The sequence below is a fragment of the Nanorana parkeri genome, unplaced genomic scaffold, assembly GCF_000935625.1.
Source record: "Nanorana parkeri isolate BGI_ZX_2015 unplaced genomic scaffold, ASM93562v1 scaffold134, whole genome shotgun sequence".
Classification (NCBI taxonomy): domain Eukaryota; kingdom Metazoa; phylum Chordata; class Amphibia; order Anura; family Dicroglossidae; genus Nanorana; species Nanorana parkeri.
Window position 1 is genome coordinate 1 of NW_017306402.1, and position 57822 is coordinate 57822.

At 39.2% G+C, this 57822-nt stretch overlaps 1 protein-coding gene across 1 annotated transcript; it reads left to right on the plus strand.

Moving 5' to 3' along the window:
• The first annotated feature begins 14773 nt into the window (after window positions 1-14773).
• LOC108784955 (rotatin-like) lies at window positions 14774-54532 on the plus strand. The gene is made up of 14 exons (XM_018553908.1): window positions 14774-14961; window positions 18076-18166; window positions 20293-20446; window positions 23368-23505; window positions 28996-29189; window positions 30632-30737; window positions 34255-34349; window positions 37705-37782; window positions 43975-44101; window positions 46739-46941; window positions 48232-48499; window positions 51496-51599; window positions 52914-52983; window positions 54242-54532. The coding sequence occupies exons 1-14, from the start codon at window positions 14900-14902 to the stop codon at window positions 54319-54321; spliced, it is 1770 nt and encodes a 589-aa protein (XP_018409410.1). The 5' UTR covers window positions 14774-14899; the 3' UTR covers window positions 54322-54532.
• The last annotated feature ends 3290 nt before the right edge of the window (window positions 54533-57822 follow it).

A 57822-nucleotide genomic window follows, 5' to 3' on the forward strand; every position in this document is an offset into this window, starting at 1 on the left:
TGTGCGACCACACAGCCCGCACACCCCTAAGGCCGGCCCTGATACTGATCTCCATTATGTTATCTATTTTCTATTCTGTAGCTACTTCTGTAAAAGTTTTAAGATGCTTGAAATTATTATATATTATTAGTTTTACTTCTAGTTTAGCTTTATATTAATACTTTATAATCTGTTAACACACAATGTATACGGCTATCTGGTGGAATACTACTCCGTAATAAAGGATTCTATAGATGTAAATAGGAGGCTGTGCCCAAAAAAGCAAACAAAGGACTAATCACCAATAGGGAAGTGCCTGGTTTTGGTGCAAACCGAGCTTGCGCAAAGTTATTAGTGACACATCCTCCTCCAAGCCTAATCAGTGGGGAACTGTAAGGGACACATCCCCCTCCTGACCCAATAAGTTGTGGCTGGGGCATTCCCTGCCCCATTGCTATGTGTGGCTCTAGGATAGAAAACCCCCACACTGCAAGGGTTAACTGCTTGTTTTGATCTTGGGATTGGATTAAAAAAGCTATACTTACCTGATCTTCGATCTCGCCTGGCTGCTGGACTGGTTCGTGCAGCCTCTTCTCATCCGGATTTCGGCGGTCTAAGCCCCGATGATGTCATCACATCTAATGCAGGTAGATGTGAGGACGTCAAGGGACATACCAAAGCCCGAGTGGAGAGGGAGAGAGGTGTACAGTGACTGCAGCAGGACCGAGGATCATGTAAGTATATCTTCCCAAAGCACACGTCAAAAAGCACCCATAACTGGTTTCAGACAAAATGCTGGATAGTACTGGACTGGCCAGCAATAATTCAAGATCTAAATCCCATAGAGCACCTGTGGAGAGATCTCAAAACAGCAGTTGGGAAAAGGAACCCTTCCAATCTGAGCAGTTGGCGAAAGAAGAGTGGTCCAAAATTCCTATAGAGCGGTGTAAGAAGCCCATTGATGGTTACGGGAAGCGATTGATTTCAGTTGTTTTTTCCAAGGGCTCTGCTACCAAATATTAATTGAGAGTGCCAATAATTTTGCCCAGTCCATTTTTGGAGTTTTGCGTGGAATGTGTCAGATTTGGGGGTTTTCTCCACTTTGTGTCATACCAATGCAAACAAAAAAAAACCCACGAGAATGCCTAAACATTTGTAATTGCAACAATTTTCTGCGCGAAGTGGCGCATTATCTGACAGAAATTCAGTGGTGCCAAAATTTTGCCCATGACTGTGTACTTTCTCTATACATGTTCTGGGTCAGTGACTCAAACAGCATTGAAGTAAAAGTGTTAGACTAAAAGCCAAGAAACTAGCATTCTCAAAGGCTCAGTCTTCATTATAGCTTTTTTTCTTAACAGTTGCCTCATTTATAGTCATGCCTTTAATGTGTTTTTTTAAATGAAACCGCAGGGTAGCCATGTTTAAATTGGGTAAGCATAAAGAGGAGTGGGTGGCAGCCATAGCTATACATAGTAGAACTGTTATAATGGTCAAATATTAAGGGGTTGGCCACTTATAATTTTCACAATTGTAAACAATTGTTTCCGCCTGAAACTGAAAAAACTTTTTATTTCTGTCTAGAGAGTTATTTTACCTCTGAGTGAGTTCACTAGGCCAATATTTCACAATGTTTCTTCTTGAAGTAGAATTGCCATTCTAACCAACCAAGATGGCCTTCCTCCTTCATGACATTACAAGATAAAATGCACATGAACCTGATGAGCACTACTATGTGCCTAAGGGCTGCCATGTCATACACACATCGTATACTTAGCATGTGCTTTTATCCAGGGGAACAATCCAGCTGTTTGGTTATCAGGCAGGGTCGTCCTTGATGACCAGGCAACCATGCACAGCATTGTGATCAATGAAGAGTCACTGTAATTGGGGGAAAAAACACGTTATTGTTGAAAAAGCGAACTGATGTTTATCTTTAAGTGCATTAGCCCCTATTACATTACTCTAATAAAATACAATGTCGGAACATATTTAAGATATGTGTTAGGGAAATCAGTAACAAATTATGGTTTCTGTAAAGATATATGTAGATACAGAAAACCAAATGCAGATATATATCCTAATTTCGGGGACCGGGCCCCTTTTAAAATGCTATACAGTTGGGAAATGTTTAATATTCACTATTTTTGTGTGTACTGTAGTATTTTAGTTATACTTACTGTATATTTCTAGTTTAGAAGCACACAGCTATGCAAAGCCATCCTTTTTTGCTACAGTATGAGCTGGAAATTAGACATAGAACATTATTAAGGTATTTTATTACCATATTCCAGAATAGTTTGCCTTTGAGGTTGTGCTTTGGCTAAATTCCAGTGTAGAAAATTGCATTATATTGGCACTGGGTACGGTTTAATCACAGTCATATTTCATAGTCTGCATTTCTGCAGCTACACATGTAGGCAAATAAAATGGGATCACGTTGCTAATTAACAAGTCAACCTATTATTCATGACGTGAGCATGTTATCTTGCATCCCAAAGTATTTATTTAACTAGTGTAGTGTTAGTAAAATGTTGCTGTGGCTTTATCTCATTTACATTTGTAATGGAAATTTCCTTTGTTACCATTTTAATTGTAGAGTACAAGGAAATTTAGCCCATAAAATGTCTAGAAATACTTAATAAAACCCTATTATGGTAGAATGTAATAATTCCACAGCAAAATAAAAATAAATACAATTCTCCATTTTCTGATGGTTCTCAACAGCATGTCAATCATTAGCGTTCAACGGCTGGGCAATGCATGTTGGATCCCACCCTTAGCTTATGGTGAGCTGTCAGTCAATAGCCAGGTCCAATGTACATTGCTTGGTTCTTGGAATTGAAAAATTGACTAATTGCCATGCAATGCCAGAGAAAGTAGAGTTTTTCTGCTGCTCGTGAGTTGCTGTGGCTCTTGGGAAATTGATTAGTAAAGTGAGTGATGAGGAGCCACCTGAACCCCTAGTGCATGTTTAAACCCTGAACCAGAATACATCCTATAGACAACAATGTGGTTTGCCCAGATTGCTGATAAAATGGGAGTTAGAGCCATTCAGAATGTTATCTGGCCAATACTGGTGCTAATTAGCGTAAATATGCCAACATTTTTTATACAGCAATCTCTTAATCCACCTTAAATAGCTTTACACATGTTGATTTTGTCTTTTTTTAGCCCACGGGCTAGTGAGAGTGAATCGCTTGATTCCCCATCCACACTAAACAGCTTGGATAGAGAAGTCTCCCCTTAGGGTTAGGTTTTTTGTTCTTAATAAATTTGTCTGCACCAGGAAAGGCGCCCCTTGTTTGTGTTTTTTCCCTAGATTTTGCAGTCCCCCTGGCTGGTTTGGGGCAGCATCCTGCAGACTTTCCACAACATGCTTCAATTCTAAACAGATTTTGCTTTTTATTATGCTTTTTATTGTACTGTTATATCCTGGCTGAGCAGTCCTATCTGGCGCTCTTTTTGTTCATATCTGCTATTGTATTTAGACCGCTATCACACTCGCAACTGTCTAAATACCCGAACAGTGGGTGCATCTATTTGGATGTAGTCACTGTTCAGCGAACAATTTTCCACCTGGCTCAGTCAACTTTTGAGACTTTTGTTGAGGCATGGGGTGCCGATAGGGCCACCAATGGCTCACATTTTGACCGATTCAGCGGGAATCATTCCAAATTTGAGCCATGTTTGGCTTCCTTCACTCTTTTTAAGACAGTGAGGAGCACTGTATGCTATCTGCTTGGGATACTTTGTCATCTTGTTACTCAGTGTTATAATTTTGTATAAAGTATAGTTCCTAGCAGATCTTGAGTGCATAAGCATTGGAACCTCTGTAAACCAAGAGTTTAGGGAAAATTGGCATTGTAGTTGAAAGTAAGGAATGGTTGTCACAAACATAGGAAGTGAGGAGAAAATCTCCTCAATAGAGCTGCAAACTGCAATAACATTTTGACTGATGGCTGGGAGTGACTCTGGAAAATCCAAAATAAATTTACCTTTTGGTACTGTCTTTTATAAATGTATATTATGTTTGTTAAGGACCCTTTCACACGGGCTGATCAGGAGAGGATCCATGCACGGATCTTCTCCTGATCAGAGCAGCGCAGAGCGAATGTGACATCCGTGTCCCTATAGTTTTCTTCTCCATCTTGCAATGGATTAAAGAACTGAAACTGCCAGACTCATGTCATTCTATGGAGAATCTGATGTAAAGGGACATGTGTCCCTTTACATCAGATTACGCCCAATCCGGGACAATCGGGTCCGGCAAAATGCATCTCTCATCCATTTCTTTTCCCAGACCTGGCCGGAGTTGGGGGTAAAGGGGTGTAAACAGACGCCCGTCCAATTACACACGACTGTTTATAGACTAACATTGGGCAACGGATCAGCTCACCATGAAAAAATGAGAAGCGGACCCGATCGGACCACCCGTGTGAAAGGGGCCTAAAAAATAAAAATGCATCATTATATTTTAGTCAAAAGCAATGTATGGTTTGATGCTTTTATATTGCTTATTATGATGATGTTCGTTTGCTTCAGCTGTTTGATTAGCTTTCAAGGGCATAGTCTCAAACCAGAGTTGTGCTTCTCCATTCTTACCCAAGAGTACAAACCAACCTGAGTCGAAGCAAGGGTCACTGATCTCTTACATGATCATCATTCCCACTGACACTCATTACAAATAGACGGTTGAACTTTGTGCTTTGTTCTCCTGGAAAAAAAGAAATCAGCATACATGTCTTAAATCAAAATGCTGATATTATGTTAACCAAACTTGCTGTGTGTACATTATAGGGTTCTTATTTTGTTTTTCCAGGGCCCAAGCATACATGATGAGGAGACAGGATTACCATTAACAGGAAAAGCTGCACTTGAGGCCCTTTTGCAGCACTATCATTTCTATGAACACATCAGCCACATGACAAAAAACTGCTATCTGGAACACTACACCTTTGACCTCAGTAATTCTACATATAAGTCAGCGCATGAACATCTGAATTGTAAGTGAAAATACATTTTATTTTTTAATTTAATTAAAGAGACCTAGTCAAAGTTGGGCTTTTAAAAGAATCTAAATATTCAGTTGTAGATCATTATAACTGCTTACCTTTTTGAACAATCCATATGTAGCGCCTTATTTAGCTTTATTTATTATTGAAGCGTCTTAGTTTTAGGGCCGATTCACGCTGTGTGTGGTGACGGCTATTTTTCAGCAACTGAACAACACTAGTCACCACTAGGGCACAATTGTTTTCTATGTGCCCCATTCACTCCGCAGGTTGCTGTAGCCCAGTACACCACACTGCTGTCCAGGGACCTAAATGCAGTGTACAGTTTGTACAAATGACCCAATTTGTGGGGGCCAAGCCTATATTATGTGTTCCCTGAATAGAAATTATTGGCTGCTGTTTAGTTTTCCTTCCCTTCAAAGGGGACACATTGCATATTGACCACAACACACCATAACTAGAGGAAATCTTTAGGATATTTTTTCTCTTCTATCCAAGTTGTATATCTACCTTAATTATAATATAGGCACTCTTATATCTCTAGGGCTCCTACGGTGAGGGTCATCATCTGAATCTTCTGGGCTGCCTTCCAGGTTTTACTACATGTAACTGAACAATGTCATTAAACTCCCTCAAATGAAATCAGGAATCATACGTATGCAGGGTTCAGTGTTAGAGCTTTGTCTACAGCAATCGCCCCAATGGCAGCTACTGTATAATTTACCATAGTAGTAGTCTGGGGATAGTATGTAGCAAGTAAATTAGAAGTTACAGTGTGTTTAAAGAAGCCTTTTCTTAAAAAGGCCGTACTTGTTGGCCTCCACTTTCTGAAAATGATTCTTACCTGGCTGTCACGCTCACCTAATGCTACTTTCTAAGTCACTTACCCGGAACAAGCATACAAATCAGAAGTTCTGACTTTGCTTACCACATGCTTGTTTGGACCCTTTATTCAGAAAGTATTGGTCAGATTCAGGCAGCTAGCATTTTCAGAAGGAGAGCTCAACAGTATTTATCTCAGCACAGTTTACCTTGTGAATGATAGTTTCCACCCATAAATTATTTTAAGATGGTGACAGCATTGTGCAATGTTCATCGGAGTGGCAGCTTGTAGTCTCCATGTAGAAAGAGGGTGAAAGGTACCATTGAGGAGAGCAAATGGTAGCCAGGTACATAGGGTTATCACTCTCTGACAGGAAGTACTTGAGCAAAGACCTTCATGGCAGGATCACTTGTTATTTTTATAAAAGCTGCAGATATGTAAAGATTGAAAATAATTGTAAAAATCACACTATCATGCTAAAGCTTAAATGACATTTGGAGCCTCTACTCTCCACTCTCATTGTCTCTTTTTTTATATTGCAATTGCATTGTTATTGTATGTGTATGAAGTCAATACATGGTCTTTTCATTTTAGGCTCTGAAGATTCTCTTTACTTTTGGAACAGCACACCCAATGTCTCAAGCACAGCTAGTTCTGAATCGACTTTAAGTACAATAGTAAGTCTCTTGCATTCCTAAAAGTATCTGTAAAATCACAGCTGATAAAAGTACAATAGCAAACCTTAGGACTTCCCTACACATGCCTCTTTCATAAAATTCAGTAAAAAAAACTAAGTACCTTTTTTTATTTATGTATTGCTGTTTCATCAGTGATCATGTGACCACTAGGTCCCCTCTTCTCCACCTCTGAGGGCTGGCGTGGGGACTAAAAAAAACGGTTGGTGACTTCAGCTGATGTCACAGTTCAATAGAGACACTGTCCAATAGAGTACAATAGAGACACTGTTCTGATTGACGTTTTTTGACACTCCCTGCCTACAGCATTGTGCAAATCAGGCAGTCGTATAGTGATTTGGGCTTGGGTGAGCCGGAAGGTGCATGGCTGCCTGTCTTGTACAAAGGCTAATTATTTTAATTGTACAGTGAGGGTGCGTTGTCATGACGATTCAGAAAGAGCAGGCTACATGAAAAAAGTTAAAGGCGAACTATGAGGTCAGTGATTTAGATAGGCAAAGCCTGCTGTCAATCAGCCAGCGGGGTGGATCTTGACAGTATTGTTGGGATCCTTCCCGCCTGTGGCGCTCTCAGCATATAGCGGGTTATAGCTTGCTATATACTGAGCTTTGGGTAATAGGTGGATGTTAGTATATGTCCTTCCGTGATCCTAAAGAGAACTATGGGATAAAAAGGTTACCGGGTGCACTGAAATTCATTTTGAAACTGAAACAGAATATAAAACAATTGTCAGGCGGAAACATAAAATTATTTTTATCCTTTTTAATTTGTTTTTAATACTACATTTTTTCATTATTTTTTGATAAAAAAATCTTATTTTTTAACTTTACTGTTGGGGGCTGTTTAGACCCCCTGAGGAAATATCAGGGGTCTAAACAGAGTTCTCAATATCTCTTTCTGCAGCCCCTATTATAAATTAACAGTAATCCTCTATACTGAGTGTCCCTGTTCATTCAGAACTTGTGGAGATAGTATGTTTACTACATCCACAATCATGAATGAACAGGAAGTGATGTAGAGCACTTCCTGTTCATTCATAATTGTGGACACAGTAAACATACTATGTCCTCAATTATTTACAAGCAGTCAGCTGATTAATGACTGCTTGTACCCGCTCTCCATCCTGACTCACTCTCACAGGAGGCTGAGCGGGCGCTGCAGAGAAGAGAGCTCGGTCTATTTTGAAAGCTGACACCTCCGCGCACCACCGGCTTGGCCTCCTATGACAGCTGTCTCCGCCCCCACACCGCTCTTCATCATGATCTGTCACAGGAGGCCAAGCGGGGCAGTGCGGGAGGAGAGCTCCACCTCCTGTGACATCCCGGCTCACAGCGCTCTCTTCTCCGCCTGAACGTTTCTCTCCTCCCCGCTGGAAGGGGAAATGAGAGATGCACCGCAATTTTGGCCGAAAGATGGTACTTTCAGCATTTTGCCAAAAGTGCAATTTTCGGCGGAAATTTGGGCGCCCCTGGTAATTGTGTCTTATGATGAGGCTAGGCTACATAGAACTTGTTGGGGAGATACAATATTACTATGAGGAAGCTGAATCATGGTTTGCAATGTTTGAGTTTACAAACACTTTACAGTCATGTCAACTCACTAAGTTCAACTGAGTCACCATCTTTTTTTTTTTACCATATCCTGCATGTTGTACCAATCTCTCCATGATTCTTCCCATTCACCATTGACCAGATCTACTCTCTTCACTGCATAGTTGCTGGGTGCTCTGTATTTCTTAATACCTGATATGCTTTTACACATATGTGTAAAGTGCAGTAAATGTATATGGTTTTCTTTACTGGTAAAACAAAAAAAGTCTGTCAACATTTACATATAATCATTGCACAATACCTCCTTATTTTGTTATATACACTAGATTAAATTCCATTATTTGTTCAATCTAACGCTTCTCTTGTTTAGTATGTTGAGTCTAATTCTCAGTACTTTATTCCGTCTTCTTGGACACAGTATGGGGCCACTTCTCTTGACTGTTCATATTTGCCAAGAGCAATGCACAACTTTCCATATCTGCTCAACACTTCCATTTTAGTTTGTGAATTCATAAGCACACCTTTAGACCGTTTATCTGCAGAGTGTACCCATTCCTTATCGCCCTGTTAACTGTCCTCCCAGATTGACATCTCAGGCTTTAACTTTGCCTATAGTAATATTGCGCCATGTATGTTCCCAGATCATTTTCTGAAGCCTTAAAACATATTGCTTTCGAAGCACCTGCACAAAACCACGGGTAACACCGGGTGACAGGAATTGTAATTCAGTTTGAAAATAAACATTCTAAACAAGTTTGCCGTTGTCAGTCAGCAGCTTTCTCCAGCCATAGTTACACAGGCCTTATCGGAGTGCCAGGGAAGATAAGCAGACACTGGCTGTAACACTGTGACAGTGCAATCTCTTGGTGCGCACACATCCACCAAAGTAGAATGAAATTTGGGAAAGGAATAATCAAGTCATGTCATGCTAATTGTACATCCAAGTTTATTTGTTCCGGTCCTGCGGAGAAATGTTATGACTGCGGTAAAAGAAAAAAAAAAATCAATGAAATGCTAACATCTATAGCCGAGTGAACCGATTATTTCTGAAATAAATAATAAACAATACGCAGGTTTGCATACCTGCAAATGTGTTTTTTTAATCACAATTAGTTTATGTACATTGTTTTATTTGTACCCTGGTGATCTGTTCACTACAGCTGTAGACTGGGTCATTGTGGCCTTCACATACAGTCAGTCTGTGCAAGAACCAGTTATACAGCTGTAGATTCTCAAATCATCTCTGAATTGGTGCTGACACTGTCCTTCATTCTGCAGGGTGTCTACTTTTCCTCCCCATGGTCCCTGTGTGTGTTGTAAAGTAGCCACCGCTCCAAGCTCGCTCCAGTGATTGACTACAATCTCAATACAAATGAGTAAACTAATCGTGAGATTGTAGTCCATCACATGAGTGAGGTTGGAACGGTGGCTACTTTAAAACAAACACAGGGATCATGGGGGACAAAAGTAGCCCAAAAGTAGTCAGCATGAATTCAGAGATGATTTGAGGATCTACAGCTGAGTGATACACAAATAAGATTTTTTTGTTAATAGTTAAGGCACTTGAGATTTAACTACTGAGTTTCAGGAGACCTTCAAAGATCTGTCACTAAAGTATGTAATTTAGCTGTTGCACAAAAGTTATCAAACACTCTAATAAACGTGATCTGATTACAAACTTCATATGTAAATGTTGAGATAGGGGGAAATGAGCAAGAGGAGGACCTTAACACTGCAGGCATATGAAATCTGGTGACACTGAAGTTGGCACACTACAACAAAACAATATTGGTGTCAGTGTGTTGCTACGCAGTGTGCCAATGGAGGTGAATAGTAAGAATGGCCTAAAAGAGCTGCTAATGTTGACATCCATGTAAAAAAATGTAATTTACTATCTCATTGAACTGAACACGTCCTGATAGAAATAGGAATAGGAACGGACATTGCTGGCTTGTTTTAAAGATGCGAATCGAGGCCATCCTGATCCTGGCTTTATTTTCTAGTCGGCCACTGATCTGTAACAAACTTGAAAACAGTAGCCTCAAAAGTCTATTTCCTGTCTCATTTGCTTGTTCCAAGTCAGTGACACACAAGGTATTGAAACCAGGATGAAGATGAGAGCCCTGGAGATTGCATCTTTAAAGTGTATGTGAAGGCAAAACTTGTTTAACTTGTTTTGGATGGGGGGGGTGGTTATATCTTCTGCCATGTTTTTATTGAGGTCTCCCCTGCATTTGTCCTGGTGGGGGTTGTCACCAAGACAGAACATGAGGGGAAATCCTACATTTTAGATTTGTCAGAGTTGAGGATCAAAACATCCAGTTGAAACAAATGTTTTGTTGACACTTGCGTAAGATGGAAATTAGCAATGCCACCTCCCATATTTCAGCCCTCACAGTTTCCCTTTAAAGATCTCACATGTAAAATTTCAAAATATTACAAAAGTTACTGGTTCACATCTTCACAAAAAGCTCTTTTTGTATCTGTTAGTGTTGTGTACTCTTAAGGAAGAACTCCACAGACATTTTTTTAACCCTTTCAGTGGGACTACCCCTGCACGGCAAGGCTTAAGTTCTGGGTTTGTTCTAGGTATAAAAATAAATTTGTACTCACCCGATCCCTGGAGCCGGCTTGCTCTTAGACCAGTCCTTCCAGAATCTCTCTCTGCTGCAGCTGTCTAAGGTCCCTGAGTCATCACAATCTATTCACTATATATATGATGTGAGGATGCCGATTGACATACCATTGCTGCAGCGTAGGAGGAGACAGGCGGAAGGGGCCAGTGTAGCAGCCAGCCAGCTTCTAAGGTTTAGGTGAGTATGACTTTTTTTTTTATCTAGACTAACCTCTCAGTGTCTGCAACCCCCTTCTGCCAATCCCTGCACTGGCTTTGACTCGCCCAAAGGATAAAATTCAAAATATTAACAAGCACTTATAAGGCCATCCACAACTCAGCCCCCGGATATATCTCAAACCTTGTCTCAAAATATCACCCTAACCGTCCTCTCCGCTTTTCAAAAGTCCTCCTGCTTTCCAGCTCCCTCATAAACTCCTCCCATGCTCGCCTCCAGGACTTCACTAGAGTGTCTCCCATCCTTTGGATCTCTCTAAACCACACCCTGTCCGTCTATCTCCCACTGTGACTGCCTTTAGGCAATCCCTTAAGACTCATCTCTTCAAGAATGAGGTATGTAAAGAATGCAAAGCCAGCTATTTTTTATAAGTATCTATTTGTAGATTGTCATTACTAAACATTTCCAAAGATATATTTGTTGTAATTTCAAAGATATGGGTAGAGTTTCTCCCTAAGAAAAAATATACCCTGGAGTTTTTTCTCTACCTATAAGATACATTGGGGTGTAATTTATCGAAACTGGAACAGACAGAATCTGGAGCAGTTGCCTTTAGTAACCAATCAGCTCCTCTCTTCAGTTTATTCAGTTATGCTTTGAAAATTAGAGATACTAGCTGTTTGGTTGCCATGGGCCAGATTCTGTCCCAGTTTTGATAAATTTCCGCTCATTGAGTAAAACTTGGGTATATGTGTTTTATAGAAAATAGAATTGTCCTGAGGCCAGAGTATTTTACAGCCCCCATTGTTTTTTTGTTATAAACATGTATAGCTAGTTTGTGGTTAAATGCCTTGTAACATGTAATGACTCCTTTTATATAGTATAGATGTCCTATAAAGGAGAAGCTAAATTCAAGGCAAGCAGCTAAATATGCACATGAAATTCATACATAAGGACTGTTTTACCTGCATACAGATTCTTATTTCTGTCTATCTAGTCAGATTAGACAGATTCGAGATTTACACAGCCCTGCCAGACAGCATAGGCAGCTCAGAGTTAAGTAATGCAAGTAGGTATTTTCTCTGCCCCCAACTTGTTACTGGAGTGATGGAGCCGCAGCAGACTGATGAGCTCATCTCTTTATTACTCTGCTCTTTCTTCCTGTCAAAATGTTCCTTGTTGGCACATGAGCACTGCAACAAAACTGGCTGGCTCATTGTGCTGTTTCTCCCGCTCCCAGTCTGACCGGGAAGGGGGATCATGTCTCCAATGCTTACCAGAAGGGTGGAGATCAAATGGCACATGGCTCCCCTCCAGATACAGCCGCACTAGGTAAAGTACAGATACAAGTACTGAATATTCCTGTGTACATTTTGATTTGACAGAGCTGTAGCTTGTGATGTCTGTGATCAGGGATATTACTCATTGCATTATAACTAGCAATGTCCTCAAAGAAAATGTCTGTGATAAGGAGTATTACTGATTGCAATGTCAGTTGTAATGCCCTCCAAGAAACTGTGTCTGACTAACTTTTTGTTTTTTTAATTATAGTTTCACTACAAAGTTTGTTTTTTGCTCACTTGCAGATCCATACGGGATCCTCTACCACAAATAGCTCAGATCATCAAGTTGCAATTGCTGATTCTTCTGTCTTGGAAAATGTAGTTGACCAAGAACTGATTCAAGGTATACACTTAATATATTGTCATCATTGTTGTTTCTGAGACTCCCTAAAACCTAACTCTAGTCAAAATTTGACAGAAGTTTTAACATTCCCTTTCCCACCCTGCAAATAGAGTGGTTTTGTTGCTGTCTGTGTCCCTATTCAAGAGATTTCCCATCACTTCCATTTCCCTGTGATCCTCTGTAACTAGAACAGAAAGTGAGGGGGAATATTTGCAATGGATACACATCCATAATGGACAAAAAAGCTCATGCTCTCTGCTTATTGGAGATCTCTAGATCTGACTCAGCAGGGGGTGTCAGACCTCTACGTAGAAACCACTGCTTACACATAAAAAGTAAGGGGTCCTTCTCTGCAGCTTCTGCAATCTTTTCTGCCATTCAGCATTAAGGAAACCTCTCCCCTGATGCAGCTCTTGTTTTCCAAAGAGCCACAAAGACCCTCAGTGCATTCCTAAAGGGACTTTGGTCAACTCTAGCCACCTATCCTGGGCCAGATGCATGGGTTTGTGTAAGTACTTAAGGCTTTGCCTCATCAGCCCTGAGCTTAGTGGCATCACCACTGCACAGTTGCTGAGTAGGCATGACTGGGGCCTCTAAGTCTGATTCTACAGCCACATGCAATAGCCGGTGTTGGAAACCGTCTAGACCATCAGGAAAGTCTTCTCTAAAAGATGGTCTTAGGAACTTTATTCCAACCTAGTAACTATTCTTTCCCACAGAGCAGTCATTTGTCTCTTTTTAGACAGGCAAGACCATTACCTATGCTGGGTATCCATCAGATCCAGCATCCCTGTCCTTTTCCAAAAGGACACTCTGTTCTCCATGGTCAGCTAGTGCCAGTACTTTTCCTAGCAGGGCCCTAACTCCTCAGTCTTGCTTCTGCACTCCAAGTGTTCTCCAGGGTGTTAGCACCAGAGAGTGCCTTCTCATGGGATCCCCAAAGTGGGACACTCAGATGGCCTCCTGTGGAAAAAAATCAGTTACAGTAGACCCTAGTGGACAGTGTCTTCCTGGTGGTACTATTCCCTGGAAGATGCAGCTGAATCATTTCATGACCTGCAGATAGTTTAGACTAGTCTGGTTCTCTAGTAAAGGGCTCTACAATATATTGGTCAAGGAGTTACCCATCTCTCTACTGTTGCAAGAGAATCATGTGTCTAACTTTTGTTGCTCTGAGGATCAGGTGGTTCCTGGCCTGAAAAAATCAGCCCCCCAATTCGGGGGCTTATGCTTTAAACCTTTTAATTGGACTTTTCAGTTAATCGTGCAAAGGTGATGGTGGAGTACGGCAGTAATGTTGCTGTATTTTAACCAGTTGTGGACATTGGGAGCCCTAAACACATCCTGGAAACTTCAGCGAAGTACACAGGGTGTGGGTGGTAGTCCCTGTCCTTCTGCCCTACTGCTGCTCACTTCCCTGTATTTGCCGGCAATTTCCAGCTCTCAAAAAGACCATCTGGTGTTGTTGTGTAGCTATTGCAGCTGCTGCTGTAAAACAAAATGGATATTTGATATAAAGTAGCCTTGTTACTTTTGTATCTACTCTTTTATTCATTAGCAGATCGAAGGCTTGAGCTTTGATCTACTTATGATGTTGGTTAAAGCAACCTGACAAATAAAATGTATTTAAAATGTGTTCCCATTTAACCCCTTATTAACCCTTAGTTTATTCTGATCTCTGAAAAAAATCCTTTCCTTTCTCCCCTTTATCTAATATTTTTCTATTTTTTTTTTCTATTTTTCTAAAAATGAAAAATTTTGGGGGGGAAAAGACGTTATTCTAAATCTACTGTGTTTTCCACTATGTATATCTGCTGTACTATTAATAAAAATATTACATGCAAAAAAAAAAGACATTATTTCATTTGCAAATATCTTTGCAATGCTCCGTACCAAAATCAGAATTTTAGTGTTATTTAAAACAGGGCACATTCATTTTCTCTCTCTTTTTTCAGTTTTGTTATGTTTTTTTGTCAATGGATTGCATTACATTTATTGCAGGACAATATCACCAAAAGAAAATAAATCTTTTTTGTCTTTAAAAAAGTATCTGTTTTACTTTATCCTATTTAATAACAAAGTTGTTGCTGATAACCAGGCCCATAGCAGAAATTTTAAAAATGCGCTGGTCCATAAGGGATATACAGGTATGAGAGTTGAAGTGGCTAATGTAATATCAATTACCCTTTTGTCCTTGGTAATGTAATGACTGTTCACTACAGGTCAAAACAACAAAGCAAGAACGGCATCTCAAAGCTCTGAAGAGATTTGCGTTTCTGTGTGCACGTCTGACCAATGTTCCTTAGTCACCCCATCCCTCTTGTCAGCAGTGTGCGGATTACTGGAGAATCTGCTAGTAATGAATTCCGAAGATATTGTCAACGCCTTGGCTAAGACACATTTGCTGACAGATCTAACAAGGTGCAAACAATTGGCTTATTTCACGTTTAGAACCCTGTTGATGTAGATAGACCACCTTTTATATAATGTGTGTATATTAATTCTAAACTATTGCTTAGTTATGTTAACGCTTCTGTGAGTTTACAGCAGTTTTTTGGTCAAAATTTAAGTTTTGTGTATTTGTCCTTTTGGCTACAGAGTTCTTGTGCAACCTGTCTCTCTTTGCTCATTTAATGTGCAGGATAAAATACTTTTTATGATCATACAATATCAGGTAGTAAGTCAGTACCCCAGCAGAAAGTAGTTCTTGTAGTCTGAATAAAAGGTTTTCAGAAATAGCCTGTCAAAAGGAAATCACACCTATTGCACTTACAAAATGATTACCATTAAAGGAGGGCGGTTTTCAGTGGTTACTGTGGTGTGCTGTATGCTTATGAGTCCACCATGCAAACATTTCATTTAAACATAGGTTGCTTTTCTTTACAGAAGAAAAAAAAGAAAATAAGAGATGCTTTCATAAGAAACCTTCTAATAATACCCTTCAGGTGTTTCGTTTCTTTTAAATCTCTTGTAAAAGGTAGAACATTCCTTTGGTTTCAAACATGTAAACCACTGTGTTACATGGAGTTTGGTGGATCCACTGGTTGCAAGCATGTAAAACACTGTGTTCCATGGATTTGAATTGTCATGGAGTTTGTTGGATCCACTGGTTGCAAGCATGTAAAACACTGTGTTACATGGAGTTGAATTGTCATGGAGTTTGGTGGATCCACTGTGTTGCAAGGGGTGACTGTCAACTAGTCGGCAGGCAGATGGTCTGAGCAGAGAGCAGCAGAATCAAGGTAGGTGTTCCTAACAGATACACAACAGAGTTTCAATGAACTTCAAATCATGCGAGTAGAGTAATAATCAGACAAATAAAGAGAACCTGTTGATTAAGCACAAACAGAATGTCCAGCGATCTGTTTAAACACTCATAGCTGCCACAGGTGTGCACTGTAACATATCCCTAGCTAAAGTACTAAGTAATGACCAGCATTTAGCAAAGTCTCAAGGCTGATTGTTACAGGAATAGTAGTGGTAGCTTGTGCTGTGTAGATGTTGGTTATAATAGCCCAAACAGTGACAGCACTTCTAACACAGGACAGCACTTACCGTACTTCCTAATGTAGGCCAGATTTAAAGATCTCTCAGGACAATTAGCATTTGTGTGAACACCCTTAGACAACAAACACTCAGATCTTGGGAAGCAATGTACTAGATGCCAGTAGCATCTATTGAATGCATTAACATGCTGTCTGTTCAATATGATGGTGCATGCCTGTGTTCTAATGTGGTACAAATATGGTACAATTAGATGGCTTTAGCTAGCTAAATATGCTCCCCATGTCATGAATGTCTTTTGTCTAATTCAGCATTTTGTACATTATGCAGGATATATTTAGCTTTATTTTGTTCGTTTACTGAAAATACTTTTCCATATTGTGCCAGATGTAAACTAATATTTATTATAGCAATTGTAAAGAAATGCTGTTTTATTGTATTCGGTGGCTGTGTTTATATACATCTGTGGGAATAAAACTGCATGTTATCTCATGTATACTGTGTTGTATAACAACAGATTTGAAGCATATTACTGTGTTGGTGTGTTCACTGTTATATCTATACCTATTCCTTTTTTTGCAATTTTTTTGTGAAACAGTTGCAAATGTTCAGAAACACAGGCAAGTACATGATTGGAAGAAATAATTGTTTCCTTTTGACAGGGCTGGACAAATCTCAGCAGCCAGGCAGCTAATTCGTCTTAAAAATGAAAGCCTCATTCACACTGCTAAAGAGCCGACCCATACATATCCGTGCGGCGTGCACAGCTGTATCGGGCCGCTCTACGGAAGGACAGGCGCTGCTTGTGATCGTATGCAGCAGCCTGTTCTTCTTTATGGGAGTACGCGGCTGTACGCTCACCCGTGCGGGTGTCCGTACATCCGTGCGGGTGTCCTGTCTGTGTCCGAGCACAGGCACCCACACGGATGTGCAGTTCAGGTCAGCGTACGGCGGTGTGCTCCCATAGAGAAGAACAGGCTGCTGTGTACAATCAAACGCAGCACCTGTCCTTCCCAGGAGTGGCCCGATACGGCCGTGCATGCCGCACGGATCTGTACGGGCCGGCTCTTTAACAGTGTGAATGAGGCCTAAGGCTAACTAATAAGGTTTAACACTAATTGTTGTCAATAAAGGTGGCTCCTAAAAAAAAAAAAAATCCTGCTGGCTCCTGGATTGTTAGTTCAGGTTCCTAAATTCCATATTAATTTGTCCACCCCTGCCTTATAGGTAAAATATTTTTGTTATACCATCCGGCTCCTATTTTGAAAGCAAATGATTGTTCCTAGAACTTGGATGATGAGTGTAAAAAATAAGCAAAATCGATATCCCTTTGTATTTGTCTGTGTAACCCTGTGTGTTTTTCCTAGCATATTGTATACAGTGGGAAATTTAGTTAAAACTTAGCAGAAGTATTTTTTTCCCCTAATTGTTTCTGTTTGTGTGATACTTCCACCAGTAAAAAAGTCCCATGACTCAAATAAGGAATGAAAAATTGTATACATCTGCTTAGCTTCATGCAGTATGACAGTTCCAGCTTCTGCTTCAGGGCAGATGTGAAAGCATGTTGTAATGATAAACCTTGGATCTTAATGCAATCTGTATCTATATAGCACTGAATTCATCTATGTAAACTGCATCTTCGGGTCATTCTTGGTAGCAGAGAAATGCTGTAAAATTACAGCATATACAGTTATTAATATTAAGAATGTCTCCCTACACAGTTTTCTGTTCTGCAAATCCATTGTATAGCTCTTACAATCTGTTTTTCTTTATTTCTCATTTGCGTGAGTTTCAAATTTGTAAATGATGTTATTATAGCGTAGCTTGAAAATGATCTCAAAGCACAAATGTGCATGCCATTATATTTTTTATTGCATGACCAGCTGTATAATAATGCTTAGTAGAAGAGAAATGATAGAACTCAGGGCAGCTCTTGAATATTTTAGTGTGTCCTTGCTGTATTTGCTCTGTAATGTAATCTGACCGTGTAAAAGAAGCTCCTGTTTTTCCTTTGTGTTTTCTCATTTACAGTCTCATAAAGCCAGCTGTACTCGAAAGATGCTTTTCTGATCTCAAGACTTCACTCACCCCTGAAGGTCGCTCTCGAAATAAAAAGTCACAGGTCGGCTTTGCTTTCTGCACAATATTGAGTGAATGCGCTATTATAACTTTTTTTTATTTTTACAAAGGTGAAAATGGTTGTCTTTGACATAGATGGTATTATTTCCTTTTTACTTGTATGTGATTAAAGGATTAGGCCAAGCACAATCAAGAGTTAAAGGGATAGTTTTTCTATTTTATGGCCATTCACACTGCGGGTTTTTGAATATGCATTTCTAAATTGTACATTTGCACCCAGCCCCAATTGGTGCTTTTTTACAAATGAACTGTTTATTTTTTTTATAGGGAAACTATAATATTATTGGGTCAGTTTTAACAGGTTTTTATTATTTTATGATGTCTTACAACAAAGTATTTAATACATATCTAAGGAAATCCACGGCACTATGGATTAGCTAAAGATACTGTACCAGCAGCGGGACCTGCCTGGAGGTTAGCTTTCAAATGCTAAGGAAACAATAGGAGGCCACAACAATGACCACAGAGTCCAAGTTGATTTTTAATTATGGCATATTAGGTAACTAAGATAATTCAACCAATGCACTCTGAGGGTTCGAGAACTCCAAAATAAACAAAAGAACCCTAAAATATGCAGAAAAAGACTATAGGGAATGTAATATTTTGAGATATATATATATAGATAGATAGATATATATATATATATATCTATCTATCTATATATATATATGTGTGTGTGTGTGTGTGTGTGTGTGTGTGTGTGTGTATATGTATGTATGTATGTATATACATGTACAGTTGAGTGAAAAAGTGTTGGCCCCTTCCTGATTTTTCATTGATTTGCACGTTTGTCACACTTTTTAATGTTTCAGATCATCAAACAAATTTAAATATTAGTCAAAGATAACACAAGTAAACACAACATGCAGTTTTTAAAGGAAGGTTTTCATTATTAAGGGAAAACAAAATCCAAACCCACACGGCCATGTGTGAAAAAGTGTTTGCCTCCCCCCTGTTAAAACATAACTTAACTCTAGTTTATCGCACCTGAGTTCAATTTATCTTGCCACAAGTAGACCAAAAGATCCTCAAAAGCTACACATCATGCGCTCCTTCCCTCCCTTTCTTTCCGTTCATTAGTACACAGTTAGACACCCCGGTCTAACAACCCTAGGAGCTGCACAACACAACAGCCACGACACACCACAACACCCCCCACCCCGGAGGTGCTTACTAGTCAGTCTTAATTTTCCAACTTCAAAGGTGGTTGTATGAGATATGATAGGTCCCTGTTCAAGTTTTTCACGAGTGGCCTATGGCTCTTTGGTATTCCTGTCTAGCTGTGGTAAAGCTAAGAGCTTAAGTTTATTATGTCAGCATCCCCTCTGTCTTGCAGGGCATTCCCTATACAGCATTATCTGAAATAAAGGGATTGGGTATGATCTGTGCTTTTAACTGCAGTGTTCGAGCTTAGATTTTCTAAAGCAATTGGCAGGAAGAATAGTGAAGGGAAGTGATAAAAGGGAACAGGACTGGAAGTGATCCTTATTAAAGAAACATCAGATTGTCAAAATGTGCTCAGTTAACTTGAGTTTGTATCATTATTTCACTGCTTGAAGTGTATGTAAACCCAATGTCCAAATACACCATATATTATATTTGTTTGTATGTGTTAGAGTACCTTCCAATAGTCAAGTGTATGTCTTCTCTTTTTTGTTGTGCCTTGCATTCCTGTTAGTGTACATGGTGAGCCAACGAGTCTTCTCCTGGGACTTCCTGTAAAAAGGGTGACAAAGCTCACTGACTGTGTTTCAAAGCAGGTGTATTGTTCAGCTTGAATAACCTACATCTGCAATATCCACAGCTTTTAAATAGCTGTGTCTCTCACAGAAACGATAGGACAGTCATGCACTCAAGGCTAAGACATTCGCATGCTGGCACTGATTGATGTCCGATTCTGCCTAGGAGACTAGAATGGTGCTGGAATGTACTTTTAGGAAAGAGAAGTAAAAAAAAAAAATTAATAATTAAAAAATTGGTATGCTGATTAGTAAGCACAGATGTGTTGAATTTAGCTTCATCACTATTAGGGTTTAGTTGTAGTTTAACTTTGTTTTATTTAAACCTTATGTACCTTTAGTAAATCACTGTCTGTTCCTATCTATACAGGTGCTTGTTCTTCTTGACTACCTGTCCTCGCTGTCAGGATTTCTGCGTTCTTATGTTCTTTCCGATGCCAGTTTATTGATCCAAGATGATCTAATAAGGTCACTATTGACGACTTTAACTTTAGTACTCTTTACACACCATAAGAAAGCTTTGGGTATGTATTGTTATGCCTTACTACACTTGTCAGCTGAACAAACTCCAGTAAATAATATATTGAATAAGTTTAGGACTTAAGCTTCCCATAAACCTGCATATTTGGACACTCAAGACTTCCCCTTCTTGGTGATAGGCTGCCAGGTCTGCAACAGATTTGGTCATGTACAGGAATAGCCAAATCTTGTAGATATGAGAGATCGAAGCACTGACCTCTCATATTGTTTGCAGGAGAAAAGAAATGTTTTTACAAGTGTTGCATACATGTACAAATTGGATGGTTTCTTCTTCATGCCCACCCTAATTGTGTCTGAGTGATTAGCTTTTAAGCTGAATCTTTCCTTAGTGCTGAAATGCGGAAGTTGATGGTTAATTAATACATATATTATTGTATGTAGTAAGGAAAAGTCACAATGTTTGTCTTAATGGCATAAACAAAATGTATTACATTAAATAAACAGGTATGTTATCATAGATATACTGTATCTTCCTTATACATGATGATGCTTATTATGGGTAATTATAACAAATACAAAAGTCTTCATATAAATTATATTTTTTGCTTGCAATGTAGTGATGCTAATGTACAAGATGTCATCCTTAGCTAGAATTGCATCTTGGGGACAATTAATCAACTAGGATCTTATTTTAAGATAAACACTGCATTTTGATAGATGTTAGTGTTGGCTTGTCTTCTTCTTGGAGAGTTTCACATCTTCATTCCATAGTTAGGATCTTATCTTACCTTACACTGCTCGAGGCTGAATAGTTACCTAGCTTTCCACTAAATTGAATATATAGAGAAGTAATTTTATCTTCTATAATCCTTGGTGTATTTCAGTCATTATGCATGTGAATTTTAGTTTCAGCTCCATGCTCCAAAACCCAGAACCACAGATACCTTCAGTCTATAATAATGTCATCTGACTGCCCTCTGCTCCACTCTGTCACCATTGAGATAGCAGGGTTCTTACAATGTTCTAGCCGTCTGAAAGTAGAAAGTCTGTATGTGAGATGTAAACTCTATCAATTAACTTGCTTTGTAGAAAACTGGCACATGAAGAGGATGCACTCAATACAAACTTTATTTCTTAAGGCATTAAAAACGGCAAACAAAAAAGCTAACCTGTTTCAGCACTATACGTGGGCCTTAATCATAGCATGCTCCTTACCATCTTGTCTTGAATTGTATTGTAATTATAATGTCTTCCCTATATTGTAAAGCGCTGCGCAAACTGTTGGCTTTATATAAATCCTGCGTAATAATGTATAGGGCTGAAACGCTTTAACTTTTTTTGTTTGCTGTTTTTAATGCCTTAAGTAATAAAGTTTGTATTAAGTGGATCCTCTTCGTGTGCCGGTTTTCTACAATGCATTTCATGGGCTCTGGCAGAGAACGCAGTTCCAGTCTGTTTACTGAAATAGGAGGTTGAGCTGCTTTGATTTGTTTGTCTAGCAATTAACTTATCTAATGTTCTCCCTTTTAGTCTGTTAAATATACCATTGAAACAGTTTTGTTATATGTGTTCGATAAGTTATACTCACCTGATCTACAGAGTTAGCTTGTTCTTAGACCGGTCCTTCCTGCCTCTCTCCCCCTCTTCTGCAGTGGTCTAAGGTCCCATAAATCATCATGTTTTATACACTATGTATAGACATGAGGATGCTGAGGAAGATTCCAATGCTGCAGCATAGGAGAAGAGAGGCTATAGGGAGCGCTGTGACAGCTGGCTGGCTCGGAGCTTTGGGTGAGTATAACTTTATTTTTGACCCTAGACAAAAACAAGCATTTCATCCCTGCAGTGTGGGAGCAGCCCCACTGCAAGGGTTAATACAATTTTTTTCTTCTTTAAGATACACTTTAAGTTCTGCACACTTTACTGGTACTTGTAGCTGCAAAATAGACTGTTACTCTGTTTTGTCCATTTTATTCTCAAAATGAACCTGCAATAATTATGTAAGAACATGGTGACTTGTTAACGAGTGTTAATTAGGAGCAAGAAAAATTGTTATCTAATCTTGTTTCTGAATATAGCTACTATAAGTCGTATGGGCCCCCAGGGAGAAGTGGCATGGTGGAAGTATATGTACTCACACTGTTTCTATAATGAGTTGAAATACCTGTTTCCATTGATATTATCATAATCTGTGAGAGACTTGCCCACACATCACTATACAGGGGCTTAGGAACCCTAGGCACAACTTTATCGCTTTGGCTGAATGGTGGCGTGGCCTCACTATGTGAAGCTATCCTTCACTTTGTTATCCTGACTTCAATCCATAAAGTTTAATCTCTTGCTGCTCCCATAATATATGTTGTTTCATTGTAGAGTTCTTAATTAAAGTTGATAGGACTACCACCTTGCTCTAAGGGCAGCAGCTTGTGCAGCACAGGGAGTACAATTGGCAGGGGAAGTTCAGATTGATTTCAGTTGGGTTGCAAATACAAATTTTAGGTATCATTTTTTTTAAGGAAAAGCTGTTTTTTTCTGTCTGATTTAAACAAGATCCTAATTGGATTTACATAGTGTAAGGCTGCATGTTCCTAACTTGAAGGCACTAAAACTGCTGATTTTCAGCTACTAAAACAAATTAGTCAGCTATGGCAGAATTAATTTGAAAAGGTAAAGTGATGTCTGCATTGTTTCAGCCTGCACTGCAAAACGATGACCATATGTGGTAGATTTACTTCTATGCTTCTTGATTTCTTTGTTTTCCTGAATAATGTTAGCTTTGCATTACTGGTAATACTACATCTGCATTTCTATGCCCTGTTTGGACTTCCTAGGTGGTATTTCTTCTTGGCTGCACTTACAGTATTCCCAATAAAGGAGCTTATATTTTTGTAGACCTTCAGTCATCTCTTCTAACTTTAGCTTACAAAGTCTTTCTAGACACAAACTATTTCCTTATTTTTTTCAGATGCTGAGGTTAAAAATGCAATTTACCAAACACGGACAGACATATTTGTGTTGTTAACTACCTTATTAAGGACAAATGGTCCAGCTTTTATAGTTCGTATTACAGAAGCTGTGGCAAAGCATGGCAATGCATTCTTTGGTAAGACATGTCATTTTCTGCACCAGGCATATCATTGTTCATTTAATTAGATTTTAACAAAAAGTTTAATATTTGCATTTACATCTTCAATATATTTGTTGGCATGAACTTCCTTTCAAAAGTTCTTATAAGCTAAACAAATACCATTGTATTTATTCTGGAAACTCTGGATATATAGGAGCATTGGTAAGCAGTAGTCTGTATCTCATTTTTTTAAGAAATCCAGATTAGGGATTAGGTAGACAAGAGTATTTATTAGCTTATCTCTTTGCTTCTGGAGCAGATAACCAAATATCTAGTGCTGCTTGCACACAACGCTAGAGAAGCATATTCCTGCTGATACTGCCACTACAGTACATGCAAGTCCACCTGTCTCTGCAACCTGCATGCACTGTATCTCTATAGTAAATACACACTCCAATGCAGGTCTGCAGAATGCACTAATGAGGCAATAGGTGGGAAGGTCCTTGAAAGATGCCTCTCTTTTGCCTTTGTGCACGAAACTTATTTAAACCCTAAAAATAAACCTTTCTAATTTGCTCCTATTTGGGCTGTTAATATACTATGAAAGTGTTTTTTTATATCTGATTCATAAATTCAAATGCTTATAACTTCCTCTAGTGAACTGACACCTCTACTCTCTGTTATGGAAAAGAGGGGAGGCGCTCTGAAATCCAGGAGAGGTGAAAATAAATATAAAATCAACTAAAAAAAGAAAATAATGTAGCAGGACTATCTAAAGACCTGTAATCTGTAATGCATAATGTTTTTGCTCTTGGATTAAATATACTTTAAAGAAATTCAAAATTGTGCATTTCCACCATTGGTATCTTACAGCCAGAATGGAAGCTTTGGCCTGAGTGTCAGCAAATGTACAGTACATTTCCATGAACAATCTTCTAATTCATACACACATGAGGAAAGACCTAGAACAGGCAACACTTGGCATATGAATTATTACAAAGCAGATGTAAACCCTAACTGGATGACATTTACTTTTCTAAGGAACTGTGTAGTTAAATAATTATCATGTTTTTTTCTTATAGGTAATATTGTTTTCACCATTTTCTCAGCATTTGTTGCTTATCAGCACTGCTGTTCTCTTGCAGTCCTTTTGCATCTACCTCTCGTCTATAAGCATGCTCCCCTGAGGCTGCTGTCCGTAATTTCTTAGGGATGGGTTTTCTGATGGCGACAGTAATTAAATATGTCTGCCCAATGAGCACTGGCATAGCTGTTTACAGTCTCCACAGGAAGTACATGTGACAGGGTACTAACACAGAACAGCAATTGGGAGATAGGGGCAGAGTGTTGTCACCCTGTATCAGGAAGTGCCTAAACATGGTTCCCCATGTTCATTGAACCTTAAAAATCTATAGTCTAGAAAATATATACCCACAGTGTTTCTTTTTCTCATCTCAACTTTAATCAGAACTTCATGGTTCTGTCACTTTAGGCCCCTTTCACATGGGCTTTCTGATCAGGTCTGCCTGTCAGTTTTTCAGGCGGACCTGATCGGAAGCCTGATGTTATTGTATGGGCGGCCGGATCTAAACGGACGGGAATCTGTTTACATCCGGTTACCCCCATCTACGGCCAGGTCCAAAAAGAAAAATGGAACAGAGATCTATCTCACCAGACCCAATTGTGCTGGATTTCGGGTAACCGGATGTAAACAGACACCTGTCCTTTTAGATCTGGCTGCCCATACACTAACATGGGTTTGAGAATGTCAGTTTTTTTCCTCCATTGCAAGATGAAGCAAGAAAACTGCATGCACACGGATGTAACAACAGATCCAACTGTGTGAAAAGGTTGTAAATGTATACCCAAGTACTATACTATTATATACTCTATACTGTGCGGTTGCATTTTACAGAAAATGTGCACACTGATATTTTTTGATACTAGAAAGGATAAGGCAGTCTTTTTTCATGTCCTTACTAAAGGCAAACTTTCCACTGCAGTGCAAAATAATTTTGCTTGAGCTTATATAATATGCACTAAATGTGCTGTTTTTGTAATTTATTAAAACATGGTTGTGTAATGCTTTTTCCGCTTTACTCACCGCAGCAAATTGTTTAGCTTAAAATATTAGGCTAATTGTATGTGTTAGAAAATTGACCACACAAATCTTAAATGAACTTAGTTTGGCTGTTCCGGCCACATTGCAGGAGGAGACACATATTTTCATAGCATAGTTCCTTTGCTTGGGTGACAAGGCCTTACTTTGTAATTAGATAGAAAATGGATTCATTGTGTATGCTGGCAAGGTTGGAGTGGACTCCAAAGTGTAATTTGCAAATACTAGTCTGTAGAACATCCGCAAAGCATTTAACAGTCTTCAAGCAGATTTTTAAAAATCTGTAAAGAGACCCTGTTCATATTTAAAAAAATAAATGAAACAAGATCCATGCTGTAAAAGAGGAGATGTATAGTTATCTCTTTAATGGGCGGTGTGTTAAATCTCGGTCTCCTTGCAGAACTATGAGTGCCAGTGGTATCTTCAAGATGATAAAAGATAAGTCACCAGCATTCAAGAATTCAAGGTGCATAGTCTAAATATTATACATCTCACAGGTCATATAGCCCACATTTTGGGGCCACACAGGGTCCCTTCCCCACTGTGTCATCTTGAGGAAGAGACCCTGTGTGGCCCCCGAAACGTGGGCTGTATGACCTTAGTGATGTATTTACAATAGATTAGACATGTGCACCTTGAATGCTTGAGTGCTGGTGAATTCTGTTTTATCATCTTTGTCACTACAAGCACCGCCTTGCTTAAATCTGTCATAGCACTGCATGGACTGCAGGTGGTCTCTACATCACTTGCCAGTGGTATCTGACATATTACGTGTGTTGGATAGTGATGGGCTTGGGCGTGTTCACAAGCGCCTCGTGCCGAGCCTGCCAGGAAGCCGTCAGCGCGCAGGGCCAATCAAAGGCACTGAGACATGTTCCCGGTCCGCAGCTGCAGAGATCAGGAAATGTCTCAGTGCCTGTGATTGGCCCTGCGCGCTGACAGCTTCCTGGCGGGCTCGGCACGAGGCGCTTGCGAAGACGGCCGAGCCCATCGCTAGTGTTGGAAAGCTTGTTCCTTGCTGTAGGCTGTGTGGTTCCTACCACTGACCTGTGTGTCACTACAGAACTCATGGATCTGCAAGAGAGCACCCACCTGCTGGAGATGCATTGCATCTCTTCTTTTAACAGTGTATGCACTTTTTTTAAAATTGTGCAATAGAGTCATCTAAAAGCACATTCTAGCACCAGGCTAGGACCGCTGAATGCAGTTAGAGTTGTTATAACCCCATATTAAAACATCCCAGAGATGGCTAACAGCTGTAACTTAAACATTTGTTTGAGAGCCACTGACCTTCTGTACGCTGAACCCCACAACAGCTGTGTACTTCATTTCACGTCACCACTCACTCCACACCTCACCCTCCCAAACTGCATCAGCTATACAGAGGAACATGCTTCCCCAAGCAAGTGCTTGATATTTCCTTGTTATGTGCTAGGTGCAAGTAAGGGGGGAGTTGGACATTATTCAAAAAAGTTTATTTTACACAGCAGGTCTTCTTCTTTGTACTATAGCAGGTATTCTTAGACACTGTATAACTGTGCTGTTAAAACCCCCCAAATTATGTTCATAGCAAGACTTTAATTTCAGACTGAGTTCTGGTGTAGCCTTAAAGTACACATGTAATTCTTATAATAAGAAAATTATGGGGGCGGTCTTTGCTCGTCTCATAAGTTACCTGGCCATGTCTAGTTTTACTGTGTATAGGTCAATAACTAGGAATAGGTATTCAGCACATGGAAGGTCTGAAAAGTAGCAAAATTCCTACCTCTTTACTTTCTCCATGTTATTGACGCAGAAAGCAATAAAGCCAAAGTGTAAACCTGATGGTCGGGTAACCAGCATTTTTAGAAAGATAGTTTAGGAATGGTCGCCTGCATACTGCATTCTGCCACGGCAGGACTACTTTAAACAAGTTTGGGGGGGAGGGGGGGCGTTTAGCCAGGTACAAGGCCAGGTTTGATGCTTCTGTGATTAAGAATTTTCTGTATGTATTAGCAAAGTTCACAGTTTTGCGTTTACTTTTCACTAATTCTTACAATGAAAAGGCACTCGACAATCATTATTCAATGAAAATACAGGTATTGCTCTGGTTTAGTGAATTGAACCAATCGTGGTTGGTTTACTAAGGGAGTAGATGTATGTTCATTTTGTGAAGCAAATTTTCACTTCGCTTAGTGAATGAGGTGAAGCTGTGCAATCATGTGAGCAAATATGTGTGTTTTGTTTTCCTTGCACATGATTTTGAAGTTCATTTTCAGTTCAGTCTTATTCATTAAAGGTAGCCATAGACACCTCAAATTTCAGACAAGCTTTAAGGGTGCATTCACACCAAGATCAGAAGGAAATCGCAAATCAAAGGAGGGTCCGTTGACTTGCCGTTGTTCCTCCTGATCTGTTGTGTTGCAATACCTTTTCTAACAGATGCTATCGGAAGGGCACCTAAAAATGAATGGGTGTGAATGGGGCGAGTTCCCATCGAATCTGTTGAGTTACATTGTGCTGAAAAAAAGTAATGCATGTTCTACTTTTTTTCAGCACAATGTAATTCAATGGAATGGAGCAGTGTGAACTAGCCCCATGCACACCCATTCATTTTTTAGTGCCCTTCTGTTAGCATCCATTGACAAATGCATCACAACGCATTGCAATGCAATGGATCTGGTGTGAATGGACCCTAATTGAAAAATAGAAGGAATCGGATGAAAAATTGTCAGCCGAACAAATCAGATGAAGTAATTGTTCGGGTATTAAGACATCAGCAGGTTCTGGGAGATGGAGATTCCATCTTTAATGCTGTTTAGGATGGGTAAAGAAATCTACTAGTTTTCTTCCATTTAGCCTGCAGCTGAACGATATAAGGGCTTGTTCACATGCTCTCCAGTGCGTTCCAGCACGGTTAGTGGCTGGAACGCACTGGGTCGCCTAATTAAGCCTTCCTGCATTCTGGGGCAGGAGGGAGCCTGGTAGTGCCATTCAAGACAATTACACTGCAGCCACGTCTCCTGCCCCGCAGTACAATCACCCGCAGACGTGGCACAGCAATGCCCACGGTGCGATTGGAAACAATAGTGCATGCACTGGAGAGCGAGTGAACCGGCCCTTAATCTATGCATGTGTGGGTAGCCCAAGTTAAGTGAAAAGTGAATTTGCTCTACTACTTTATGAAATCAACGATCATGTGAGACAAGAAAACTGTGCACTGCACATGTTCATTTATTTATGTCTTTGGGCAACTAAAGTTAATGAATTAAAAAGCAAAAATAGCTTTTAAAGAAATAAATGCTTTATATAATTTTTTTAGGAATATAAAGGATAGGGATAATCTATTTGCTGCTCGGCTTTTGTCTTACTTAATTTAAGAGGCCCTTGTTTAATAATGTGTATTGTCTTGTTTGCCTTTGGTCTAGACTTGATGTCTGAGTGTGTAGCATTAGCTGGAAGCCACCCCAGTCTTTATTCGACCAGCTTGCAGTTTCTGTCAGTTCTTCTAGCAGAAGAAGAAAATCATCGCCTTCAGGAGTCACAGACAAGTACACCATTGCATTTGGTTTTAGATGGAAATCTGAAACTAGGGAACGGCCTGTGCAAAGTAATTTTACAGGTTAGTCTTTGCTGTGAGAAATGCTTTAATAGTTGTTCATACATTCTGAAGGTGGATAAATACTGTACATGTAATGTTATGTATAAGTAGTTAGCAGGTGTAATAATTGTGTACACAAATGTTTTGTGTTAAAATTGCCATTTGTAGAGTCCTTTCTCACTGGACATTCTGTCTGTAGATGTTTATGATGAGCTTGTTAGCTGCTCAGAGGTCAGAGCCCACCCAGAGATCCATAAAACCTGCACTCCGTGTAGAACAGAATGCAAAACCAATTTAACACAGAATGGATGGGAACAGAACATATGTTATTGTCCCCTGATAATGGCCATTTAGTACTTGCTACCAATGAGCCTGAATTTTGCCTAGCACACCATAAGTACATCCTTATGGGGCTTGCTGCCTGAGCTGCATTCAAAACGTGAACGAAACTCAGATCAACTAAGCATGGCCATAAGTAGAGTGTATGAAAACATCTTTAAAGTGAAACTAGACCCACCAATCTTATAGCCTCCCACAACAGTTACTTTTAAGTCATGCCAACTGTCAAGGTTGCCAGTGTGCTTATGTCAGCTCTCAACCAAACATTCAAGCCTTCAAATGGCTGGTCTCATAGCTGATTGCATGTGTAGCACCATGGCAACTGCAATCAAAAAACCCTCCTTGACTATAAAGGATGAGAGGCTCTAGTTCCACTTTTTCTTTTTGGTGCATACTTAAACCATTTAAAGTGTATTTAAGCCCAACTTGGTTTTTATTTTGGATAGGAATTACAACCCTTGCAAGGTTTTCATTGCAATCTGTGTCCCAGTTATGGAGACTGACCTTCCCTACTTGGTCTAGTGACCTGTCACTAGGATTGAAAGTAGGGGAAAATCCAAAAGTTTGACTTGGGAAAACCTTCCAATGGGGGCACTTGTTCTGGGGACAACTGTCTAAGAAGGCATTCACCTAACTTTGGAGAGATATCTTATCACTTCCTGTTTTCTTAACAGGACAGAAAGTGAAAGGAAATCTACCAAATGGGACACAGATGGCAAAAAACAGGATGGGTTAATCGTTCGCTACTCTGTCCAAAATTTAAAAAAATTAAAAGTTTTGTGACTAGTTTTCACATTTTATGGAACTCAACTGAAAATAACTAACTTTTAAAAAATGTACTCTCCCTGGTTTGTTTTCTTTGTAATATGAGCCTTGTATATTTAAATGTTTAATTACTTAATGTTCACAGCATGGTGGGACGGGTCTAGTGTTTTGGCATCTCAGTTCTTCCCAGTACTTCTAAAATCACTAATTTACACAAAAAAAGAATAAAGGAGTTTTAACTTTTTTCTGTGTGCTATGTATGTGTTATCTTACATTTCATGCATTTCAGTAAAAGGCCTAATGAGCAGCGGTAATGTTTAGTTGTCTCAATTAAATACTTAGCATATTATTTGATATAGAGCTATGAAGAGAAATCCTTGGAGGACCCTCTGAGGCAAGTGTGTGTGAATTCTTTAATCTCGCTGTTGGCTGTCAGCAGAAGTGCCCAGGTGTACAGTCTACAAGGTAAGCTTTTCATTTCTCTGTAATTACAATAAAAGCATAACATTCACCTTGTGCTCTTCATCTATTTATCCCCTTGTCTATGTGATGAAAGCGTAAGAGCAAGATTAAATATTTGCCTTACAATTGTAAGAGGCAGCTCATGTTGGAAGGAATTATGATGGATTTTTAAAAGATTCCAAAGGAATACATGGCTAATTTTAAGGAATAACTTTGGTCAAAACAAACCTTTTTTCTGGGATCTCCAGCTGCGGGGTTGCTTAGATCTCTCAGTAAAACCGACTGACAAATTTGTTTCAGTTCTTCAACCCAGGAGAGTTACTAATATGCAAATTAGGAGGTCTCCTAAACCAGACAACAACAATAACTTGTTGTATAAGCCTACACTTCTTTAACCACTTGAAGACCGGGGTGTTAAACCACCTTCCTGTCCAGACCATGTTTCAGTATTCAGCACTGAGGTACTTCGACATTTATTCAGTTGTGCAGCACTGTACCGAAATTAATTTGATATCCTTTTTTTGGGACAGATAGAGCTTTCTTTTGGTGGTATTTAATCACCACTGGGGTTTTTTATTTTTTACTATAAAAAGTACTGATAATTTCGGAAAACAACTTTTCCCCACAGTATGTTATGAGACATGTATTTGATAATAAAAAATATTTTGATTAAAGATGGTGCCAAGTCAGGTAAAAAGACACCAAACAACATGTCAAGTCTTAAAACTGTGTGCGCCCATGAAATAGAAAAAGCTACAATACCCAAAATTGCCCATAGACGACACTTTAAAAGCTTTTACCGCTCATAATTTTAGTGTTGGAATTCGTCGATTTTGCACATAGGCGCACAGACGCATGTTTGTGTTTGTAAGTGCGTGTACATGGGGGTGGTGGACTTTAAAAAAAATAATCTAAAAGGAGTTTTTTTTTTTTACTTTTTTTTTGTGACCTTATTTATTTTTTTTACACTTAACTCTATTGCTATCATATAGGGGCATGCATATAGGAAGCAATGTGATAGCACAGTGGTTCTTAACCTGTGTAACCTCAGGACCCACATTTGTCCTTGGCCATTAAGTAGCGACCCAAGTCGCACTGCAATGGACTGCACAGCATTGCAGTACCACGCGTTCCGGTGTGGAAAGTGGAAGACATGCAGCGACCCACTTTTGGGTCACGACCCACCAGTTGAGAACCAAGGTGATGCCAGATACAGTGACAGGTCCGATTTATGAAGACATTAGGGACCCTCAATGAAGCTCATAAAGCATAGATCTGCTTCACCAGCTTCTTCTCCAGCCATAGCAGCCGATTAAATCACAGACTGAAACCGAAAGTGATGTAATTCACATCACTTCTGCTTTCAGTGTTTGGAGGGGAGTTCAGCCGCTAGAAGTATGCTGATCTCTCTCCACTCTCAGTGCAGAGACCTGCCGTGACGGTCCCGGGCTCTGGTGTCCCCTGTGCAAGCGCGGGACCGGCACTGTAGGTCTCTGCTCTGCTGTCACAAGCCTGGGCAGTTCTAACAGAGCATAAGCAGAGGTTACCTTCAGTAGAAACCAAGTGTAAGAATGATCTGGTCCAGAAATGTAGGTAGGTAACGTTATAAGAACAAGACTTTTCCTTTCAAGGGTTTCTAAGGTAAAAACTAAAAATACATTTGTATTTTTATATTGAATTTTCATAAGTTCCTTCCCACTTCTAATAACCATATCAATCTAGAAGTTTGTAAACTCACTTATTGAAGATGCCAATAGAATGTACATCCTCAACAGGAAGTGCATATTCACTCAGCTGTGGGAAATGCACTTCCTTGTGTCAAAACTCTTGCAGACTCTGACTTCTGAACTACAATGCAACATCTGAACAATGTAACATTATCATTGCTTGCTAGAAGCAATGCATTATGGGATATGTAGCCTTGGGAAATTGAGATTACATTACATCAATCATCAAGGAAAGATGCAAAGCACACTGGGAATACAGGAAGTTGTGGAGAGTGATGGGCAGACGGAAGGCAGCACTTACTACATAAAAGGGATTTTTCTAAGTAAGCTTTGATTGCATTATCAAAAACAACAATAGTATGTTGTATTACAATGCTGATGTTATCACAGGATAGTGTGCGCTGTGACGTTAGAACTCTCTTTACGGTTGAGTTTGGTCCTGTGGGTATAAAAGCTTTGAGGGATGCGACTTGGCTTTCCAGGCGTAAATGTACACTAATCATAAATGTGGAAATTGTGAACTATTTTCTCTGCAAAGGATCAAGCTAATGATTGGTAAGATGCTACGTCTCGGCCTTCTACGTTTGCTGATGTGGTGGCATCTTGACTTTTTTAAGGAGAGTGAACAATTCCAGATTTACTGGGATGGAAGTCAATTCCAGTTTAGGTAAAGGAGGCAAACAATCAGACCAAATCATTGTTCCAACACATGGCTTTTTAAGCTAGAAGCAACAGGTCCCCTTGGATTTGTTGACCTGAATTAATTCAGCTTCTTTCTGTAGTAAGTGCTTTTGTACTTGTAAAGTTCAGAACTGGTATAATTTATCTTAATTACAATACAAGTCCAGTTGAATGTGACTAACTTCTACGAGCTTTACCGTGAACTAGATGAATGAAAACCTTCACAGAAAATGTATCTTTTTTTTTTTTAGATTTATGTCCTCATGCTAATAATTTAAGTGGTAACTAAATAATGGGATTTTTTTCACAATTGAATGTTAAACATAATACGTTTCCCTTTGTTTATTAACTCAAACGATGTTTGAGTTATACAGAACTATAGAGTTAAGAGGTAATTGTTACCTTCTTGTAAGTTTAAAAAATAATCATGCACTGGATAATCTGTGTTCAAATGCCTTGAGAAAGCTTGGGTCTGATTATGGAATGAACAAAGGAGGAACACTTTTTTGTAGCCTTGATGTTTGTATCATTATAAAGTGTTTAAAGCCAGTTGTAAGAGTAAAGAGCATTGAAGACCAGCTTCTATGGGCTGTAAACTATGGATATTGATAAATAAAGTGATCCTTCATGGCAGCTCCCCACTGTGTGTTTTCAACGTTCCCCGCTCAGATTGCTTTTAGAACTCAATAGTGCTGTATTTCCTGTGCTCATCAAAGGTTGAGCTTGGCCCTGGCCCATCACATTGAAGGATCACTAGAGAAGGTTTGGTTTGTGGGTGGGTGGTTGACCAAACTTGACTTTTAATCTCAAGGGCAGGGCCCTCCTTACCATCTTGTCTTGAATTGTATTGTGATTGTAATGTCTTCCTTATATTGTAAAGTGCTGCGCAAACTGTTGGCGCTATATATAAATCCTGTATAATAATAATGTGATGTAGACAAGGTAGAGAGAAGCAAATTGTGCATTGGATTACCCTTAACATTAGGATAAAACATAATAATTAAGATGTGTAAATTGGTTAAAATAGGTATCTCTTTCGTATACCTGCATTTCCCAGTTATCTAAAACAATTATAAAGAGTAAATGATTATAGCTGTTTATTTGTTTTCTAGTTCACTTTGTTGATTCCTGCACTGAAAAGTTGAAATACATTCATGCCCAGCTGAATCTTGAGTCCCTTCGACCAGGAAAATCACAAAAGAAAAAGGTGCTCATTCTGTCTACTTCACAAACAACCAGCTTGTTTTAAGGCAATTCAAGAAAATATGATTGCATGTAAAAAAAACGACTATGATCAGCTATGCTTATGAGACATAAACATACAGATGTGCATGGGGATATGTCTTGTGCTATCTAATTGGCTACAACAAAGACAAGAAATACCAGGGTTTATGAGAGATATGACACCATGGCTTGAAGTTTGATAGAAAAAACAAATAATTTCTATTTTTACATATTTATAGATAACATATGTGTTACAATGTACATACAAACAAGGATAAAATAAAAAAAGGGGCAACAAACAGTTGCGACCAAATTTAAAAAAATATATAACAATGTTCAAACCCAGATCATATACCCATTAGGCATATATGGACAGAACCATTGAAAATCAATACATTGTATATGTGCTATCTAATACCATTTATTTAATTGCACTGGGTGATGATAGAGGGCATACTGGGATAAGATAGGGGTCAAGTAAAGACACCTGGAAGCAGCAGATCACACTGGTGAGAACAACAGCCAGGCTTAATGATTTACAAAGAAATCTTCACAGACCCATTTGCTAGTTTCCCCCGTGATGGCGTAACAGTAGATTGTACTTAAGCTGCACAGGTTACATCACTTACACTTGACTGACATTTTTAATAGCAGTGTCATGGAGTAATTTATCTCCTCTTACTAATTTAATACACAGCATAGGTGTGCACCAAACAGTGTTTAAACGTATACATTCACCTCTTGGGGCACACTAAATCAATAAATTGAGTTCCAGAAACTGCTTACTAGTAGCCCTAGTACTAGAAGCCCTGATGATACTCCCTATGTGAAGAGCTGTATTTACATCACCTCTGCGACCATACCCACCCTTCATTCCCAACCCAGCAAAGCCAGGCTTCCCTTAATCGCACCTTACAGCATTTGCTCAGCCTTAGACTGTACCTACACACTTCCCATTGGTAGTTGCACAGGGATACTCTCCCATTCTTGATTGCCATGTTTTTGTAAAGTGGCTCTGTCAACTAGACATGTACAAATGAAGCCATACTTTGAATTTTGAGAGTGCTCCTACCTGATTTGTGCAACTCTGCTTTCATCAAGTGTCATTGGATGCCACAAGTCAAGTATCATCTTTACTAAAGGACACCTGAGAAATGTGGTGGCTGCCATTGCTGACCACTGGAGATGAGCCTGGGTTTGGTGTGAAACCAGTTTGCCTGAGTTACCTCCAAACTGACCACCAGTCCCCCATCCTTGCCCGATCAGTGGCAGCAGTAGCACCCCTCGTCCCTTTGTGACATATAGCTGGAGGGCGGGGAATGTGCCTCTCCACAACTAATCTGGTTGTAAGGGTGGTGGCAGTCACTGCTTTGAGCGGGCTTGGGTGAACTCAGACAATCTGGGTTCAAACCAGGCTCATCACTACTGACCACTGCTCCTGAAATTGCTCATTCCCTAGCTGCTTTGCCAATTCTTTGGTTTTAGTACTTTACCACCAACACGTAACTGGTATAGAAATAAAGAAACTCTGCCTTTTCTCAAACTTAACTTGCTTATTCTGTGTCTGCGACTTCAAAGTATTGAAACTGGTCAATCCAGGAAATTAACATTTTCAGGAGGGGGTCAGTGATGTTAGCTAGCTTTCCCTAATGAGAGATGTACTTCAAACATAACATTAGCCTGATTTTTAAAAAATGTTAGTCCTGAGTTTAATTTTATAGTCCCTAATCACATTCAAACATGCTTCGCAGGTTTAAACGTGATTGGTGATAGAAGAAAAGAGGGAGGGAGTCAATACAGCCTATGTTATGGGAAGTATACTCCCATAGATACTAAAAGGTGCTGCAGGAAATTACAGAGATCTCAGACTAAGAAAAACTGTAGAAACATAGTTGCAGTGTTTTCTGCCTAGCATAAATACGTTATTGTTGCCCAGAGTTACTTTATACAATACTATTGTTTTACAACCCTCAACTGTGGATTTGATATTTGTTGACCTCGGGGCCTTGGAAGTAATTCAGGCAAGCCGTTCTGGCTGGCTCCCCACAGGATACCCATCTTTGGAGATGTGTACGTCAATGTACTTTTGAACTGTTTAAACATGTTCCTGTTTATCTGATCTCTTATATGGCCTGTATTCATTTTATCCATTTATATATTTATCAGTTTCCTATGAAGTCAGTTGCATCAATGTTATTCTCAGGAAGTGGTTAGAATTTTATAGAAAGGCATTCTTTAGAAACTCCCTGATGACGACTTATTTGTATTATAAGGAACTGCATTCTTAAACATAGCCCCTGGCTCATCACCTGGGATTGCAATTTTCAATTCAGTATTGATCTTTTATTTTATTTTGTTTTATAAGCTACTGGTGAAACAGCTTGGAACTTTTTTTCTAAAAGGGTCCAAAACTGAGCGAATAAAGATGGCCATAGACCATAAAACCTAGGTACTCAGCTCTACATATGCTATATGTCTGCATTTTTTGTACACTTTGAACCACAGATTTGACTGTTGTACCTTGGTACATTTTTTTTTTTTTTTTTTTAAATGTGGATGGATTCTACATTGCCAATATGAACATACGACATGTATAGCGAAAGGAAGACAGCAGAGGAATAGTCATTCCATTCTCAATAAGACTGTAGTGTTCGGCTTCAAATTCTCTTTTAGCCTTTACCCTCACATGGCATGATTTGTGCCTAACGTTTACTGGGATATGTTAAAATTATTTTGTCTCTGTTTCCAGCCTCACACTCTAGGGCACTGTATTAGCAGAGCCGAGTGACATCCACATGCCTTAACACAAGCTTTCTCACACAGACCTGCATTTCATAGGGACGGTGGTGTGCCTGGCAGTTCTGTTACATTATAGATTGCAGTGGATCTAAGTCTGGTGCCTATGTAACTGTATAGTCATATTTAGATGCCCTGTCCAGTTGCTGTAATAGAAGAGTGTAAGTAATACAAAGTCTAGCTGACTGCATACCTATTTCTGTCATTTAAATCGGGCTTTAAGTTAGAAAACGATGTCTGTGGTTACAGGTGACAGCAGCACACCTATAACCCATAACCGAAGCTGGCTCAGGGTAACCCTTTGCCAGAGCTGATGGATCTTTTGGTGGCCGTAATAGGTTAGTTAAAAATCACTTCTCTGCTTTCCATGCATGTGATGAATGGCTCTACCTAGCCCAACATACTTCTGCTACTATATGTTAGAATGGTTTATCCTTAGGCAGCATGACACCTTAATTTAGATCACTAACCACTGGGTTAGCTATCATGCTTTATGCGTTTATTGCTTTGATGTTTACTGAATTTGAATTACTTTCTTTTAGGAGGAAAGTTATTTGAAGCAGTTAAAGGTGACGATGCATCTTCTAAGGAACTGTCTGTATAAAAATGAGGAGTGCAAAGTAAGTGCTATTTGTTAGCATCATCCTCATACCGTTAATGCATGTCATAGCATCAACTGCGGGTACTGTTTCCATCAACTTGCCTTCCTGTGCCTTATACTACATAACTGGACACTGATTATATCTTCAGTGAAAGAAAAAGACAAGTTGTTTAATGTGTGCAGTACTACAATATATGCAGAATAAGACAGAAGCCATGCACTGCAAAGTTCAGGAAACAAAACCACAAGCAGAAACACTAAAACAAGGTCTAAAATGCTGACGTATGAAGTATGCTGATGAGTTGTGTGCGTACAAAATAATTTTTGCCTTTTTACTGTCTCCTGATAAAAGATCACTAGCACTAGTCCATGAACAGCATTTCATAAACTGACAAAGATACATGATGGAAATAGGGTGACAATCAACTTGTATTATTATTTCTAGGTTCATCTGTTGTCGTTGTTTTGCCCAGTTACCATTTGAATATTTTTAAGATTTCAGTCCCCAATGGGCAAAATGGTGAATATGGATGCCTTTTATGTTTATATTACAAGCATGGCAGCTTTTCAAAATGTGCTCAGCTACTCTGTTACTAATCTGCTAAAAGACAAATATGATAGACCTCATCAGTTTATGTTGCATCTGCTTAATCATGTAGGGATTGCAGGCTATGTGGCCTGAGCAGGTCAGACCCAACCTTCCTTTGGGCAACCACAAACTGCACTTCTTTAGGGGGATTCTAAGTCCCCGTTCACACCTAAGTGTTCCGTGAACGTAGTATTCCTGTAGCAGAATCTGCTATAAGAGCTACTTTCCTGCGTTTGTCATTTCAATCAAGGGGCGCCAGTCGGCAAACGCGATGCACATAGCCGTTATGCTGAGGTGAGAAGGGAACGTAAGGCCTTATATTCACGCAATGGTTTTATGTCTGGAGGTGGCTTCCTGTGCTAAGAATCTGCAGATTCTTGTGACAAGACTGTCAGGTGGCTCTGGACTGCTGCGGAATCTCAGGCCCCATGGAACCAGACGATTCAGTGTTCACTTGTATATTATATACATATATAGATATATATATATATATTCATCTATATATATATATCTATATCTACATATATAGTTATATAGCCAAAAGTATTGGGATGCCTGCCTTTACACGCACATGAACTTTAATAGCATTCCAGTCTTAGTCCATAGGGTTCAATATTGAGTTGGCCCACTCTTTGCAGCTATAACAGCTTCAACTCTTCTGGGAAGGCCGTCCACAAGGTTTAGGAGTGTGTCTATGGGAATGTTTGACCATTCTTCCAGAAGCGAATTTGTGAGGCCAGGTACTGCTGTTAGATGAGATGGATGGCTCACAGTCTCCGCTCTAACTCATCCCAAAGGTGTTCTATCGGGTTCAAGTTAGGACTTTGTGCAGGCCAGTCTCGCTCACTCGCTCATCGATGTCTTTATGGAAATTGCTTTGTGCACTGGTTATCAGTTATGTTGGAACAGGAAGGGGCCATCCCTAAACTGTTCCCACAAATTTGGGAACATGAAATTGTCCAAAATGTCTTGTTATGCTGATGCCTTAAGAGTTCCCTTCACTGGAACTAAGGGGGCCAAGCCCAACCCCTGAAAAACAGCACCACACCATAATCCCCCCTCCACCAAACTTTACACTTGGCTCAATGCAGTCAGGCAAGTACCATTCTCCTGGCCACCGCTAAACCCAGGCCCATCCATCGGATTTCCAGACAGAGAAGTGTGATCCGTCACTCCAGAGAACACGTCTCCACTTCTCTAGAGTCCAGTGGAGGCGTGCTTTACACCACTGCATCCGACGGTTTACATTGCACTTTATGATTTAAGGTTTGGATGCACCTGCTCGGCCATGGAAACCCATTCCATGAAGCTCTCTACACACTGTTGTTGTGCCAATCTGAAGGTCACACGAAGTTTGGAGGTCTGTAGCTATTGACTCTGCAGACAGTTGGCGAATTTTGCGCACTGTGTGCTTCAGCATGCGCTGACCCCACTCTGTCATTTCAACGTGCCCTACCACTTCGTGGCTGAGTTGCTGTTGTTCCCAGTTGCTTCCACTTTGTTCTAATCCCACTAACAGTTGACCGCGGAATATTTAGTAGCAAGGAAATTTCATGGATGGACTTATTGCACAGGTGGCAACCTATAACGGTACCACGCTTGAATTCACTAAGCTCCTGAAAGCGACCCATTCTTTCACAAATGTTTGTAGAATCAGTCTGCATGCCTAGGTGCTTGACTTTATACACATGTGGCCATGGAGGTGATTGGAACACCTGAATCCAATGATTTCACAGGGTGTCCCAATACTTTTGGTAATAGTGTATATATGATATGTGTATGTGCTTTTATTAAGTAATGGGCCTTATTTAATTGATTTGGTGCACACTGCTCCTTATTTGAGTAGACATTTACTTGTTTTCATAAAGATTATTGCTTTCATATTTCACATTGTGTTTTTTTCTGATTTAGAATGAAAGATGTGCTGTAAAAGCTGTTTTTCATTAACTGCTGAATTTCACTGTGCATTGGACTTAAATAGAAGAACACAGCTATAGATGTTAATTTGTTGTGTTTGCCCTATTTCCAAATGGGCACCGTGTAGTGTTCTGTTTGCACACTGGCAAGGGTAGGGAAAGCAGAAAAGATTAACAGTTTTCCACTGACTCAGTGCCATCTGTTTCACAATATTGACAGTTTTTCCCTTAAATCTTTTTGTCGATGTACGTTATCAGTTATCTAGCAGATTGTTGTAAACAAAAACACTTTTTTTCCTAATCATAATGAAAATCATTGCTTAAGGGTATAGGAGAAAGTAAGAGCTGTGATATGTGACAATCCATTGTATGGTCTAGACAACAAACTGGACAGAAGAGGTTACATAACACATATATCTTTGTTTAACCACTTGAGTACCAGCCTGTATATATCCCTTCTTTACCAGGCCAGCCATTTTTCAGTGTTGTGATAGTTTACTGACAATAACTCAGTTGTGCAACACTGTAAAACAAATGTTTTTATCTTTGTTTTTGAGACAGCTAAAACTTTATTTTGGTGCTATTCAGTAATTACTGTCTCTTTTACTGTATAACGGACTAAAATGCCAGGACAGTACGAACAACTCCAAAAGTATACCCCCCAAGGTGATCCAATTTTTGGCACAATTTTTTGAAAATAAAAAAAAACATGCGGTTATTGATGATGTGGTTAAACATGGAGCTTGGTAATGGCGCACTAGATACTTTGCAATATTCATGCACAGATTATTTTACAGAGGGAGGAGGAGGTGAAGGGGTTAATGAACAAGTTGCATACTGTGAAAGGATGCAGATGAGGGTGCTAATGTGCAAAATAAGGGAGGTCATGATGGTAATATACAGGCACGAGATTGCACGGAGATGAGATGCACAAAAGAGGATGGGGGTAAGAACGTTAAAAAAAAAAAGCACTCCCACAATTAAATGTATTTGAACCGCACCTTGAATTTGCTGCTTCCTGATTCCCTAGGATCCCGTCATTCATTAGCTTCTCCTTCTTCCCTTCTCCTGTTGTGAGAGGAAGGCGAGGGCTCTGAAAGGTAAACACTTGCATTGTTTACATTTGTGATTGGTAATCACAAGGCCACTCTGCATTTTGCCTATGATCTGCACTGTCTAATGACAGATGAAGAGTGCATTGTGGGCTCGATCAGCATCTGGCTTTAAAAATGTCTTAAACACTCCAACAGGGAGTTATCTCTGTTATTGTTCCTGCCCAGCTGGGAGTTTTGTTCCCACCCATGTGTTACAGCACTTCCATTTGCATTCTCCATAATATAAAAAAAAATAAAGTATCCAACAAAGAGAGTAGGAACCTCTAAATAGTCACAAAAGGTTTGCAGACTAAAGAAAAGCAAAGATCTCACCGATAGAATCCATGTGAGATATAAGACATTGTTGGATGGTTTTCCTCTCTAGCTTCCCCAAAAATCACCTCTGTGGACTGACTCATCAGGCCTGGTTCACACTGAGCGTATTGTCACAGCAGATTCAGCCTGACCAAAAGCTTCACCGAAAATATCCGATTCATTTATATGGCCCCTGTGCACACTTAAGTGTTTTGTCGCAATAGGCAAAATGCCTGTCCCCCGAAAAAGTACATGAGCTTCTTTTTGGCAAGTCTCAGCTCATTTTGGCCCCATATCCTCAATAGGTAACACTTGAAAACGTGCATAGCAATTAGTTTTGCGTGTTTTTACGCACATATGCACGTGTTTTGTTCATTGTAGCATAATCACTATCACTGTTCTCCTGTTCACTGTTCTCCTTCTGAGGCTGTAGAACTGCACTTCCCGAATTACCCTGTAGGAATGTATGGCCCTTCTATATAACATAGCCTCTAGAAGACAATAGACCCAGAGCACCATGTTATGGATGTCTCACCTGGGGTTCAGAGGTATATTGGGGTAGTTCCATACTTCCACCTTTACTACCACATTTTTTTTTGCAAATAGCTGTTTTGGCATGTCTGAAAAACTATTTATATGTGTCAAAGTTGTTTTCCACCCTGTGTCTTGTTGGGGCAATAAATTCTCCTTAATTAACCCATGCAAACCCCATCAGTGGAAACAGCAATCGGGCGTGGTTGACAGTGATTTCACCTTCATTATTTCTGTACTACATTTCTCATAACCCTTGCAACAATGTTTCACTGTTTTGGGTGTGTGCTAGTCCAATCAGGGAAAACAAATAAGCAGCTCTGGAAGGAAAATCAATAACATATCACCCCTGTGTACACATATTCCCAGCTGTTCAGATCCCCCCACAGCATAGCATTCTCATGCATACACATCCCTGGCAGCTTAGCTCCCTGCTGTACAAACATCCCCAACTCCCAAGTCTTATTGCTTATGCACAGGATAGCGAGGAAAGGAGGGGTAAAGGAAGCTGCTGTCTGCTACTACAATAACATACAGATATCTCTTTGCTGACTGGTTGTCAAGGAATGGCGATGCAGCTTTGTGTGGCGAAAAGTGAAGAGGTGCACTATCACACCATGTGAAAGGAGATCAGTGATGGCTCCTGTGTGCACCCCAACGTATATGTTACCAAAACGCTGTATGACATCTTGCTAATAGGGTCAGAGAATCTGACAAGCCGCACAATGTGCCGGTGGACACACAGGGGTTGTACCATTCAGGGTGGAGGCATATACTCGCTGCAGTGGAAACATTTTTTTAATTTACTGATTATTTTGCAACTAAATGAGCTGAAGGACATTATATAATTCATTATTTTATTGTTATAGACTTTGACTTATTAAAAATAAACTAATTCGACTAATTAAAAATTATAATTAAACTGATTGTACTAAGCTCTGCTACTTCTTGTTCTTACTCGTATATTTGGGTGTACATACAATTTCAACTGGCTGCTTGTGGTAATTTTATTACCTCTGTTTCCTTAAGCATGTGTTGTGAAGTAGCCCCCGCTTCAAGCTCGCCCTCCCATGATGGACTACAATCTCATGTTTAGTTTACTAATTTGTATTGAGATTGTAGTCCATCACAGGAGTGAGCTTGCAGCGGTGGCTACTATACAACACACAGGGACCATGGGGAACAAAAGTAGCCACCCTCCAGAAGGAAGGACAGTGTCAGCACCAATTCAGGGATGATTTGAGGATCTACAGCTGAGTGATACACAAATAAGATAAATTTTTGTTAATAGTTAATGTACTTTAAATGTATTTATAAGTTTTAACTCCTGAGTTTAGTGTCACTTTAAATCACATCCATAACATTTGCGTTTTCTGTTAAAATTGGATTCGAATTTCTGAAATGACTGTACTGGAAAATTCTGTGTAAAATACCTTGTCAAAGGTTATTTAAATACAGTAATGGACAATAGCGGCACTTGTATCTGAACTAATTTCCAGCTATTTAGTCACTATAATTACATTATTACGGGCAGGTTTATAGCATGCATTGTCATTTGTATCATTATTTGACTGCCATTCTCCATCTATAAATTATCCATGGTTCTCTTTGGAATAGCTGGGCTGATTGCTGTGAATCTCTAGTTCATAGTAGTTCTCTTCATTAGAGAAAGCCCCTCAGGGAGGATAGTAGTGTTTTATGTCTGCAAATCTTGAGTGGTAGAATATAGCATACATTTTGTTTTTATTGAATGTTTCCTTCGCAAGGCAGGCGCTCAAGAGTGTCAGCTTTCTCCGGTGCTGCATTCTCTATGGCCATGGCTTTTGATGGATGACGCATTGATGCACGGTGCTTTGCAATTACTTTGTGTCTTCACTGCAAACTTTCCCGCAGGTAAGGAAAAAGATGAACAAAGTCTTTGTGCTCCTATATCTATCACAACTAAATTTCATTTCATAACTGTAACTGAAAACCTGATGGGTTATAAGCTCTCTATCTCACTCACTGCTTGGGTGTTAAGATGCAGCATTTATTTATTGCTTAGCTCGGTGGCCGTTTTTCACTGCATCGGTGATTCACTTTGTACAAGTCCACCCACGCTGTCTTAATTTCACTGTCTCCCTTTCTTCTGGCATGCAGTAACTTGCAATGATTAGACAAGGAGTAGCCACAACCGCCAAATCATTCTAATTAAGGAAAATATATGTTGAATAATGGCAAACGAATACAGCTTTGAGACATTTCAAATTTAGCACTCATTCTTAGAAAATGTTTTGGGTTTTTTTAGAAATGATTATTGAGGTTGACCATTTTGGAAAAATTGCAACCGTTCCATGCTGTCCCTGTGCTTCTACCTGCCAAGCACATGTGGGAAAATTAGAATTTATAGCTTTAATATTAAACAAGGTAAGAATAGGATACATTTTATATAAAAAAAACTTCCTCTTGGATGGAGTGTTTAGGATCTTATTCACATGGGCTTCAGCTTGTATAAGTGCAGTGTGCACAGCAAGCTTTGAGCAGCTTTGTGGAAGCCTTTAAAGCAGGGCTGGACAAATCCCAGGAGCCAGGTAACCAATGCCCCTTAAACATTACAGCTGGCACCTAACTTTTGAGGTTTTCGTTAGTTGTGGTCAATGGAGCTGGCACCTAAAACAAAAATACTGCTGGCTCCTGAATTCCATCATCATTTTTCCACCCCTGCTTTAAAGCACCATTCAGCTGCAGTATGGGGAGCTTAAGTATAGAGCTTAATGGACATTCTGACTGTCAAACAAGTAGCTAGCAGGCTTTTGTAGCCTTCAACACAACGTTATGCTTGTGCAAGTCGACTGTCACAAACTACTTTTGTCCTCAGTAAATATAATCGCATTGTATTTTAAAAAAAATGTTTAAAAAATTAGTTTTCCCCTTGCTTTGTTCATATTTTCTCCCCGAACTGTGCACATCCTGTAGACTGTTTTTATGAACTTGGACACATGCACACTCTAGCAGCAGCTGAACAGTGTTTTCCTACAGTGCCTATGGCAGAGTTTTCCAGCACAATGCGCAATAGTATGGCTGCTGGTAGTCAAACACAAGATAGCACAGGAAAGGGTGACGATAATGCAGTGACAATAATGCAGATAATGCGCTTTAGAAAAGGAAGTGTTTATAGATACACCTTGCTGGTAGGATTTAATTAAAACACGGGAAAAAAAAGATTTAAACATTTTGACCTTATAAGGAACATGTGTAACATTTTTGGGTTTGGATTCAGATAAATATTAAAGTGTTATTCAGCGCTCCCATGATGAGCAGTTTTAACATCCTTGTACTGAAACTGAAATTTTCTTTAACCCTTTCGCTGCCAAGGACGTATGGCATACGGAGCTACAAAAGTGCTTCCAGCTGGCCAGCTCAGTATGCCGTATGGACCTGGCATTTACAGTTCTACTATAAGCTGATGGTCGCTTTAGCGACCATCAGCTTATAGTAGAACTGTTCAGCAGACTGTCCCCTTTAAATTAATAGCTGTCATCAGCGGCTCACAAGCCGCTGATGACTGCTAACCAACTTCGGGAGCTGTACGGGCTCAAGTGAATAGCCCGTACAGCAGCCCTTCAGTTCTACTCAGCCGAAGGGGTCCTGGGTCTACTTCAGTTCTACTCAACCGAAGGGGTCCATAGTACTATGTGTCCTCAGTTATGAATGAACAGGCTGTAAGCTTTGTGACTCATTGCCATGCATTGTGATACCTTGTGTTGCAATTAAATATACACCTGTATCATTTTATCACAACACAAACACCAAAACAATTTTTTACATAAGTCGATTATTTACCGTTTTGCATACCTTCATTTTTTTACCTTTTCGCAAAAAGCCGCAATTACAAATTTGCTAATATTTGTTATTTATTAACTCAATACAGTTTTATCTTAGATTTAGTCCGAAAATAATTTTTTTTGTGCACTGATACTGATTTTGGTGTGTTTTAACAATTGTGTATTTTTATCGGTTTAATATTGATTTGAGAAACATTTGCGCAATTATCGCAGGGCCTACAAATTTAGTATCACCATCTTTTTATTCTACCGGGCCTGCGCTTTCAGAAAATATATGGTTTGGGGGGTCTTTTACAAATGCTAGCAACGCAGCAGTTGAAAATCAAATCAATAGGAAAAAATTGCAGAAAATTCAAAAATGGCTTGGCCAGCTGATTTGAAAAATGTTCCGGAGGGCTTGGCAGCGAAAGGGTTAAAAGCTTCAACAAAGTTGCTTGAGACTTGCAGAAGCTTCCTGTACACAGTGCTCATTTACAAGCTGAAGGTCCTAAAGTTTTACCTACTTTGCTCCATTTATTCTGTGCCGTCCGTAGAGGAAAGATAAAAAGGCAGTACAGTGACTATATGCAGATTTTAGTAGCAAATAACAATCAGAATTTTTAGTTGTTGTCGTATTTGGCTATTTACCCTATTAAGTAAGCCAATATATGTTGTGCTTCCAAACTGAAATGATTATTAAAATGTCCTTTCTTTTTGTTGGGGAAAGCTTGCAGCTCCCTATGTTGGGTAAACGCTGGAGTCATGGCTATCCAGTCATCACAGAAATCACAGACAAGCAGCTCACTATTACATAGCATTTTAAAGATTGCCGCAGAGCCAACTTCTTACACCAGCCACACACAACAAGAACTCTTTGGTCTACTTTCAAATTTGTCTGGCACACAAGACTGCAAGTGTATTATGCAGAAGGTATGGCGGTTTGAATTACCTGGTTGAATCCCAGATGCTGGGTTTAGTATTAAAGCAGTACTAAAGGCTAGGTGTTTTTAACCTTAATGCATTCTCTGCATTAAGGCAAAAAACACCCAGTACTTTTCTAAAACCCCGTCCCCCCTCACTTACCTCCAGCCGCATGTTTCCTCTGCCACGACCAAGAGGATAACTTCCTGGTTTTGGAGGAGGGTACTGAGGGCAGAGGAGCCATAGGCTCCTTCTGCCGTAAGTCAAACTGTGACTGCAAGTGTAGGGGCGTGGCCGGCCGCACGTTGTGTGTGTGTGTCTATACAGGTGAAACTCGAATAATTAGAATATCGCGCAAAGTTGATTTATTTCACTAATGCAACTTAAAAGGTGAAAATAATATATGAGATAGACTCATTACATGCAAAGCAAGATAATTCAAGCCGTGATTTGTCATAATTGTGATGAGTATGGCTTACAGCTCATGAAAACCCCAAGAGCCCCAAATCCACAACCTTAAAAAAGTAGATTATTACATGCAATCAATAAAACAAGGATTGTACATAGAACAATATCGGACCTCTGAAAAGTACAAGCATGCATATGTACTCAGTACTTGGTTTGGGCCCCTTTTGCAGCACTTACTGCAATTACTTTTGCACGATATTCTAATTATTCGAGTTTCACCTGTAGATGTACACAGCTAGGAGTGGGTACGGCCACCTCCACAGCAGCCGGTTAGCTGATGAAGGTACCCATACAGGGGAGGTGGGGCTAGCGTTTTGGATACCACTAGAGAATGAGGAAATAACAAAAATTTCAGAATAAAAGAAAGTTGTTTTTTTTTATAGTAAATCTGGTCCCCATAAAGAAAAGTAAAAAAAAAAAAAAAAGACAAGGTTTATTGTCTTTTTTGGACTGGGTATTTTGGAGGTATAGTATTTGTATTTATAGTGTTAATATACTAAGATTTATATATATATCTAGATATAAAGATCTATATATCTAGATATATAGTATAAATTTGCTCAAGATCTCATGGAATTAAGTACTGTTAATAATTTAAGCATTCATATTTTACTGTAGATAACTGATGCCTCTAAGAATTTTTTCCAGTGATATGTACATTTTTGCAACAGCCTCTATTGGATAACAGTGATAATTTAGGTCGTTATAACAGATAATGGCTGGAAATGTAGCACTATGGTACAGCAGATAATGGCATTGGAACAAGCTTCTGTGGATAATGTTATTGATTAATGAAGCAGATTAAAGATGACTACACTTTTCTTTTTGCAGAATAATTTTCTACAGCACTTTCTGTGTTTATCGTTACCAAAAGGAGGAAATAAGAGCCTTAGTCATTTAGCTAACCTGTGGCTTAAATTTCTGTGGAACTTGTCTTTATCCAATGATGGTCAGCTGATGATCATGAAGATGAAAGGAAGCTTAGAAATTCTTCTTGAACTTACAAAATATAAGCAGAAAGTAAAATTCCCCATGGCCCTTCTTATTTTACATAACATCTGCTTCAATCCAGCCAATAAACCCAAGATACTTTCCAATGGTAAGCACAGAGTTTATGGTGCCGTAAGTTGTTGAACTAATGTTTTAAGTCTCCACTTTCCTGGCATTTTTTATTGTTTGTTCACAAACTACTTAGACATTTCTATGTATGTAGTCCCAACTTCAGTCACTTTCAAACCATGTTTTTTCAAAATGATGAAGAGTGAAGATTTGAATTTAATAGGTCGATACAGTACAATACCTATGTTGTCAGCTATTACATGTTGAAGGCTTGGTGTACTGTCCAAATTTGTTTCTGTCTAAATTGCTTTGTACTGCCACTAAATTAATTAAATTAGGTTCCATCCAAAAGTCACTACAAGTAGGTACAATTTTGTGATTATGCTGATGTTCTTAACCCAAAACTTTATTATTCTCTATGGATTTTTTTTTAGTTCAGTGTAGCACAGACACTATAACACTATGGGGGTGATTTACTAACCTAAACACACACACACACCAGGTGTGTGTGATTTTCACACAGCAAAATGTATTTATCAACCAAAAAGTCTTTAAAAGCATATTTCCACTAATGCCATATATGTAAAAATCATGCACATGATGCATATATAATGCTGCTTCACAGTTTAGACAAAAATGGTTAGCTCATGCATTTACATTCCTGCATTCATCAACGCAAGCAACACAACATAGTGCTAATTTACCCAACATCACCTTGGAATTCCTTCAGGGCTTTGCACAACACACCTGCTGGGTGTGTACACATTACAAAGGTGTTTAGATTCCACCCATAGATCATGCTGGGAGGGAACACACTGCAGAGGTGTATACACGTTCGTGGTGTGTTTTTATAAGGTTAGTAAATCAACCCCTATGTCTTGAAATGCTTACAAGGGACCTGTCAGAGTTACAAACTCACATACTTACTGAAGCCATTTTAATCACAACTAGTTTATATGCTAATGTTGTTTTAGGATATGGACAGGTATAAGCAAATCGTAGAAAATTCATGTTGACAGTTATTGGGAAGAACTTGGCTGAGATTCTCTCTGCCAGGCAAACTACTTTTGCACTCTAGTAGATATGTATAATACATTTACTGAGGGATCCTTTTCTAGTGCCCTATACCAGCGGTCGCCAACCTTTCGGACCTCATGGACCACTAAATTCATCATTTTAAATCCTGCTGACCACTAATATATGAATTTTTTTAAATATATATATTCTCATATTTTTTGTTTCCTCATATATACATATATTCAGGAGCCCGCACTGTACTGTACTGCACATTCCTTGTGACAGCTGCTGCTTGAGTCAGCGAGAGGCAGCCCCGGAGCTTCCGTGCCGCTTTAATGAAGGCCCAGCCTGTACGGCATCAGAGGGGCCTGGGGACCACCAAAAGTTTCTCGCGGACCACTGGTTGGCGACCGCTGCCCTATACCATTAAATGGTGGTATTGGTGATTATGGTTTGATTGCTTGCCTTTTGTGATTTATTGGACCTAATTAGGAAGTACAATTAAACTTTATTGTGGGAGGCCTCTTAAACAGTGCAATTATTGTGCATTGCTATATAGTTTTTACTCTCTGAAAAAATTGGAGAGTATAAAAAAACAAGGCAAGTGGGAGGAAGAGAACTGAGAGCCATATACATTGTAGTTTTTTTGGTTTGTATAGCCACGAATAGAAAATAGCAGAATATAATTAATTACATATGGGAAAGTTGCAGAAAACCATAAAAATGGTATGCAACCTGTCATCAAGTGCGAGTAGAATATCACTGACTCCAAGTACATATTTTTTTTTGGTGGATAGTTGCACTTAATGCATAGGAAGAACCAGACCTTAGTGCCTAAAGGTGGGCTGTGTAAGGTTTGTTTGTTAGTATAGTTGTGCAAAAATAGGGTCCCAAAACGCTTGTGTTGCAGAGGCGCCTGGTGGATTTTCCATATGGTGCAGACAAATAAAGAGATCTTGTATCCAAAGTATATTGTTTGTTTGTTTTAGTTGAGTTAAAACATGTTTTCTGTCTACCCGCTACTTCTTCAGAACATTTGGTGCTTCGGAAAGGCTGTTTGTGGTCCCAACTGAAGTGTATGTGACGCACCTGTTCTAAAAGTGGCGAGTAGCCACTTTTTAAACTGGAATTTTAATGTAACTACAATCTAGTAGACAAAATATGTGAAAAATTGTGTTCTTTATCCATTTTGATTAGTGTTAGTTTTTTTTAAAAATGGATAACTGTGAATAAAAAGTGTGCATTGTATTCTATATTTGGTCATAGCAGAAAACATGGCAAAAATTTTGGCAAATATTTTTTTAATTTTACACATTTTCTTTTTATGCAAAAAAAAATAACAAACTAAATGAATGAAATAGAAAAAACAAAGACTAAGAGGAGGAATTAGTTAATATGGGTTGATTATGATTAACTAAGGGTTTATACATTTTAATATTTAAAAATACATTTTAATGTACCTTTTGTTCTATATTTGAATGAAATACTGTACAGTGCATCAATGTATTGTTTCATTGTATTAACTATTTTCTTAAGGACACTTACACACTATCTGCAAGTGCCATTTTACACAGGAGCAGCTGCATTTTGACAGACACTCCTGCTATGTGATACAAAGTAATTCTTGGCTGTCATTTTGTGGCAGGGGAGAGTGGAGGCAGGGGAGAGGAGCAGATCACAAATAGCTTTCCTGGAGCTTTACCGAGAGTGAAAATTGAAGTACTGCTTTAATTTTTTTGTTTTTTTGCTTTCCCTTGGCACATCATATTTACTGTTCACAAAGCCAACACAGAAAATATATTGCAATCGTGACAACTCCTGTCAGTGTATCAGGACTTAGACATTTTTGTGTTTAAAAGAATGTTATAAGAAGTATTTAACTATTGCATTTACTTGTAATATGGGCAGTGTCTTAAACGTAATCTATTTTTGTCATGGTTTGTATTAATCTTTTGTTGTAAAGCTGTATATTGGCTATAATGACACTGATACATGTTCCATGTCACCGTGTTTCATTAGATAACATTGTAGCTGTGCTTTGTGCATGCCTGGAAAGTGACAATCTGAACTTTCAGAGAATAGGAGCTTCGGCATTATGGGCATTGCTTCACAATTACCAGAAGGTGAGTGCAGAATGAGAGCAAGGAAAATTGAAATCATTGGTACGGTGTGGTCATTTAAAGTAGTCAGAAACAGTAGAGCTAGTATGAAGAATGACATTGATTAGTTGGGCTTTGTTAAATATAAACACCATACAGTGCTGTTTAGTGGAAAAAAAATTAGCGCATCAGCCTATCCTCTAATAGCATTGCATGCCACAGAGCCCACATTGAGGAAGCTATGATTCCATTCACATAACAGCCTCTTGGATCCCTAGAAAGACAGCTCAAGGCATCTTTTAGAATTTTATTTTCTAGCATTAATGTGGTAACATCTAATCAATGGAGCTTGCATCAAACAGATGTTCTCCTGTTCTAGTTTTCTAGTCATGTCATAAGCCGATTGTGTTTTTCTTAGAAATGTCATTAACTTTCTTGTAAATTTATATTTATAATTATTTATTTATCAGACATTCACTAAAGGAAACCTGAATTGAGGAAGTATGGAGGCTTCCATTGTTGACATCCTTTTCTAAAATTCTAAAAATATCCCTGACTGTTTATCTCTCTATGACTTAGAGAGACAAACAGAGACAGCCAACTGACATTGTTAAGAAGAAGGCCAGCCACCATATTTCTCTCAGTACAGGTACACGATCTGGAAAAAGGATAGTTCGAACTCTGAGCCAGCCACATCTCTGTAACTGACAAGAGCATGTTTAAAGGAAAGGAGACCACAGGGATCACCTAATCAGAATGCATGTGCTCCTTCATTGCTCAGTCACAGGCTGGGTGGGTCTCTAAAGCCTAAATCCAGTAATTTTTTTTCTAGTCCAGTTTTTTTATCTCCCTGTGTCCTCACTGAGGAGATTTTCCATTACTTTCTGTCCTACTGACACCAGGAAAATAAATGAGAGGGTGCAGATGTCATAAAGACAGCAAATCAGAGCCCACTAAAACCTAAGATATGTTCTAAACACACTCTACTAAATAAATGTGTTTTTGTTGTTGTTTCATCAGATGTCTAATCACTTTCTGTCACTGTGATCACCAAGAAGTGAGAGCAGCTCTTCGTAATGGGAAGGCAGAGACAGTAAAAACCTGATAAAAGTTCTAACCCTTTCTTCTTCTGTCCATAACTAAAACAAAAAAATGTCTGGAATTGAGTTTTAAATGCAGTTTTTTTTATTTCTGCAAAGAAGTGCATGAACTGGCTGTGCAGTCTGGCAGGGTTGCCAAACTTTTTTTTGGCAAATTGAAGATTTCACATGTGTATTTCAGGCATGTATAGGTTTATACTTTAAGCCCAACTTAAGGTATGTGGCAATTGTATTACAGGCAAAAGTGACTTTGAAGAATCCCTTGCTGAAGGGGAGAATAGAAGAAGCCTTATATGGAATGAGGAAAAGTAAGTTGGGTTACATGACATCTGCTGTGTCCTAAACTGGTACTGTAAATGATGAGGATTTTATCTTCCTTTATAGACTGTAATTGAATCTAAGAACTGATTTTGCCTTTTACAGTCATGCCTTGGGTTCCTTTTCAACCGTTTTTGTACCTTTTATGTGAATATGTTTCTTTCTCTTAGGAATGTGGAGAAATAGCTTACAATCATTATTGAAGAGAATTTATACAAAATTGTTCCCACTTTTTTTTGTTAATTTCAGTTCTAAAGAAATGCAATCCAATAAATATTACATTTATATATTTAATGTTTATTACTTGGATTCAGCACATTTAAAAAAAAATGCAGCAGCTAGTGCGGACTTGTGACACAACTGCCACATTGATATAGTCAGTCCTCTACTGTAATCCTATCTCTCCATGGACATCAGGGACTTCCAAGTGTGCAAGCCCAATAGATTGTCTCAGAATGTTTTTGAACCAGCTTCTTCCATAAATTGGAACATTGGTCACTTGAACTCTCCACTTTATGTTACACGTTCTGGTTGTAGAAACATGCACTGACCACCAGGGTCAACCTGGAAACATTGTCCTCTTTGTTAAGAGCGAAGATAAAAAAAAGTCACCACTAGATTTGCTCAGGGTATGCACCAGATACCTATAGGAGGTAGTTACCTGGCACAGCTAATTTGAAAGCACCTCTCCTGTACTCCCACATCACCTTTCTTTGTCTGTTTCACGGTATTTGACCTCCTTCTATGATGCAGTGCTTTGGCTTAGCAGCTAATCAAGAGACCTGAGCACCATCACATGACAGAGGGGTTGATATCAGCATTCCCTCTGAGATCTGACGCCTAGCACCTGTGATAGAGTGCGGAGAAAGGAGTGGTGGATGAGCATTGGAGAGGTGAGTATAAAGTGGTGGGGGGTGGACTTTACCCCTACCCTGTCACTTTACTCTCAATAGGTAAGGTGACAGGGTTTGGACCAGTAGAAAGGCCCCTGTGGTAGGAGGACATGGGACCAAGTCAAACTCTTGTAAGAAATGTCTAGATTTGCAGGTAACATGAATATCCCAAGAAAGGCCTGAACTTTTTTTCATGTGAAAACTGATGTGCCTTATTGTTCTAAATATAAGATAATATGCGAGCTGTGTGTGTTTTTATGCAGCAGGAAGTCTTTTTGTCCAATGCTGCCAGTCTGTTCAGGATAATGTGCTATTAGTGAGGGTTTTTACGTTTGCCATTTTTCTCTATTCACAGATGAAACCGGCTTGGAAAAAAGACATGAAGTGTATCATTTAAAATGCCTGGAGAATCTGGAGCAAGTTCTTGCCAATTGACAATGGCAGCAACAGCACACTAGAGTGATTAACAAACCTGGCCGATACATGATTTATACTACATGAGCAGATGTTTCTAGAAAGGACACATTTACTGTGTGAAATCTATCACATCATTTGAAACCAGAAGATTTTTCTTACTCTCATTTGCTGTATGATCTGCCAGAAGCAATTTTTGCATTAGCAAAATCACATCTTATGGGGTTAAATTACAAGGACTGCTTTATTACGTTCTTTATCCAAATACTGTGCTGTGTTTTCAATATTTGTACACATATATAATGGCATGAATGACAGTGGGATTGTTTTTTTTACGTTTTCCAATGATGTCCACCGATGTAGTAGCTGCATGTGCCTGCACTTGTTCTTAAATCAGTTGTCGGTGCCTAGGGGAGTACCCTGATTCCTATGGTGATGCTGGCCATAGTTTTCGAGCTTTTGGTGGCTCCGTCAACACCACCCAGCTCAACAAATATTGGTTAAGAAATCAAAGGAGCACAGTGGAATTTTGTCAGACGAACAGCCATTGCATCCAATCAGATGCAGTCACTGTTTGGATATTCAGACAGCCATGGGTTGCAACGGACAGAATACAATAGCCTGCAGGGGAGATTCCTCCATCCAGTTGTCAGAGCCTCTGTAGCCAGTAGAGACTCTGGTATTGTTGAGTGCAGGGGTATGGCTTAAAGTATATGTAAGCCCAATAACTAAAATCTTATATAAGCTATAACATGTTGATGTAATTTAAAGTGGATATTTGCCCTCTTTGAATATAAATCACATCAGCATACAGCTCTGCGTGCTAATATGAAATCATCTTACATTCATTAGCTAAACAAACATATTTTTATTTTACTTACTATTTATTTTTTCTACCTCCTGGTCCACTTTGGCACAAATGATGACGTGATTGTGCCCATGGTTGCATCCTGGGAAGGTTACATCAGCAGAGCATTGCTAGGGAATCTCATCTCTAATCTCAGGAGATCTCAGGGAAAGGCATTTTCCTCCCCTGAGATGATGTGTATGGTCACATGTCCTTGTCACATGTGCCAGAGTTCCAGGAAGTAATGAGAGATATAGTAATCTGCCCTTAGTAAAAAATGTCCCCTATCAGAAGCCTGGGGAAGAAAATGAAAATTAGGTATGCATAGAATAAAAAACTGGCAATTATCTATAAATATCGGTTTATAGATTGCCATTACTAAACATTTGTAAAGGTGCCTTTGTTGATATGTTATTTTGAAGGAATGGGTAAAGTTCTTCATTAAATGTAATTTAAAGTATTTTAAAATCTGCAGCTCTTATTAAAATAATACCTTGTGATCCTGCCTTGTTCGGGCACTTCCTAGTATAAGGTGACACTGCTCTATCCTGTGTCTGATTTGCGTTCCTGCGTTATTATCGTGTCTTCCCATGGAAACTACCATGGGTGAAACACGCCATCACTGGTCTGGTATGTAGACAGGAAGTGGCTGCAAAAAAAAAAGCTAGCGGTAGATGTGCAGAACTGAAATGCAACAAAGGATGAAAAGTTATGAAAACAAATATTTTTTTTTTAAATAAAGTAGATATTGTTTGTAATAGACAGTCCTTTAGCAAGCTGTCATCCAATTGGGGTTTATAACTGTCCAAATGTTGACATCAATGAATATAACATGGGCCTAGGATTTAGGGTCCACCATAGGCACAAAGTAACTGATTTAAAGAGAAGTACTAGTATTTTTAGGCAAAGCAAGCTGGTGGCACTTGACCAGTGATGTCAGTTTATGTACTTTGGTGTCCAGTAAAATCAATGTTACCTTTATGTAGAAGTATTATAAATACCATTCACAAATGTATACATTTCCATAGCTAAACAGCATTCCAGAAATTTGATATTGTATTAAATGTGTTCTACATCTGAGCAACCTTGTAACCTACTATAAGGACAGTCTACCTGAAAAGTTTCTAGACCATTTATGTTTCTATTGGGAACAGAAGCAGTAAGATATTACCACCAGAATTCCCAATTCTGTCCCATCCAGCTTTAAGGTCTGCCTCCTTCCACAAAGTGGATCATTCTGGGTCTCTGTTGTGATTTTATTTTCATTCTTTACAGTATAAAAAAGTAAAACTCCGATGGGAAGAGTGTGACCAGCTGTGAAATTCCAGCAAAGTTGCACAGAGATTTGTATACTCTCACACTGGTATCTTAACTGGACTCCAAGTGATTAAAAAAACCGCTCAGTGATAAGAATTCTCTATCTGTTTAGTTAATCTATTAATATTTTCTTTTGTAGGCTGCCCCTAAAGCGGACCTCCAATTAGCTTGTAATATCCTTTCAGAGCGCCCCCATTTTATAAGCCTCTAATGCACTAGTAGGCAACCATGGCGCTCCAGCAGTTGTTGAACTACAAGCCCCATGATGCCCTGCAAGACTGACAGCCACAGGCATGACTCCCAGAGGCCCAGGCATGATAGAATTTTTAGTTTGACCACAGCTGGAGTGCCAAGGTTGCCTACCCCTGCTCTAATGCTTGTTAGATCTAGGGGGATACAGTATAGCAGTGTCCTCCACTCCTTCAATGTGGCTAGTTCTTCAACATCCTTATGCATACTGGTCCTGCTCTGTACATGATGTTATTGGTAAAGGGGTAGACACAACCCATGAAGAGTGGTTTTATAGAACTACTCCACTGGTGCAGATAAAACCTACAGATGTGCAGAATCTAGTACATCATTATTTTCTGCCTCCTAAAGATCGGAAGGACTTTTTTTTTTTTTTTTTACAAGTTGACTGAAGTTCATCTTTAAGGAGGTTTATTGGAGGATTTCTTCTACATTATGTTTTCGATGGAGTACAGGCCGTAATGTCAGCTGTGTACAAATATATCTCTTCCCTGGGCCCGAACGTTACCTGGAAGTGCAGAAAATATAATATATACTATATTCCTTTATAAAAAAAATATCTTGTAATTTACATTTAGTTACTCTTTATTAGATTCTTCTAAATGCATTTGATGTACATTAACTCTAGCACAAGGCTTGCATTGCAGTAATCAGTGTTTGGGCTGCATTTTTGGCTCTTATTTTAACATATTCAGTAAGAGAAAAATTGTGACTCCTGTGGCAGTCTGTTATATTCATGCAAAACTGTCAATATTTACTAGAAATGCTAATCCTTAAATTCCTTCTAAACTTTGACTTCCAAAGTAACCAGCTGCATTTGTAACCCTATCTTATAAAGTTAAAAGAAGTAATTAAGGTATTTAAATGACGCTGCTGCTGAGAAGTAATTGAAAAAAAAATGTTTTCCCCTCATTTATCGTTTCTGCAAAATGGAACTAACCACATATTTTTGTCACCTATTAATTAAGGATTAGCAGTTCTTGGTAAATAAGGCAAGCTGTGCTTTACAAGATTTAAAAAATTGGATATCTTCAATTCTTTTTACATATTTAAAGCTGAACTCTGGGAAAAATTACTTTTTCAGTGCCCCCCCCCCCCCCCCCCCCCCC

What these genes read in the sequence shown, in the direction of transcription:
- LOC108784955 (XM_018553908.1), top strand. Translation starts at nt 14,900, where the DNA reads ATGAATTCCGAAGATATTGTCAACGCCTTGGCTAAGACACATTTGCTG. An exon ending in CTCGAAATAAAAAGTCACAG is followed by an intron (nt 18,167 to 20,292) that starts GTCGGCTTTGCT and finishes CTATCTATACAG; the next exon opens with GTGCTTGTTCTTCTTGACTA. An exon ending in CACTGCAAACTTTCCCGCAG is followed by an intron (nt 44,102 to 46,738) that starts GTAAGGAAAAAG and finishes TGTTGGGGAAAG; the next exon opens with CTTGCAGCTCCCTATGTTGG.